The sequence below is a fragment of the Chlamydotis macqueenii genome, chromosome 10 (assembly GCF_036417535.1).
Source record: "Chlamydotis macqueenii isolate bChlMac1 chromosome 10, bChlMac1.mat, whole genome shotgun sequence".
Taxonomy (NCBI): Eukaryota; Metazoa; Chordata; class Aves; order Otidiformes; family Otididae; genus Chlamydotis; species Chlamydotis macqueenii.
Genome location: NC_141565.1, coordinates 21,764,867 through 21,836,955, shown reverse-complemented (window position 1 = coordinate 21,836,955; position 72,089 = coordinate 21,764,867).

Below are 72,089 nucleotides of genomic sequence, written 5' to 3'. Positions count from 1 at the left end.
TACCATCAGACCTCTCACACTTGACCTCAAGAACTCAGTTATGAAGTGAGGGTAGCAAAGGATGACCAGTGCTCTGCCATGGGACATTAAAATGGACAGGAAAAGAGAAAAATAAAGTGAACTGAGAGGGCACTTGAGACAGATACAAGGCAACCCAAGTTCTATAATCATTTGTTTCCAAGACAAAAACTGAAGTAGGTGAGGAAAAAGCAGCAAATGGGCTTCTTAAGTGATATACTTCTTAAAATAAAATATAATCCTGTCAACTGTTGTCTTTCTGTGAGCCCAGCTGCTATGCTAGAGCTGCAAGGTGTATTAAGAGTTGCAGAAACCATAAACTCTAACATAACTCTCCTTAATTTATAGCTGCCTGACAGTTTTGTTCTACCAAGCTGTTTACTTGATGTATATCTGACATCACTTCAAATGAACTGTTCAAAATAGAAATACAATGTAGATAGGAGAAATTATTTTTTTTTCAGAAGACTTGGCAAAGTTGGCCTGTAAAACACATCATTTGCACAAGTTGCTTACTCCCCACCTGCATACGCTGCCATTCCCAGTCATCACCTGCTTCACCATCCAAAAGCATCCTTTCATGTAAATAAAGGCTTTGCTTCGTGGAAATGCAAAATCACAACCACTCCCTGGTAATTCACCACACCTTTGGAATGAAGAAAAGCACCTCAAATAAGGCTCTTAAAGGAACAACCCAAAACCAGTCTCAAACTCTGGATAAATATCTGTTTGTGCTAGCCAGGGAAGATTCAAGAGATTTTCACCGAGATTTGCTTTGGAAGCCAATAAAAACAACATAAAAGGCGCTGGAAAAATGGACACTTATCCCTGTCAAGGTCATACCGGCCTCAGTCAAGCAGAGCATATAATTTTCAAGCATAGATATAATTTTCAGCATGCAAATAATTTCACTGTAAACAGTATTAAAGTGGCTTATAAGATCAAGGCTAAAATACCTACACCTTCTCTTATGAAGACTTAAAAGTACAAAAAAGTCTATAAAAGTAGATTATTAATATAACATCTCCCTGAAGAGCTAACCTTGACCTTTCTCATTCTGAAGAGTAAATATGTTTATCAAAATATTAAACAATTAGTCACAGCAATAACAAAAACTTAAGTCACATCGCATTACAAAGAAATAAGTCCTTGTGGTAATCAACTGTTACTCAATGCTTTTGCAACGTTATTGCTTGCAATTACTCCACTCAAGGCTCCAAGTCCTCAAACTTTAGTCTAAGCATGGATGTTCCATTTATTTAACCACATTCCTGCTCCTCCTGTTCTGAAACACCACCTGTGAAGGATCTGTGTGAAAGTCAGCCCACATCCAGCCAGCAGCAATGACAACGGCAATACCTAACCGCTGCAAAATGGTTGTCACCAAAAGCACAGTAGCCCATTATTAGATTGTCAGGAATCTTTGATTTAAAGGCCATAAACGCTATATTTTATCCTGGATTTTGCTATACCGAGGGTTTTCTAGCCTGTAGGATTAAATCGCTTCAGAACTGAAAACTCTCCAATTCTTAATTGCATTTTTTATTTGTTTACGCTGTTGGCATATGACTCCAAATTCTGCACACAGTCACTGAATAAAAGAAACAAAGTGTACAGCACTCGCTTAACTCAAGCAATTCAAAATGAGCATTGTTTGGTAGCCATGGATTCATTGACAAAGCAAAGGTACAAGAATGAGATACGGTCACACACACAAGACAACAGCAAGACTTGCTGCTTTACTGAGTGCGATGTTCACACCATGTCTGGCTCAAAATTTGCAGATACACAGAAAAAGTCACCCCACCTAAAATCAGGATGGTACTTTACTCTCTCTTACAGAGAATTACTGATGGAGGGAGAACTGGAAGAGACTTCCACCCTGGGAAACCTCTCTCAGAAGACAACAACCTATTAAGAGTCCAGTGGCAAAGACCCAAATGGAAGCCAAACTCCTTCATTTCAAATTACCTCTCACAGCAAGCTCAGTCCACTCCTCCTTCCCTCACCCTCTGTGACTGCTGCACAAGCTGATGTATTCCGAGAAGCCAATAAAGGCAGAAAACTGATCTTCTATAAATTGTAAAAACGAGATTAAAGGTGCCAGTCCATTGTCACAGGCATTTTTTCTGAATGTGCCTTTTGTAGCTGATTTTGCAATGCTGTTTTCTCATGTCATGTAGGTGTACGCACCCTGTTATAGTTTTAAATTCCAGTACCAAAATTTTCATCTTCTATAGAGAATGACTGCCCAGCTTATCTTCCGGGAGGGCGGAAAAATTTAGGAGTAGAAGAATCGCACCAATTTGTACTGTTCCCATCAGTAGAGAAAAAAAAAGTTATTTCCCTTCTGTCAAAACAACATGTCCTGGATGGTACTTTAATTTTCCCACAAAATGGACCAGAAAGGAATTAAAAAAAAAAAAATCAGAAAGACTGCTGAAAAGAGAAAATACTCTCCACAGAAGAACGTTAATCTAAGGCAAAGGTATGGAAAATTGATCCAGAAAATTTTTAAAGAGGTGAGGCTACGAAAAGGCAATGCCTTGGCAGATGTACAACCTTGTAGAACCCCTTTTGTCATCTCCTCCAGCAACCAGCACTTGCAGAGACCAAGGGTCTCTGGCTCTGCTCCTCAGGGCGGCCCTCAAGCGGGCACCACAGCCCTTGCACCACGGGACAGAGACCAGCAGAGTGGCTGCTCCCTCCCCAGGGGCAGAGGTTGTCCTCTCTGCTTGGATGCACTCGTCAGTATGGGTAGGATAAAAGTCTGCACTTTCTCAGGAGCCTTTTTAGAATCTCCAGGTGCCACAGACACAGGGTTTATGGATTTTTACTTCTCTAGCTTTAACATAACATGAAGACCTTTAGAACAGACAACTCCTTTGAACTCATGCTTCCTTGTAGGAAGCCACCAAAATAGGTATTTGAACAAAGATTTGCTAACCGGAGGGAATGTGCTGTCAGGCTAGTTCAGATGGATGCTTAGGGATGACAGTTCAGTTGAGATGTCAGAGGGACACCTCAGTGGACCCCCAGGAAATCCCAGCTTTACTGTCAAGTATTGAGTGTTCCACACAAGTCTTCATGTCAGCAAGGTCAAAGTCAGCGGTCTCCCGCTTCTGTGGCAGCTGTGAACAACCAAGCCCAAGGACAAGTACGAGGGATTTGTGTGCGCACCAAGGTAAGTATTCAAGCTTTTCAGCAGAAGCTGTGACCACAAAGATCTCATAGTACAGTCATAAAAGCTCCTTCTGGGTAGAAACATGTTTTGTTTGGGTTTGTTTTTTGGGTTTTTTTTTTTTTTAATTCATGAGGTCTTCAACACTACAAAGATATAGAGACTGTTATGAGTAGAGCTAATTAAAAAAAAAAAAAAAAACAAACATAGAAGGCTCCAAAAAGATCTTTTTTTTTCTCCCTATCAAAAATGTAATACATTAGAACTAAAAAATCTGGGAGAAGATGCGTGGTCTTGCAGAAGCTTCATGCAGAGTATGAACCACCTACGCTCTTGTCAGCCTCTGCAGGGTGGGTTTTTGCAATGCCAATGGACCTTGACCTGCCTTTGGGCTGGCATGCCATGGGAGACAGTTTGCCCAGAGGAGCAGACACGCAGACTAGAATGAGACACCGAGATAAACAGATGAAAAACCCCATTAAGCTGTGAGTCAGTAGGGATGAATCAAACTATTTAAACAAATATTTCTGGTTGGGGGGAAAGAAAAAAAAGGAGTGATGGCATCTGAGGCTGAGAGAGGAGGAGGTACCAATCCCTGAATACCTGTTCAGATGGAAACCGGAAAGTTTTGGTGAATACTTTTGGTTACCAATCAAATTTCTTGTGGAAACTGGATTAGCAGGAAATTTCTCTAAATCTAAAGAGAAGGTAGCCACATTTGCAATACCATTCAATTTGCCAATTTGCAATATAAGCCCTGCTACTGGTGCCGGCAGCAGAAGCTGAGTGGTACCCAGAAGCAGCCCCCCACGCTCCCTGCTGTCCCCCTTGTCCCCACCATCGGCTGCACGGGGCAGCCCATCCCTGCTCCACTCCTCCATCTGCCCAGCTTCGCACAGCCGTAAGGCGCTACAAGAGACATATCCCACAGCTGAAATCAAAGAGACTCTTTTTGTCTGAGATAGCAGAAGCTTTTGCTAATCACATCTCAGCTGGAGATTATGCTTTGCATATCTTATGGAAAGGACAGTCCGCCTGTTCTTTATATGCTTGGTAATGATTTCCCTGAAAGCAATCCGTTAAAAAAAATTAACAGCTATGCGCAGAACAAAACAGGAAAAGCAGGTTTAGCTCGAGAAAAAGCAAACAGCACTGCTGCAATGCACCCTGCTGGAAGAAAAGAAGAAATCCTGGGGAGAAAGGAATAAATCCTCCTGAGAACTGCTGGAGTGACGGTCTAAAGGGGCTTAAACTATGCTGATCATCTGATCACTGCTTTAATCGGTGCATTTTTAAGACACAATATCTCTATGAAAACACAAATACGAACATTTTCTAGGTCTTTGTCGTTGAGAGTGACGTGCCATAATTCACTGTGAATCAAGGGCACAAAGCCAAATGTTCTGATGTTCAAACACTGCACGTAAAGCAGGCAGTTCACCGAAGAGTTTACCGTGCTGTGTCCAGTGTTCAGAGAGCATTCAGATTATGTTCATATTATCATTATGTGAGCTAGCTGATTAAGTTGGCAGCCTGCAAGTCTACCTGCCACATACATGGTTCTCCACGGTACTTTTCCTTAATTTGCTGGGTTTACTGCACATTCAAAAATTTTTAAGTCTGTTTTCTGAATTTAAATCATAGTGTTCAACTTGCCCACCTCTTCCTTCAAGGAGAGACTCCTGCAAAAGAAGACACAGGAGCCACTTACTGCTTGCACTCTAGAGTAGCTAGGACTCAGGATAGACCAGTGACTGTTAATCACAATGAGCTCTGTCAGTGGCCTCAGGTTTCCAAGTGCTGGTGCTCCGGGACATTTGTGATACGTTCTTCTTAACAGGAACCTTTAAAAAGCCTCACTAACACGGCGTTCAAACAGGACCAGATAAAGCTCCAGAATATTAAAAGGTGGTTCTGTGGGATTCTGAGGATCCAAGAGCTTTCTGGGTTTTTAAGAGCAATTACAACTTTCCAGCAGTAAATCAAATCATGCCTCCCATGAAACAACACTTGCCAGAAGTTATTAGTATCAAAGTCAGTATTTCATGCTCATTTGCAGCAAAGTAACCTCTAGATGTCTTTGACCCAGAAGGCTGCGCGCCAGACAGTCATGAGGAAATGCGAGACACTGAACATACTGATGTTGCCAACGTAAAACTGGATGATGAGCATGACTGAAGCAATGGAACAGTCATTAACAAATAATAGTGATGATAATAGAAGAATAATAAGTTATTAGCAACACGCAATAAAGAAAATTTCCATGGTCTAGGGTGCTACCCAATATTATGAGTCACTCCAGATATCATCTCATTAACAAATTGTCCCAGTTGCTCCCTGAAATAATTTGGAGGACATATTCATGTTGAAAACATTGTACTGTATATTATGACTATCGCAAATCTTAGTTATATTTCCAAGAAAAAAAATAGCAAGTTCTGGGTTTTTCTTTTAAAGGAGAAAAAAACAGAAAACAGCATTCAAATGTTATCACATCAATAAATTAATTCAATACAGGTCATCTCTTGAGGTATTCACCACTGCGTGTCTCAATGTCATAACATCCATTCATTCCATAGAATAAACAGTTCTGAAGGGATATCTGAATAAATCATAAATAAATGAACTGTAACATAAGTGCAAGAAATGTCTCAAAACTCCATAAATAATAAAGAGCTATATTTCTTGTATACATTGCTTACCTGAAATATCCATGAAACCAGATATCTGACACTATTGTATCAGATTTGTACTCTTTCCACTTACTATAAATTGCAACTCTCTTGATGACTGAACATGCTTATTTGCAATTTAACAAATAGCATTTACGTTTGTCATTATTTTTCTTATAATTGCTACATCATAGACTGTTTTTGAGAAATATATAGTTTGATGAAAAATTATTTGCAATACTTAATCAAACCAAAATAGTTAGCACTAGCGTCTACATGATATATAAACATTCTCTTATTTTATTTTCCAGTTAGCTTTACCTCTATTTATGTCTGTGTAGTAAATACCAGTGAAATGAGACACTATTTATAATTTCAAATTATAGCTGTGCATATTTAGTATGATAATATTTGTGTTTGCAACAGCTGATGGGAATGAGTGAAATTTTGTAAGGACAAGGTCTGCTTTGCTTTCCTTTCTCAGCATAACAACTCCGTAACCCCTAGTACTCAGGGATATTACACTTCAGAGGAAAAGGAAACAAAATTCTATAAAGCCTCCAAGTACCCAGGCTCCCATACAGTAACCTTTTCTCCAAACAGTGGGTCAAGCTGCTATAAAACCCATCGCTGGAGTTATTTCAAGCTAGAAATAAGCTTTAGGAAGGCTTTTTAAGCAACTATTTCCCAAAGTAATCCTCTACTGGCACTAGAAAAGATTGAAAGAACTCATATGGCTCTACCACTCTGTAACTCAAAATGTGTATCTGTTAAGAAGACATAATAAATCACAAAAGTCTGTCACAACCGGAGACAAAGTAATGAGTTGGAAAGCAAGGATTAAATAAAGTTTAATAAAAAAATATTATGAAACAGTGATAAATGTGAATCAATACTCATTCTGTAATTCTACCATATTTCTTTGACATGAAATATCCCAAAATGTCTAAGTTGCTTCCAGTATTATCTGTTTTTCAGCTCAGAAAGAGTTTCAGAGAGAGAGCTTCAAATCAGAAACTCTTCGGGATACCGGTAAATGTTACTTATTAAATAAACAAGGAAGTGACATGTCACTCATCTTGTCTAGAAACAACCAAAAAACCTCTAGAGAAATTACATTTATAGCAACCAAGACAGCCCATGGAGCAAAGAGTGGATTGGATCTCTGGGGATAAAGTAGCCAAGAAAGAGGGTGCTGACCCTGAGGTGAAGGTACCTGGTGGGGAAAATTGGACAATCTCCACTGTCAGGTGTTGTCACAGGTCTGCGTCACTCTGATGGGCACTCCCAGGGCTCATCCTTGGTGTCTGTCACCCGCTCCTTTCCTGAGGCTGTGTTCGCATGGAAAGCGGAAGGATGCCGGTCTTAAATAAGGAAGTAGACATAGTTTACACTCTTAATTCACCATAACCTCCCAACCTGCACTACTGAGTGACAACACAATATGTTAAAATTTGAACCGAAATTATTATTTTAGGTAATATCTATTCAAGTACTGCCATGAGGTCCTGTACACTGATCTCACTAATAAAACAGAACTTCTTAATTTAGACAAGATAAACAATTAAGAATCTTGCCAGGGTAGAGGAAGCCTTTTAAAACACCCAGTATCATGTGATTTTTTTATAGTTCCATTACATTGGAAAAGCAGTTGAAAGGGTCAGGGCTTGTTCCCTGCGTATCAACAGGGCAGTTTTGCAATAGTCAGGGTAAGAGTGGTATTGAGAAGCGCTGTCTTCTGGGAAGTATTTTGTTGGAATGGACGGTTCATGTTTAAAGCTTAATAGAGCTCCATTTCACCTTACTGCCCATCTGGATAAAGGAAGATCTCATAAATAGATGAGCTTCAAGACGAAAAATGAGACTCTCCTACGCACACTGGAGATTGCTGTACTTCAAGTGCCAGCAATGGGGATATTTCCTGTTTGTAAGGAGCTATTCCCAATGATCGCTGCTACATTCGGTAGAAAAATGTCTCCAATTTTCACATACAGGATGTACCCAGTGATTTTGCCAACTCATGTTCTTCTTTGTCAAACGTTTATCCCGCACTTGGCAGAACGCATAAGAGTCTTGTTGCTGAAATGGTGACCTCTTTGCTTTCAGACAGGGTGGAGATGTCTCTTCTTGGGAAAGACACGGCTGTGATTGCTGGTTGCACAGCCTCACCACATATCCCCAACGGTGTCTGTTCAGTGCTGCTATCTCAAGCAGAAGAGAGAAACCAATCTGCCAACCAGACGGAGGTCAGCGGGGCCGCGGAGCATCACCAGCTCCGGGTACCAGCGACCCTGCTGCGTCCCACTCCCCAGCTCCAGCCCTGCTTTATGACTTTCCTGCAGCAAAGCAATTAAAGCCTCCAGAAAGTGCCTAATGTTGCTTTAAGGGTTGGTTAGTCAGCCTGAATGTATATTTAGTGTAATTCAGGATTTCTCTGCTCCCGACAGATTAGATAACGTGGTCAGTGAATTTGAAAAGAATAAATGGAGAACTCATTTGCATCAGTGCTTTCAATTTGCTCAGAATGTTTTCTCATTTAATTATTAGCCCACAGTAAACTAGTTATCAATTAATTGCTAGAAAATGGAAGTGAGTGTGTGTTATTGCTTAGATCTCTGGCTATACTGTTGCTTTCTTGTTAAATGCTAATTAAAGTTTTGAAACAGCCAAACATTAGTTAACTTTAAATGGTTTAACATGATACACTAAGGTATAAATACATTTATATTACACATTATTTTAATGCCAAGTTATGGAAAACCCAAAGCAAACACATAGGGTTTTTTCAGTAATGTATGCCAATATTTATATGGTTCTTAGTTAAGTGAGCAAGGTCTTTTTCTTCATTTCATCTGCCAAATATCTATTCAATATTGCAAATAACACACAAGTCAAGACAAAACTGACTGCAAAGTCTTTTCTACTGCTAGTAATTCTAGTTTGTAGTTCACCCAAGGTCTCATCCTAGGGGAAAAATACTCTCAGATTAATAATGATCATTATAACCCAGAAACCCTGCCTGCTAACACAACACAGCTTGGTCTTCCTCTTCTGCAATTCTGATTCATCTCCAAGAAATAAAGCTCCATGTCCCAGCCTCGCTCTTTACTCTCAGCTATTCTGGGGTCTGCATTCCAGGTGAGTAGCAAAAAAGGAGTTCTACAATCCATGTTTATATGTATTGTTATCCTTTCTTCAATATCTTCTGGTTTTACGTATCATGAAACCTGTCTGAGCGGTGCCTCCCTACTTGACTGTGCTGGATGCATAGCGTGAACCTCCCGCACATGAATTTTTTTACCAGCTAAAAGTCGTTGTCAGCCATACCCCCTTCTTAGTAACATACCCTTGTATTTCTGAACTACCATAATATCCTGTTTTCCTTATCATTAGCACTATTTCTTAAAGCACAGGGCAACTTGCCCATTGGATCACTGAGTGATCTCATTGCCATGAAAATAACTAGTGATTTACACACTTTATCATTTCTCCATATTCATGTCTGCAACTTTTTTGAGAGAACATCATCATTTATGGCCTCCACGTGCTTTGTAAACATAAAGAACAAATGAAAAACATTCCTGAAAGGAAAAACATCAAACCAGATGCAAATGTTAAATTAAGTTTATGGAATTCATCCAAAACTAACAGTATAGGCAAGAAAACAGCTCTAGCAACCTCAAGTGTTATTTTTAGTATGGCATTTCAAGCCTCAGATTGAGATCAGCTACTGGAAAAAGAAGTGTGATAGAGCAAAGCTCAGCATCTCCCTTAGGCATTGCACTCAGTTAAACACACATAGTCAAAGGAGGAAAAAAAAAAAATCCCAGGGCAACACCATCTCAGAGGAGTTTTCTACAAAAGATGGAAGGTGTTTGTATAAAAAACATGAGATGCAAATATAAGCAGTTTGTAGCAATCACAAATACAAACACCAACTTTTTCTAATGCTTCTAATTTGGAAGTAATAAATCATTTCATTATCAATCCAGATCTCAAGGAAAATATATCAAGCATTCATTTTCCAGTTTGAGTACATCTGTAATCTTCATATTTAATTAGGCATCAGGTAAGACAGGAAAACATGCTGATTCGTTTAGATTTTGTAGATCAAGTAAGGAATTGAAAACTTGACAAAGAGGGATGCAGGAATAACACAAGGTACACTGTATTTTTTCAGCAAGAGTTCTAAAATTTTAACTCAGAATCTATAAATTCATGCCGCCCTAGTTCCAGGTATCCTAAGCACAGCTCCCACAACTCATCATCATCATTAAGGGAGAAGATTTAGAGAGGCCCAAGTGGTAGTTAGCAGCAGTAAAACCCAAAGCTGCTGAGTACTTCTGAAAATGAGGCAGTAATTTAGAGTCCTAAGGATGGGATTTCTGAAGGCTTTTCAGTCATTAGAATTGTAGAAGTTCCATTGATTTTCAGTGGAACTTTATCTCCCTGGACAGCTGAAAATCCCATTCCAAGTGTCAATTAAAGAAACCAAAGAGTCAGAACTTTCGGCTGAGATTCGACTGCCACCGCAATACACCCAAATATGGCCCTTTAGCACCTTCAGGGCCTTCCGAACATTCCACCTCCTGACTGATTTAAAAATGCCTTTTTGAAGTAGAAGCGTATGCCAGTAGATTTATTAATCTACCTGCAAGAGGCTAAACAGATGCTTTAGACCTTGCAGCTGCTGCCCCAGATTCCCATTCTCCAGCTCTGAGCAGCCTGAGCCTGGAGACAGAGAGAGCAGTGAAGGGAGCAGGGAGCGAGGGCTGGAATACAAAACAGATCCGCAGCCGGAGAGCCGCATCCCGCCGCAGCAGCGTCTCCATCTCCCAGACCAGGGAGAGCAGGCGGGGGCTGCAAGGTGGATGAAACCCTGCCCGAGCTCCGTGTGCTCCACACACCGCATCCAGACAGTTAATAAAACAAACACTGCCTACTTACAGCCCATCATCACATCATCACCCATACATCACCACAGACTGTATTCTTTACTATTTAAAATCAGCAGAAATCAAAAATTCCTTTTTATCCAGAATTGTTCTCCAGACTGACCGGCTGTGCCATTAACAGGACACAAACACCTCGTTTCCCTCCCTGACTGTGAGCTTTTTCCAGATTCCTTCGAAAAGTCATCCCTCAAGGATGACTTTTCTAAGAGTTCAGACATACGAGTGATTGTGCAAAGGCAACTTCTCAGAAAGCAGCTGGATTTCTACGTTCATACATACTCTCGGTCTTAGCTAATGCAAGATAATTCAGGTTTGTTTAGAACTTTTCATTAAGCTGAGACAGGGTAACAAATTAAAACTTAAACTGTCTGCATATCTAAGATGGAGTAGCCATGGGGAATGAAGAGAGGCAGAGAAGCCGTTAGTTTCCTGAAGTGATAACACTTTTTTCAGCTTTAATTGACTTCCTAATTTCAACCCGTTCCCATGGCAGCTAGGCACTTTGCTTGTCCATCTCCTCATCTGCTGGTCCCTCCAGTTGCATGAGGCCCTTTGAACACCTGGCTCACAAGGATCAGTTTGATCAAACCCTACGGTTTTGAATAAAAATAAAATGTGAAAAAAATCACATCCTTCTTGGGAGATCAGGCGCTTGAACTGAACGCGACACGGCAGTGTAAGTACAAGGCATGGCTTTGGTGGCATCTCTGGGAGTGGAGGATGGAGGTGGAAAGGCCTTGCATCTCCAGAACATCTAGCCAGTGCACGCAGGTTTTCTGCCTCACCGCGAGGCAGCGGGGACGGAGCTGCTGCAGGCTGGGCTCCAGGACAGACCAAACGGCCTTGTCTGGCACCGCCACTTCTCTGGCTCCCTAGTTAAGGGGGAGCATTGAAATAATTGCATTGAAACTGCTCCGTGTCTGAGCTCCTGTAGGGACAAAGGGAAAGGAGAAAATTGATGAGAAGACTGCCTGATAAAATGAGTATAAAAAAAAAGTAAAAAGAAAAAGAAAAAGCTACCACCTAGGGATATTAGATTGAGTTTGAGAAGAGATTGTATCCGACCAAAAGCTTGTAACAGCAAAGCCTGTACTGGAAATTTAATAAGAGTTAGAGGCTTCTCTGACTATTTTGCATACACACTCACATACCTTTCACTGGAACAGATGAATTGATGGTCTGCCTACACTTCATTGAGAGATAAAGAAAAATCTCTTGGTATACAGGTTAATTAGAAATGAAGTTTTGCTGATGTTATTTAACAGTAAACAACTGTCACATGAAATAAAATTCACTTCATTGTACAGCTTAAGTCGAATAAAGTACCTTTGGAAGGTTCTTTTCATGTACACTTTCTTAATACTAGGTTAGCGGTGAAAACACCTCTTTGAGGACAGTACCTAATTTCTCAGAGGAGATGTCCTGCTGAAGGCCACATTGGCGACACTGATATTTAAAGAGATATTTAAGACTTCAGCCCAGCTCTTGCATCCATCCTCGGGTGAAGCTCATTTATCACCTCCATGCAACTAGACAAAGAGGAAGACTGGAAGAACTGTCTGGAGATATTTCAGAGGAGGACAACTTTGAAACAGGAGAATCATCACAAGCATGCCATGAACGATTTTTGTCTGCTGAAGTTGGAAGTGAGCACTTGCCACTGCAATTGATACCCGTGGGGCTGGAGGCCAGGCAAACAAGAATTTCTCAGAGTTCAGCTGGTTAAAAGGCAACTCAAGGATGATAGCCTTCTAAAATACATAATGATAAAGAAAGCATATAAACAACTTATTTTCAATGAAAAAAATCTCGTCAGCACATTAAGAGACAAGTCCCCAAACTTTCTCTTATATCCCCCTTGAACGTGATTGCCAAAGGCAAGAAAGAGCCAGTTGTGAAGCTGACAATGGATCTTTGTTTGTATTGCTGTGTTAGCATAAAAACTTTCCAGGAAATAAGTCCTTGACAGCAAAAATTATTGGTTTTCTCCTCATAGTGGAATGAAACACAGAAACAAAGAGTTCCACACAGCTGTGTTTTATATGAAACAGAACACAAATAGGTCTGCTCACACCTTAAAAATATTGCAGGAGTGCTGTCTACGAAAACAATTCTCCACAGCCAAATATTACAGGTTGTTCTGTCAATGAGGCGGAGGAAAATTGTTTGAATATAAAAAAATTGTATGAATTTCACTTGAAATTATTATTTTTAAATTTATCTGGAACAATATTTTGAACATCTTAACTGTCCTAAAATTAGAAAAATGTAACAAAGAAGCATTTATACTTCCTGCAATGCGTTCCTGCAGAAAGATTCAAAGTGAGGAAATTACACTCTCCACTGCAAATACACTTTTTTTTTCCTCAATTGCCATATGCTCTGACCTTGTAGCCCAGTGTTCTGCCAAAGATGCTGGGCTCCAGGACATCCTTCAGGAAAGCAATTTCCTCTGTGTGCACTAGCCCTCACTTAACTGCATCACTGGACAGATCTAGCTGTCGAGCAGTCATCAATTATTAAGTTATTTGCATCTCAAGTCACGCTCCGTGACTTCATTATGCTATAAACTTCACAACCTCAGAATTAAAATATACTTCCTGTCCTAAAAAAAAAAAAAAAAAAAAAAACCAACACATAAAACAAGAAGGCACAGATGATGGCCAAGAGAAGGGAAAGCATCAGAAAATATTAGGTGGCGTTGCACAGCACCTGCAGAAGGGCTGCAGCGTACCCCCACCCAACCCTGTCTGAGTGGCTATAGAAGCTTCTGTATTGATTTATATACATCACAGGGGAAGTGAGACTGTATATACCTGCTAAAAACCAGGAGCCCATGTGACAGCGCTTATTCCAGCAAAATACGTTTTAAGCGAATTTAATTTTACTGAGATGCCAATTGTTAGCAAAAGAATGCTTCCAGCCTGCATTCCCTCTTACGAGAAATGTTGATTCAATTGGCCTGCTCTTCCCTCTCAACTTTCAATTTTTCTAACTTAACTGATTTCAGAAGAAATATTCCTGCTGTATGCCAGTGTAAGAGCTCAAGTACAAATGTCGACATATAAAACACATGCCTGGTTCCTGGGTATGCTCTGTAACGCGTTCATAGCCCCACAGTGGTTGCGGTATAATTGTCTTCATTCCCCACGTATATTTTCGTAATGGCAATATAATTGTTAGTGGTTATAAGACAATCTCATTACAGTCAACCCTGTTAGCGTGCTTTAGCTTCAACCTATACGTGCACATTCTCTTTCAGCTCTCATTGAGATACATGAACATTTCTGTTCTGTACCAAGACAAGACTAACTCCTGCCTCTCTGACAGTTATCAGGGCTCACCAGGAAGACACAATGACTGAATTGCTTTTAATACATTTATTTTACCACTTCTGAAACGCAGTCAGAAAGTGAGAGGTTTAATAACATGCTGCCGTTATCCCATTGCATTTCCGACACTCAAAGAATAAGGATGCAAGAGGAGAAGGTACCCAACGATCCATCGCTGTCTAGAGACAAGAGAAATGAACCAGAAATGAAGGTTGACTCTGAGCCAAGCCTGCAGATGTGGGTTACACTGTCTGACCCCAGAGCCAAAAGCTGGCACTGGCCGTCACCAGTCAGCTTGCCTGCTTGCTTCTCCCTGTTTGTTACACCACTCCCCACCATTTCCAGAAGCCTTTACCATTGAACCCATCAGACATATACCAGGTAAAGGTTACAAAACACAGATTTGTAGATAGATAGATCTAGATCATAGATTGAAATAGTTTGGTGTAAGTTATTATCATTGTTATAAATAAAGCAATCTGAGAATTTTTAAGTGAAGACAAGCCATAAATAAAGTGTATTTTAATGAATCATTAAAACAAAATTACAAATTCATCTAAAATTAAAACTTGTTGTGTGAAACGCGTCAAGCCAAGAAAACTTGTTACTTTTCCTTTCAAGTAACAAACCTGATAAAATACTGGAATTAAAAGCAATTCAAATTGATACAACGTAATTCCCCACCTGTCTGAACAGGTGAACAGTGTCCCTGTATTGGCTATCATTGTTCACATGATTCCTGACATAGATGCACCATGAAAAGCCATCCTGTGGCTACAGAAATGGGAAAGTAATTAAACAATTATTTTTATATTTAGATTAAGTGCATATGATGTAATAGTATTCACCTTACAACTCTACTTATGATGTATTTACATAACATGTTCTGGCTGAAGTAAAAAAAAAAATTAAAGTTACAAGATTTTTAATTAAAAATTCATTTTCATGTCCATTTTTATACATTGTGAACAGAGTTAACCTTAGGTGGTTAGAGTTAGGCTCTTCAACACAAGGTAGTCTCATCTTCTCCTCTGCATACTCCCTGACACAGAGACAACAGAACATCAGGGAGTCCCAGATACAAACATTTGTAGTGAACACATAGACAGGCCATCAACTGCCTGCCCTCCTGCTCCTCCTATGGAGGAACACGTCGCCAGAACGTCTGTGTGATCTGCAGTTTCATTTCAGTCTTAAAACTAAATATTTTAGATGGGAAAAAAAACTTTTAGAAGTGCCGCCTCAGTACAAAAAAAAAAAATATTTCATAAGCTTAAGACGAACTTCCCTACAAGTTATTTCAATGCATATTACTGCAATCAAAAGACAATTTTGTTTTATGACAGTTACGATATTTCTAAGTCAAAATGAAAAAAAAAAATCAGTATGGCATGTCACTTTAATTTCCTCTTATTCATAAATCAGATTGGAAGTAATACTGCACAACAAAACAAAATATTTTCAAGTACGTTGGATCTACCCTGTCTAACCCTTCTGGAAGAGTCTTTCAGTGCTCCTGGCATCATCAGGTTGCCTAGAACAGTGTGGTGGGAATCCTTTATCCCTTTGTGTTCAAAGGTCTATATTTTTAAGGATATTTGTCATTTCAGCCTATATTTTCCACCAATATATTACACTGGTATGCCACACTCTACAATCTTCCAAAACCGGAGGAACCAAGCCATGGGACAGAACAACCCTTGGCCTGACCCAGTGCGGGCATCTCTGTGATTTTAACAAGCAACACCAGTCATTCTTCATTTCTCACCTCTCTCTGCAGCCTCACCTCATTTACTGCCAGACCATCGTGGCTACCGCAAAATACCAATATTAAGCGGTAGGAGTAATTGAGGCCCCTATCTCAGGAGATATTGCCAAGTACAATCCAGTTTTATTAAGAGCACTGATGGTGATTTATTTGTGCCTGGGAGAGATTACGGTTCCATCCTCACAGTGTTATATGACCGCTATATATACTGATTTTTCAGAAATGATTGATTATATCTTCAGAAGTGATTCATTAATGGATCCTTTCATACAAAAATCTCAGAAAACATGCTTTGAGTCCTTTAACAAAATACAAAGAAAATGTTTCAGCAGCTTATATCAGTATTACAGCAATAGAGTGTAAATTCACTCCCATCTTTTTATTGTTCAGATGAACATGAACCAGAGCGAGAAATACGGTACTTCGTCCCGTTATTGCACGATTCGACAGGATCCATGAACTGGCTCCATTAGAGTAATGGTTTCCTTTGCAATCTGTATTTTTTTTTTGCCCTACTGTATGTCAGTCACTGTAACCGGCCCGGGTGCATTTACCAAAGATCAGTGCTTCTCACGTGTTGCTGAGGAGCGTACGGTTGAACCTCCCCAGTAGCTCTCCGGTAAATGTACTACGCTTCTCCAACGGTAATAGTTTCCACACCGCTGCTGAATGCGTTTACAAAACTAATCTTCTAAGATGAGGAGCCACTGAATCGAATACCAAGAAGATTTATTCATATAGCTGCATGTTATGTATTATTGATGCCGACGTGGTTATATCCTCGAGTAGCGCAGTCAGCTTCATTCTGCCACACTTGACCCAAAATGCAATTATTTGTTCCATTTTACTCTTTCAATTGATCTCAAAGAAACCAATCAAATGTTAAGGAGCTTGCAAGTGTGTTCTGCAGCTTAAATGATGAGATACACTCTAAATTATATTATGTACAGAGTATAAATCCAGAATAGAAAAAAAAATAATGCTGCATTTTCTATTTGCCTCTTCAGTAGACTGTTATTGTTATTGCTATCCACATCTAGAACCAGGACTGCAATTTAGAATAAAGCTGCTGGCTCACAGCAACATGTAGGGTTTAGTCACAGTAATACTGAAGGAAAAGCCTTGATAAAAGGGTTTGAATCAGCTTCATCCAAGCTTTTGAATTTATTAAAATATGGAGATTAAATAGACAATTTTCTGTTGGTTAACTAATGACTTAAAAATACAACAGACATAGTAACAGCCTGAAATAATCAGAAACTGCCTTCCAATGTCAGAACAAAAGCATTTGTCTAGAGATATGTATAAAGCGCTATGTCTACTTCCCTCCAAATATTTAAAGCTTTTGCTTGAAACAGCATTCCTTCGGAAAGCTGAATTATTCTGTTTGTGGCTTTACTACTGTTTTATCTTGTACAATCATATCAAAATACTTGGAGTTAAAAAAAATTGATATAAAATTAAGAACATCTCTTGACTGTTCCCTCTGAATTAGTGCTGAAAAACAATAGTGGACTATAGCACGCAAAAATAAAAATGTTTCTTGTTACTCATTGCTTATTGCCCACCTCCAACCTAAACATTAAATCATTATACATATAGTGGATCACATACAGAACTTCAGACGCTGAGATGCTCATACTGTAGGAGTTAAAAAACAGCTTTTGTAACAGGAAAAATATATAGCGTGTATATATGGCAACTGTAAAGAGGGTTTGGGGTATATTTTGGGGGGGGGGGGGGGAGGGGTGGCGGGACAGGCAAGATTGTTAAGTTTTATATCAGGAAATGCAATACACACAGTAACATATAGATATCCATGTCAGATCTCTCCAGGGAAGATGAGCAGAGTTTGGGAAGGAGTCAGGTGTCTGGTGGTTTGTCATAAAAGCCAGAACACAATAACTGCGTTTAAAAGATAGAATTGAATCTCATCCAACTCTGTGCATTAATCTTACCAGAAAGACATCAATCCAGTTCATGATAATAATTCACAATATGAAGCAAAAAAAAAAAAAAAAAAAAAAGAATAATTCAATGTGCTCTGATGTTACATAAGAGCTTCAAAAGCACTGTGCAGTTTTGCCCAGGTATTTTCAGTCAGGTACCCTGGGACAAACTGCATGCATCGCATGAACCAGCCCAAAACAAAGCACTACCTGTGCCTCACTCAATGAAAGAGCGACTTGTACTGCGCCGAAGGATTTAATGAGCTATGACTCCAAAGCCCCGACAGGGAATAACTCTACTTTATTGTTTATCCATAGCACTGTCTAAGCCTCCCCGCAAACACGTTACAAAACACCGTCGCTCAGGTGGAAGAGCCGCACTTGGCTGAGTCGCTTACCGAGCCTCCTTTGTGAAATCACAGGCTTCTGGCCAAATGTAATTATTCAAATATTTGCCCTGCCTTAGGCCTTGTGTAAGCAAATTATCAGCTTATATATACACTTGACTTTACACAATTAAGCTCCCTTTGAATACCCAATTTTTGTGAAAGATAATTACCATACTTACTGCTACTTGAAATTAGAAAGGGAATATATAGAAAAGTTTAATGTTGCTGTATGCCTATAACTAAACTATCTTCCAGAGATAAATTAGCAGAACACATTTTCAAACATAATCATCTTATTTCGTTCCCAGAAATGTGTATTATTCAGTTGGAAACATCTCACGGTTGGTTTTATCATCTACACTATGATAGTGAGTCAATCATGGACCGGGACCACACTACACCACACAACGAGATAACACAAAACAAATGCAACGTAAGCTTTACAGCATTATAGTTTGTCTACACTTAAAAGATGTATTATTGGGCATCCTGGTAAATCCTCAGTGATTTGCATGCACCATTTTTTTGCTGGCACAAGTTATATTAATTCAAATGAAGAGTACCAGCATCGTTTGCTATCCACATGCTGCCACTTGTTACCCTAAATATGCAGTCATTTCTTAACTCCCAGCAATTTATACTGGGAGAATTTTTAAGCCTAGACCAAATTTAAGTATTTTTCTATTAATCAGTCATTATGTCCACAACATGTTAATATCAAACCATTTCAGAAACATGGACATTTTTACACTCGCAGGTTGCTTCTGAGCAACAACCTATTACTACTCCTACTTCCCACCCGGGAAAAAGACCCAGAGAAAATGAAAGATTTTCACCTCTGTGACAGAGGAGTAAGCAGGAGTAAGTATAAGAAGCAGTAAGCATAAGTGTTGGAGCAGCAAAGTCCAGTGCTTGAATTTCGTGATCGGTGGTTGCCCACAAATGCAACCATAAACGGCTCCATTGTAGTGACAGCACCACAGTGAGAGTCTTCTGGAAAAAAAACACTGCTGCCTCCACAGAGAGTTCCTGCTGTGGCCCACAGGCATCCCAAAGCCAAGATCTTATCCCGGAGCTCCAGGGGCCTGGTCATTCTGACTTACATGCTTTTTAATTGGTTTTCTAAATGTCAGCTTGGTCTAGGATAGAAATTCAGCATCTCAGCACCACAGTGCTTGCAGCCCTCGAGCAGGCCAATGTTTAATAGCAGCATGAAGGACCTGGTGAAGGGACATATTGCAAATTCCTGGGTGGACTCCACTCCCATACAACATCAATTCTACATGCACATCCCACTCACGCATACACCACCTCTCCTATCGCATCCCCTGCCAGCAGACAGCATCCCATCTCTACCCAGAAGGGTCTGTTCCTGTTCTGGCACTGGCTTGGGTTCTCTATAAACGCTTCTGCAGAGATCAATGGCCCAGCACCTCCTCCTCTCCACTACCCTCCATTCAATCAGCCTTTCTGGGAGATGTTTGGGCCCCTTTTGTAATGCAAGTAGTGCAGTTTATCTTACTGATAACTTCCTTGATGAAAAAAAATAGGTTCTAGAAATTATTTTGAGGCATCTCTAACTAGTTATAGCAGGAATCTTCTCTTATCGTGCAAATTTTTCAGGAAAATGTATTTCATACAAAACCACAAGAGAAAATTTCTGTGATTTCCCTGAAGAAAGAGCAGGTGCTAATCTAACAGCAGGTACCGTCTTGAGCCAGGAGTATTCATACCCATTCAAGAATTTGCATAGGATAACTGAGTATTGGTGAATAATAATGAGAAAATTTGTTTCTAAAAAGCACAATTAAAAGGGCTGAAATATTGTCTCAGTAGGCAAGAGTCTCATATCCTGCTGCACAGTTAATTTGAAGCAACGTGACTAACATTGAATCATATTTTGTAATTATGGACAGATGGAATTCATCATCACATTTAGTTGCCGGCAATATGCCCAACTCCCCGCACATTAGTCCAAGACTAAATAACGCAAAATAATTGTTGATGATACTTTTATGCAATGTAACTTCTCATTCTTCTAGACATCAAGTATTAACTTATTTGAGCTACATCTTTGCTTTAGTTCCATCTCTGGAAGAGCTTGACTCCAGATTCACATCTCCATCAAAAGGCAAGTGCATGCACTCAAACAAGAAACCATGGGTGACACTGGTCTATAGCAAAGGAATTACAGAATGAAAAAGTTCCAGAACAACCCGAGTTATGTTCTTTAGACTTGCAAAACACATCACAAATTTTATAGACATGTGTCTCAATCAATCTGATGTAGGATATCCATAAAGATGGCAAGTTCAATTTCACCGACATATCACATCAGGTACAGAGGAGAATTAAAAAGTCAGAGTAGGCTCCTTTACGATACCTATAGAATCTTCCCTTTCTTTTCAATTACTTCTCAAATAAAATCTCTTATAAGAAATATAACTAGTTTATTTTTTATTTTTGCATAATTTTCCATTCTTTAACTTAATTATAATTAAAAGGTATGTGAAATGCCAAGAGATAATATAAGGGATGTAGAGAACCATCACAATAAATCAATGAAAGAGCCAGCACATACACATGGAGAGAAGGGGATGCTGTCTATATGAAACAGCAGTGAACCGTAAAAAAAAAATCAGAATTAGAGTGCCAAGCTGTTTGTTAAGCATGTGAGAGCGACAGCAGGTCAAGCAAGAAATTCTGTATGTGCACAGCAATTCAAGTGGAGCCTTGCAGCAGGCTTCATTTGCAAGGGAAGTTACAGAAAATACATCCCCTACCCCTTTAAAGCCAGACGAAAGCCAGAATTCTTGGGTCATTCCAGCAATAGTTCCCAAGCACAAAAAATAGGTAGTAGCCAATACCCATGTTTTTCCTCCAAGATCCCAGTTCAAACTTACGATGTGGGTTCACATGTGAGAAGTCTACTGCATGCTACAAACACGGCTTTTTACACTGTGGCAGAAAGACTGAAAACATACCTAGTAAGCTGACTGTACATGTTAGAAGACTTTTGGGGAAAATTATCCATTTCCCTACCACAATCTGTGCAGGAATTAATTTCTTGTCAAATTTCCTAATGTCAGAAGAACTGCAGGGTGGCAGACGCTGCACAAGCCAGAACCTCACAGCGCATGGGGTAACCATCCTCCAAGGCCTAACGGCAGTATATCCACACGTGGTGTTATTATAATCTGTACTGCAGTACCACTAAGAGACCACAATTAAAATCAAACATCCATTGTTGGAGACTAAATAGGTATCTACGTATCCATATTGCAAGGAAAAAAAAACCAACCCTGTTTAGAAGAGTTTACAACCAAATGTACCAATAAAGAAAACAGCTGCATCCATTTCACAAAGAGTCTAAAGAAAAAAGTACAGGGAGACTAAAATCTAAGCTTGCAGTTTTCTAGATTTTGCCTAAAGTTCTCTGACCAGTTCACAGGGGAAGACCGACACAGCTGGGAATAAAATATCACTTTTCCCAATCTGGTACTAGAGATGTAGAGAAACAGCTGATGCTTTGCTGGAGGATATGGAAAGCCCAAAAGAATTATGAGCAAGAAGAGTTTCAATTCCTTTCCTAACCTGCAATCCACAATACGACTGAGTAGGAATTACCCAAAACACCTTCTCCCATCCCTCTTTCGGTGTAATTTTCCACTATATCCATAAAAAGCAATTTATTCTGATCTCCAGGGAGCTACATAAACTGCACCTTCTCCACTGGCCCTGTACTTCTCCAGACCACACAACCATTTTATTTCCTGCTCCGTTTTTATTTTCTCCATCTTTTAAGACTTGGAGCAAGTCAATAAATAAAAGCAGGCAGCTCAAAGAAATAGGGGTTGACTTGTGCCAGTCCTGACATAAACCCCTGCTTCAAGACAGTTCCCCATGACGGTTGCTCAAAATGGCCGTCAAAACGGGAAACCCACTGGCTCACAGGCTTATTCAGGAAAGGGCTGAGGGAATAAGGTATTCAGAGTTGTGCTAAAACACAGTTAATGCATCTGCTGCTTTTGGACTCATTGCAAGATCTTGCCTAACTATACTCTATTTCGAGAGAGTTACTCAGCCCAGGTCCTCGACGTGTTGCCACCTCACAGACAGCAGCCAGCTACAGCTCTCAGCATCCATGTAAGACCACTCTCTTTTCACAGACAAATTCATCAAGAATCAGTTAAGTGGTTTGCACAGGCAACTTCCTGAGGCAGAGGTGTGCAGGTCTTTGTCAGGAGTTTCCCTCATGTGTTTCCATCAGCATCTCATGCAGCTGCAGCAAGGTCTCAATGTCAGGCCAGTGGATGCCAGAAAACACCCTGGCCTCATCCGAGTGGGGTAGAAGCAGGCAGCAAGGCTGGATATAATGAGTATTTCAACCAGATAAACTGTGCTTTCAGTTCATATCTATCCACTGAGTTTGGTCACAGATGGGTAACTTCCGTAAAATGACTCATTTCAGCGACTGAGCACTTCTGAGCAGAGCATCACAAGCACTGGAGAGTTGGGTGCGCAGGCCCATCACTATTCTGAGGGGTTTGTCAGGCTCAGATCTCCATGCGTAGTTTCACAGAACAGTGATGCCAACATTAGACAGCCAAGGGAAGGACAGGCTGCAGGAAACCACTCCTCTCCATTACAACCACATCCTGCATACCACGTGTTCCCTGGGGTGATATTTCCACCAAAGCATGTGCTCACCAGCTTAGACTTAGTCCATGTTCACAAATCACATTTTAACGGGTCTTACTGATCACAAGGTCTAAAGAAAATTAATTCAATACACATCAGGAGCATTCACCATTTGCTAACGACTTTTCACATCACTTAGGACGGAAACACAATCAACTACTTCAATAGTCCCTCCTAAACTATTTTCTCATCATTTCAATAAAAGTTATGATTTTCTCCTCTACATCAATCCAGAGGTTAATATACTAGTTTATTTTGTTCTGCTCGCAAATACAGAAAACCAGTGAAACTAGAAGCGTTGTAAGAATTTATGACTTTAGAAAACTATGTAAATAAGCACACTTACATGCATAGATACAGCATTTAAGTTACGCTCTCTGCTATCTGTGGCAATGACTTCACGAAGGCACGTTTTGAACAGGTACAGATTTATAGGAACTAGCTGTTTAACATTTTGAATCTATTCTGTAAACTGATTTTCCCTTCTCCCACAGAAGCAGCCCCACGTTGCTGTCACGTGGGGGTTTGCTTTTAGCATTTATCACTTTTCACATCCATTGATGCAAATGAGAAAGAAGTGGCAGGAACGATGGAGGGTTCACAGGCATTTGCTACTGTCAGAAAAAGGCTTATTTTATTGCCGCGGAACCCTCCACACCAGATCCTAGAGATCATAGGGGATGTCAGATTGCTTTACTTTGTACCACATACCACGTCAAACCAGCTTGTGCTCAGAATAAAGGATTATGCCAGGCAAGAGTTCCGGGAAACCTCCCAGAAAGGATTGCTCTGAAGAGATACAAGGAGACTCACAGCCACGCGCAAAGCATACGGGCACTTCAGGAAACAGGCAATAACAAAGAGATGCCTTTACAAATTAAGAAAACTCGCATTTGTTTTTAAGCAACTGAAAAAGATTTAATTGGCTCAGAACACAGGAGATTTGCTTGTATATGCATAAAGAAATTTGAATAAAATATCTTACTGCAAAAGCGTTTTGTCTTTTCTCAAAATCGTAAGACATTCCACAAAAATTCATTCTGTTCTGCCATAGCTTACAAATTATCTCATAATATTTCTTTTCAAAGTTCTTGAGGAAAGTACCACGTACTATTTAAACATGCATAATTCAACAATAGCTCTAGATGTTTAACAGAATCTTTTCTCTCCTCCTTTACTCAGTTAGACTTTATACTTATTCCTGCAGCCCTCAATTACGAACACAGTTTGACTACACACCTGAAAGAATTTCAGAGACATTTTATCTCCTGATGCAGACCCTGAAAGAGTCCATAATTGCTTGTCACTCAAAGAAAATTAAAAATCATTTTGGGAAAGATATGAATTGAATTGCAATTAATCTCAATAATTGTAACGCTGCAAGGAGGAACCCTGTATAAGTATATCAAGGGGCCTTCGGCAAACGGATGAAGGACAGGAACCATTCTGGGTACCGCTGGTGTCTCAGTGTTCGCTAGCAGGCAGAGACTGAACTCGCCACGCTCTGTCAGGAGGGGTTTGACTTCACTGTATCCCAGACCTTCTCAGAATCTTACCGCATCATGGGTTGGTTCCGTGACTTCAGGAGACAATTTTACCCTCATATGGACCTCATGACCTGTACTTAATCGTGCTGCAATTCCATCCCTCCCTTTTTTGTTTTTCTTTTTTTTTTGTTTTTCTTTTTTTTTTCCCCCCTCCTTTTTTTCTTTAAGTTATTCTCACATAGCAGGAGCAGCAGCTCTGAGCCCTGGCAGCTCAGCATTACATAAATGCTCAGACAAAGCTGCTCTTTGCATGCAGCTCCTGCAGAAGCCTGAGAGACATCAGTAGATCACAAATGACAGGAATTATTTTGGAAAAGAAAAAAAAAAAAAAAAAAAAAAGACACTGCATTGGACAACACTGACAAGGCAGCAGGAACCTACATGCTGTGTATAATGAAGCTGTTACTATTGTACATAAAAACTGAAAAAAAAGTACCTGGGTGATATTTTAATTCACCCCACATGTTGAAGATCTCCACAGTGAAGGGAAGATTATCATAATGTGGGCTCAAAGGGAGTCGAACATTCAGCCAGGAGAAAGTCAAAGCATGAGTTACGTGTTTTTTAATTCTAAGAAAAAAGTTAGCATGTTCCTCGGTGGAGGGTGTAACACGATGAAGAGCACCAATGTGTTGAGACACATGGAATGTAGATGATCACACATGTAAGATGACCATCCTGGTGGAAGATGGAGTGGGGAAAATACATTTGAAAGGATTTTGTAGGAATGGAACAGACATATCCAAGCCGTGACGGCCCCTTCATCCCTCAGCCTCCGAGCTTAACAGCTACCGAAGGAAATCCAAACACCACAGCAGCTCTGCAAAGGACAAACAGTTATGGGCTGTGTATTACTGTTCAAAAGTCTTCCATAATACACCACTAAATTTTGTAGTCTCTTGAAATGGTGACAATTTCACTACGCTGACATTTTGGCTGCCTTCGGACTATATATCAGTATAACTATTATATCAATTGCAAGTCAGGAGCTTTCTAATCCAGTTCACTCCAGTTTATTGCTTAGGAAATCGCCCATTAACGAACTCCCTGCTCTCACAAAGTGTGCGATCAGTTAGGGTGAACAGATAGCTGCTGCTTTCTGTGCTTACTGAAACCTGACCCAACGGAGAGTGCTGGGGCAGGGCCACGGTAAATATTTAAGATTTGTTCTGTATTTCCTCTAAAATGCAAAGAAACTCAAGCACACACTAGTTACATTTTCTGAAGTGAGCTTCACTTCAAGCTTCCTCTCAGCCTACCAATACGTAAGATTTCTTGCGATAAAATCTAAATGAAGTTGCTACCTGCTTCTGGATGCTCAAGCAGCCAATAAAAGTAATGAATTAATATGTGTGGTAGCCGCTCATGCCATCACTTCCTGACTGTCGAAATCCTTCTGGAAACCCTAGAGAACCAAATATCATTTCCCTAACGTCACCAACACAAAACCGCATGCGTGGCAAAACTAATTCATCCTGAGGCACATAGATTTTCTGTGTGTCAGGGGAATCTTCTTGTATTAATCAAAGAAACTAAAGCAAAAATCCCAATTTTAATGTCTATCTACATTTCTTTTTTCTTGAATGGTTAAATCCAGAATAAACTAGATATTTTTTCCTCATAGGATATCTGGCCCTATAATCCATCACGTATTTTCCTATCAGAAGTTACTCAGAAGTAATAAGAAAATATATTGATTTTCACAGGGAAATATTATATAATATTATTATATATAAATATTATGTAATATAATTGAAGTTGAAGGTCAAAGTTTTTAATAAAAGTGCTTCTGTTTTAAACTCATTTTAATACATTTATTGTTTACAGAAAAAAAAAAACCCCAGCAGGAACATCTAGTTTAAGGTACCCAAAGATTCCAGAAGTGCATGACATAACATAGCCCCCACAATCTCAGCTCCACCATCTTGTGCATCATCTTTATTTACACGTCTTTAATTACATCAGCATTTTCCCCTGTACTTCTGCCTCCCTGTGCACATGGGATGAATCCTTTTCTCTAAATGAGCACATATTTAATAATTTGGGTTTGCCTCATTTTTCAGTGTGTGTCTGAGGCCTTATCTCCTGCCTACTGTCCAAACATTGCTCTGAATAAAGAATTTTTCATTTCCTTCGGGCTTTTCTCTGCTGTTTGTCACTATCTGAATGCCTCACAACATTAATTAAACTGACAAGGTAAGGGAGCAGTATTATCTCCATTTCACACGTCGGGTACTGAGGCATTGAGAAGTTGAAAGTAAAGCTAGCCATAAACTTCACAAAAAATATTGTCATTGAAATACAAACCACAAAAGAAAGCATTTTCTTCAAATGAAAGCATTTAACGAAGACCTAAACAAGAACCACAGGTTCTGCGTGAGTGAAGTGCAGTGAAAAGTCACTCATTTCAGCCTGAAAACAGAAAGTGACATTTCCATTTAGCAAACACCTTCCACAGCTTGAATTTACAGTACCAGCTTGAAAACTTAGAGTTATGAACTTGTAAGTTTTTTTGGTTCAATTGCAGTTTAAAATAGCCACTCATGTTGGATGTTCAATGTAGGCCTTAGCTACGCATATGCATTACAGGAATTTGAAGGGAACCAGCCCAAAGGCAGCGTTAAGGGATCTAAACGAAAGGCTGCCAAACCCCACTGTTGTAAAGGAGCAAGCTTCAATTTCTATAAGTTTAGATAACTAGGGATTGATTTAGCATGGTGTTTCTGTACATGCCCCTGGAGCGGACAAACCGCTCCATTTCACAGCACCGATGCTTTGACGGGATCTCCACTCTTCACTCCATTGTGCAGCTTTTTGACGTTACCAGAATAAAAAGTCCAGTTTAACCTTTGTAGCCCTGGGGCAATTGATAAAGTGGCAGTTGTACTGTCTGCCAGGTCTGTGACAGAGCCCAGCACCATTGGCAAAGCAAAGGCAACCTTATGTGCAAGTTGCAAATTTGCAGCAGCTGGCATCTTCACCTGACACAGGCAAGAACTACTCAGAATAACCTGTAGGACCTAGAAAAACCAAGCCAAATACAACTACTAAGGGGAGGGTTGCGTTTCTTTTTCCAGCTATAAACAGCCACAGAGTATTCTACAAATTACCCGAGCCTGTTACCGAACGAGATTTTGTTCCTTCTTGATGGGGTGTCTACTCCCATAAAAATTGAAACAAATTAAATTAATAACCAAATGAGGGGTAAATACAGTGTCTGATTGTGTTTATGCATGCAGAAGAGGTATTTCTGAACACTCCGATAACTTTGATCTTTTCCTGACAAGAGAGTTACATGACTTTGTCCAGGTACGTGCCTAGGTCTGATCTTTTGAAAATACCCTTTCCAAAGTAATTTATAGACTTCAAAAGCCAACATTTTCAAAAATAGATTACAAAATGTAAAGGCAAAATCCTTAAAAATGTTTGCAGAAAGTGGTGCTTTAAGGACAAATAAATGTCATTACAATTTCTCTGAAAATATTTTCACCTTACTACACATAACAGTCTAATCAGCTCCAGAATCCTCTACTTTCCCTCGCCACAAACTGCTGTTAAGAAGCAGCAAGTTACTGGTTACAAGAATACACCTCAACTAAATCCTTTAGCAGCACGTCAAGTGCACAAACGTTTTAACAGCTAATGGCAAATTCCACCCCGATACATATTTCTTTATTAATTTCAACCATTCAGGCCAGGGAGGTACGAATAAGGGCACTGTCATTTGGGGCTGTAATTACTCATCCTGGACACCTCATTGTCACTGAGCATAAATCAAGCAGCAAGTGTTTCTCCTGTCTGAGTGATATGTAACCAGCATTAACGCAGTGTCAAAATCTAATGCTTGTCAGTAACTGATATATGTTTTGTCTACCTTTGACACCTAAGATGCAGCGCTGTTTCACACGAATGTCCTCCACCTCTGAATTTAAAGAACGTGCTCTACATTCAGAAAATAAATACATTAACAGAGGATAACAACAAGCCTGAAGAAAGAAGTTGCCAAATGCCAAGATACAGTTTCTGAAGTAAACAAAAAAAGTCTTATGCACCAACACAAGGCATAACAAATGTGTGTTAAAAATAAGATGGGACAAATGGCCATTTGCAGGGTAGTGTAAGGCAATCCCTAAATTGTGAAACAGTTGTAAGCCAGCCACTGGTTTAACTCCGTTGTTAAATATTCACTGGGTCATTAAGAGAAACACGCAAGTACAAACTAGGTTTAAAGCACTGCTAAAAAAAATAAAGGAAGAAAAAGAACTAAAGCTAGTTTTCAAATAATTTCTCTGAATCCATAGAGCATCCCCCATGGCCAGGATATTCCATGTACCAGTATAACTGGGGACATGAGTCTGGAAGCATAGAAGGCAAAGTGTTTTTAACTCCTTTTCACAGAATCATAGAATCTTAAGGTTGGAAGAGACCTCCAAGACCATCAAGTCCAACTGTCAACCCAACACCACCATGCCTACTAAACCATGTCCTAGAGTGCCACATCTACACGTTCTCTGAACGCCTCCAGGGATGGCAACTCCACCACTTCCTTGGGCAGCCTGCTCCAGTGCCTGGTTGCTCTTCCAGTAAAGTAGTGTTTCCTAATATATTTTCTATGTGGTCAAGTTTTTCCAGCCTTTGTGATTCTTAAAGGCGTAGGTATTATCCTTCTTTCAAAATTAGATTCCATGGAGACAATTAACCCAGAAAGCAGAGTTCAGGCTGACACTGCTTTCCATCCGCAGCATTCACTGCAGGTAGACCTGGATCAGTAGGTGACCACCTCCAGCACGACTACCACTGCGATGACAGTCACTCACTAACTTCTGCCATAGAGACTGTAACCTCTTCAGCCAACACAGTTGTATCCACCTGGCACTGGGGGGTGAGAGTCCTAAATCTTCCCAGGACAGGCATTGGGATGAAGCATCTTAACACCACACCAGAGCCATCCTACATAAACCTTACTGAACTGGTAAACTGATTTCCATTTACCAGTTGCAGAGAGACAAGTTGTTGAAACACAATGAAGCGTTTAGTTAAATAAAGCCAAGAAGAATACAATTACCACATAATGTCTTTTTTTTTTTTTTAAAAAACAAAAAAAAAAAAAGCCAAGGCCTGGCTCGGAGCTGCAGGCTCAGGTAGCTCCTCTGGTTCATGGCAGAGGGACCCATCATTCTCCTGGTGTGACATTGCCTACATGCCACTCTCAGTCACATGAGAAACACAAAATATGAACTACTAAAACTTCAAACCTCTACTCTTCTGAAAGATTATTTTTAAATATAGATATACAGGAGCATGTGTTATCTTTAGTGTTTGCTTGGAGCTACCACAAATACCCTAGAAAACACCTACCCAGAACATCCATGCACAACCAGGCTTATGAGATCCTTATTTGAAGATGTGCAAGCCTTGCACAAGCAGCATATCTGAAACTCATTCAAAAGCAACGACTCAACTTGTAACTCATTTCTTAGCTTGCTTATTCTCAGGCTACAAATTTTACATCCAAAAAATCAAACCTATAATATATTGATTGCAATCTACCACAGAAAAATACAGTAACATTTCTTATTTAATCACTCGATTCTATCAACACTATGTAGAGTAGAAAAATATATGTACAACTGTAATACTGCCTGTACTGTAAGTGCTAAGGGGGAAATTTGCCCACAGGCAATAACTATAAACCCAGGCCTGAGATAATCCATTTGTAAAACACTAGGCACGCAACACATGCTTTCAGCCTTTGATGGAAGCATTCTTCTCCAAAGCACAATTTACATTTAAATTCACACTGTAGGGAATAAAATACTGAAAATAAGTGTCAAGGTTTTCGTCTTCACTGAATTGTTTCTTAATTAGATTCAAGTGTTTTGTCTAACCATTTCATACTTTTATTCCTTTCTGAAAATTACAAAAATTCATTTAATTATTCATGATCTCTAACTACTGGGAAGTGCCACAAATTGCTTTTGTTAAAAAAAACAAGAACAGACTGTTTAAATTTAGCTGCTGGGACAGAGGGAAAAAAAGGAAATAAATTCCTACTGATGCAGTAAGTACAAGATAGTTCTGATGAAACTCAGCAAAAACACATGCATCCCACATCATATATCGATCTCCCGGACTTCTCCCCACTCCAGAGGGAACGGGCGCTCAGGATCCTCCTCCACAGGAACGTGGTGCCAGCAGCAGTGACCCAACCGCCTTTGGCTGGTTGCGTTTCTCTTAACATCAACCCTAATCATTTACTTGACTTACAAACCCAGACACTCTGGGCTCCTTACAGAGGATAACTACACCACTCAAAATTTCTAGCCACCTAAAAGAAAAAGCCTTCCTCAGCAATAAAGCAGTATTTCCCAAAAGTGAATACCTTCTAACTAAACTACACAACTGAGGAGCCTGAAGAACATCAATAACCTGGATAAATCTGGCAGCCAGAAAGAGCAGCTTGCAGACCTTGGGACCTCGAAGAACTTCTGCATGGACCAAGCCAGCAAGTTTCAAAGCATTTTTGCCAAGATAGGTAGGGAACAGGTCTCTCTTATTCTTTTCTTTGATAGCTGCTAGAACAAAGGATAGGTATTGTCACAGGTTGTTATACACACACACTGAACAAATAAACACTTTAAGTGGGACAGAAAACTCTTCAGTGCAATATTTTGTTTTGTTCTGGCAAACAGTATAGCAAGAACAAAGTTAGCTGATGAACTTCTTCATGGTTGATGTAGAAAAACAATTAAGTAATACAGTTTCACACAGGAGCCACACAAAGTCCCCAATGACTGCACTTGAAAATTGCTCAAGTTAACAAAGCACTTCAAAATTACTCAAGTTAACTAAGCACTCCATACCACAGCCCAAATTCCTTCATTTCTGTCCCAAGTGCTGCAACTGAAAAGGAATCAAAAACCCTTTGCACTTACCAAGCTCAGCTGCAGCTCCAAGCTATTTCAAAGCCAGATGTGTTAAGATCTCCCAGACTGATCAGATTCATTTTTAATTCAGAAAAATCTATTTCTGCACCTGGCTTTTATATCCTATGATACTTCTAAAAGAACTTAAGACTGCATAGTTTCAGCCAACTTACTCTGCCAAGTGCGTGCTGGTATAAATCTGTTCCAGCTGACGGCACTACACAGAGAAATTTGACTCATTGTATCTCGTTAGAGTTAAATGTGCTGCTAATTTGTGAAATATTTTGCCTGACCTGTCAAATCAACTGAATACTTTCATGTTCTTTCTTCTTTTTAGCATGATAACTAATTCAAAGTCATTTATTCCACTTCATTAAAACTGAACATTTATCTGAAAAACAATAGCTGTTGGAGCTTATATTGGATCAAGCAACGCCTCCCCAATGAAGCAGGCAAATGACAGCAAAAGTCAGAATGTCATTTATTTCTAAATGATCTTGGCCTTCATATTAATTTGTTTTTCAGATATTTCACACACATCTTTTTCTGTTTTTACGTTTGGTCTAAAATGTCTCACTCAGCAGCCCAGTGCAGTGGTCCCAGTTCACCCATTCTAGTCCAAAAGCACAAATTATCTTCCCAAAACTTCCAACTCGAAAGAAAGAAAAAAAAAAAAAAGAACAATAAAATAATGATGGCAGATTTCAAGAAAACTCAACAGACTCAGCAAGCTGCTGAATACAATTTCTAAGTTAAGCAGTGTAAAGGTGAAAGGACTAAAGACATAACTTTTCTTCGCACAAGCAAAAACTTTCCCCTTAACCAAAGAGCCAACAGCCAGGTGAAAGATTTCAGTTTTTCCTTTACATTCACGAACAAAGCTTTAATTTGGGAAACAACTGTGTTTTCAACCCAAATTCCCACCTAACAAATGTTTATCAAATTATTTAAAACCTGGTCTGTAGATAACAATATCAAGAAAGAAGAACCTCTTAGCCTTCTCTTCACTAAAGAGTGAACCACAACCCTGCAGCTGCTAGCAGGTGACAAAAGCAGTTAAACCCTGGCTGTAATAAAGGAAAATTTAAAGGGTAGCTAAGTTAAATATTGTCATATAATTTGGAGAAGATAAAATTAATCTCTGGTACCTGGCGATGCAATCTCAGAGCCCCTACCACTCACCTTTGGAAACTCTCAAAGATGAAGACTGGTCAAGGTCCTTGATTACAGGAAAAGGGCAAACAAGATATCCCTTCAGAAAAGAAGACAGCAGCAGATAGGAAGTTATATATTAGCCAGCTCTACCTCCAACCCTGGAAACAGCTGAGAACAATCAGCCAGTGAGCAAAACCAAGGAGATATGTAACAGCTGACATCATTTTGCCAAGAGCAAATCACACCAAGGCCATTTTGTTTCCTTCTGCAGCAAGGTAATAGGATCAGTGGACAGAGCAGCCTAGGTATGACAAGGATTTTGGCCCTGTCCCACATGGTATTGTCACGGGCCAGCGGTAGAAACCCTGTCTTCAGGACACTGAACTGCTTGTACAACCCTCCGGGAAACATGAAGAGCAATTACAGACAGCTCACTGCCAAACCACGCACACATAGCAAAGGAAGCCTACGGGGGTTTGCTCAGCATCCAGCACTACTCAAAACTTTCACTAATGATTTGGGTGATGAACTAGAGAGTGTCCTGGTTAAATCTCCTAGGTCAGCCAGCTCGGAGTGACAACAAATACACGGGAAGACAAGAGGAAAATTTGAAATGACCTTGCCAAACAAAACAGCCTGGAGGGGGGGAAATAACCCACCTAAAAGAACACAATTTGATCAAAACAAGTGCAAAATTGCACACTTCAGGGCTCGCATGGGGCAGTCCCGCCATGCTTGCCAGTGCCGCCCCAAAGAGCTGACCAAGCATCTCCTGACTTCTACAACCTTGAGGCTATCATTAGCAGTCCTTATCTTTCCAGACGGACTTGTTTCCTGTATGATAAATCAGAAGCCATGCAGAAGCCTGAAACAGCCGAAATTTTCCCAGTTCCCACCTCCATCACAAAGGCTGTTGGTTAGAATATCTTCTACCTCAGAGGAAATAAGCTGTGCAGCCACCGTCATTAGCATTAATGCAATCTTGATTACCAAGCCCTGCCCTATGGGATGCCTGCTGTTGCTCAATATTTCTGTCTCGTAATGCCATCCCAGGCAAAGTTTGCCTTAATAAACCCTTACCAGGACAGTTAAGAATAAGAAATCATACATCTCATCTCCCTCAGCCTCACACATGCATTGATTACAACCTAATGAAGTTTATAAAAATCAAGCGATGTGGTTAGAAATACCAACTAGGAAAACTCTGGAGTAATGATAAATTATGCCTTTAATGTCCTCATTTGTTTGCAAAAAATAAATGACGCCATTAGTTGGTAGTTCAGTCTTGATCAGTCAAAGCTTCAGTAAAAATATCCGAAACTTTTAAAGGCAATGAAATTCTCTATTTTCTAATTGTTATGCTGGTAAAATTGAGCTTAGCCTTAGGAGAGAAACGATCAATTAAAAAGTGATGTTCTCTATTTTTTTCCACAGATATTTGCCAAATTATTTCTCCAACCTTTAATCTCTATGTCACAAAGCTAAGAAATAAAATCGCTGTTTAATTAAAGGTATGTTAGGAAGGGAAAACCTGCTTTCAAATTAAAACTAGTGTATGCACCGGTAACTAAGATACGTAACCTGAAGCAAATGTTCAGCTGGATCGTGGTTTGCTTGGAAAGGCTCGTAGACTTACGCTGGCAACGTGAAGTTTTTCAATTTCTGGTGGTATCACAGTAAAAAGAGCTAAGGGTGAGGAGACCATCATCATTGCATCAAGCCTTGCTAGAGCACGGGGAGCTCTATCCTCGTAACAGGCACTGTGTTGATTTGTTTTCTCTCTGAGCCTTGCGCACACTCCACGCATGACTCGGAGAGCCGTAGCCACAGGATCCGTACGTACGTCACCTGGAGCCTCTGCCGGGAGGTGCTGCTCCACAGCAGAGCTGCAAAAATAAAAATCTGAGAAACACTACCAAGTGCTGCTGAGAATGACTGGAAACTAAGGAAGATTTGCAAAGGATAAACAGTTATTTCTCGAGTACTAGAAAAGGAGATATTGCAAGCCATGTACTAATTGAGTATTTTACCTAGAAAAAATACAAGAATAAATAACAAAATAGTGATAGAGGCATGCCCAGAATCAGGGAAGAGATAACAACCTCCTCACTTGAAAGGTTTAAAATTAAATTAGAAAGCATAATAGCAAATGTATTTTAAGTTAAGAATGGAAAACACGTGGATTATTGAGGACCACATAACTAATTATGTGTTTGTATAACATGTGATTTTCTAATACTACTTTTATAAAATATCTTGGTTAGAAACATTCGTACTACATCAGTCTATGTCTAACACTGATAATAGTCAAGAGAGGACATTCTGAGGGGAGAAAAAAAATACTTTTTTTAGGAAAAAAAAACCAAACATAATGTGGGTTGATACCCGTTTAATCTTTGGTATTAAGCCAAAAAGGAATTGCAAGGGTGATACTCCAGAAGTACGAGTGGGGATGGCTGACTCTCTTCCCTCTCTCTTCTATTTCTCAGCTGAGCTGGTCTCGCTCAGGAGCCAGGATGCACTCCCAGCATCCTCCCCTGTGGCTGGGGTGCCCCATGCCCACAGAGAGATGGAGCCTTCTCTAGTCTCAGTGGAGGCTCCCTCCACTGGTTCCCACTTTGCCAGATAACCTGTGTACACCTGCTTTTGGCATTTGGCTAGGGAGGAAAAAGGGCAAGAGCATCCCCCACCCCCTCCAAGGTCACTAAAGAGAAAAAGCCACCCAATGACTATGGGGGTTTTTCCACCTCTAGGTGACACAAAGACACCCCATGACTGTGGTAGGATTTTCCTTTCCACTTTGGCATTACAGAGCTGTCATCAGTGTGGGGAATTTTCATTGACATCTACTTGGACAACCTCACAGCAGAAAGACCTTGGGAGCTTTCTCCAGCGCCTTTTCTGAAATTGTCTCCTGCTGTACTCATCACGACCAATTGTATATCACTTCCCCATGAGTAATAAAAGCAATTCACTTCAGCCAGCCTTCCAAATTATATGGGAATCATGTTTGTAACAAGTTTCTATTATTTGCATGCTTTTATTAGAACGAGAATATCACCAACGAAGAACACAGTGTTCCTTTAAAATGCTGCTTTCAGAGCAGCAAACTTTGAAGGCAATCTGAAATATGTAATTTACAAAATTACAGTAATTGATGTAACTGTTATATTGAGAGGTGTATAAGTTCAGAAGCTTCCTATATAATGCATTTCTGTTTTAAAAATGCTGTCTTCTCTTGAATAACGGAGCATAGCTAATCACCTGTCTTTCACCAACAACCCAAGCCAAGCGAGAGGCAGGGCCCAGTTGCTGAATTTGTCGTTTTCTCATTTTACCAGCAGATGAAATAATTCAAATTAAATAAAAATTAGACCAAACCTTTATGCAGTCATTAACCTTTTTGGAGGTGTGAAATTTCACTTGCCTTGGAGTAAAACGTTATGTTTCAGCTGCCTGAAAGACTGTATAAGTGCTACAAATGGATGGAGACTTTCTGTGGTCAGGAGATACAAATTTAATTATTTTAAAGAGGAAGCTTGGTACTGTTTCCCTGATGCATCTGGGAAGTGTGAAGACCAACGAGACCTCAGTTGCTGCTCTTAAATGGTTAAGATTTGACAAACATTAGTATGTGTCAGTAAAGAAGTGGCCACCATTATAACAAAAATTGTACCAGGCAAGTAGCACACACACATATCAAACATTTCTTGTCTATTTTATTGGAAACCAGTGATACCTCTAAAACATTTAGTGAAGTACCACATTTCTACTGTCAGCACTGTCTTAAAGATTGTTCAGAAATCTCTGATGTTTGAAATGGCTGTTGTTCATCGACTTCTGTAAAATAATTGGCACTGTAATTTTATACCTGTCAAAAATCCAATATGCAGCATTGACTAATTGCTATTTTGTGTGCTCAGAAAGGTATAAAACCAATTTAACCACTCTGGAAACCAACAAATTCTTTTGTGAAGCTGCAGAACAGCAAACATAATTATGTTTACTACTGCCAGTCTTCATTTTTACTCTTTGGGGGGAGGCAGATTTGCTTATATCATATGTAATCTTGTAATAATTCTGAGACCGATCTTGTAAAGCGCTTAAACCACTCTTCCATTGCCAAGAGCCCTCGAAGCCTATTAGCTTCTACATGACTTGATGACTTGTGTGACTTCTGAAATGATGCAGCCTCTCACCCCGCTGAGCCCCCAGTGATTTGCATTTTCTTCTCCTGGTTTTCACATCCTATGTCTAAACCAAGTTTCAAAAACCTGTATGTTTTTAGGGTTTGTAGGTGTGAGTATGTGGCAAGACACATTCAAATCGTGTGATTTGACAGGTTATTGGAAGAGACGTAAAAAATACTGGGAAATACTCTGTGTTTCTGGTGCCTCGCATTAAACAGCCTCATTCAGTCTCATCAGATGTCATGTACAGAGCATGAAAAAATGTTATTTTCTTCTTCCTCTGCCTCTTGTTACCACGCTCTAATACTGCTCCCACTGAAACAAGCAACAAAACTTCTCTTCTGAAAATATTTTCCATTTATGCCACTTTATCGGAGCCTGGAAAGAAATGAATGAACCTTGAAACGCCACCATCAAATTTCATGTCTGTGTATTTCAAAAAACAATGCGTCTGTCCTAATTTTACAACATGTTTGGGCAGAATATTTTCTTCTGTGAAAATAATGTCTCCAGTGCTACTGACTGTGGTGTTTATTGGCAATTGAAGTGGATTCTTGTAGATGCAAGAAATAAAGGCAAAGATTACAAGCGGAAATAAAAATGCCGTTATCAACAGGTAGAGAGAGGAAGGATGCCTTTCACCACAGAAAATGGTTGCACCGAGCAACTGTGCAAGAATAGATTTCCACAGCTTGCAATAATAGTTTTGCCGTAAAAGAAACAAGCAAGGACACTAACGACCTAATAGCTGAAGAAAATAAATGTTATGTATGTTGTTAAATAAAATTGTGTTTCTGACATACCAGCAAGTTATCACACATCCAGCAGAAGTCTAAGTCAGTGTCAGTCATAAAAGAAAGCAACGGCAGCATTTGCAGTGTGTGCAACTAGAATTGTGCAAACAAAATTTACCTTTAGCAGGGCCGTTAGATTTCATACGACTTAAAGCCCTTGACAATTCACTACCCACTGCTATTTATTTTTTTTTTTATATAAAGAAGGCATTTTACTGCAATGGAGTTGAATTACACGGGCATAAACACTCCTTGATAATGGAGGAGAAGTGATGCAGCACCTGATTGCTTTTGCCTAGGCGTAGCACCCAGCTCCATCAGCGGTCCCGCTTTCTAAGAGACACTACCTGATCCAGAAAGACTGGTCTTTGGGTGGAAAACCACATCCTTTTCTGCTCTTTCATAAAACACAAAGTAATCTGCTCTTTGTATTTGCTGTCTTAATACATTTAAGCAGTTAATCCATAACACAACAGAGGCAGCATGAAAACAGACTTACAGCTTAGTTTTAATAAGCATTAATACACTTGTGCTGGTTTTGGCAGACCAGCCTTCTACTAACACTTGGCTTCCCAGATTACATCCATGAAAATTAATGATCTGTCACCAGACTTGCCTATGTTCTAATGAAGTAGTTAGTCAAGTACGAGTAAAGTCAGGTGTAAGAAGCTGCCTCTTCCCATTTGCAATAAAGCCTTTCTCCCTATTTTGCTAACAAATTAAATTAGTTGAGAGTAAAAATCTAATTACTGTCATACACCATCTTTGTATTTGTGATCAAATAAGCGCGTCTCTCTGAGCTTTGTAGTCCCTTGCTCTACTGAAATGGGAGAGAAGTAAGATAAACCTGGCTGAGTATCAGAATAGATTTGTAATTATTGTTTTCTCCAAGCAAAAAAATGAATAGGAAAAAAAGTTTCTTTCTTTCATTTAAATAAAATATTCTTTTAGCAGTCTGAGAACAGCATTGTCATTTCGTGTCTAAATCAGGAACACAGTTCTATCTGGCTGCTGCACTATCCTTGAGCCAGAGGGACAACGATGTAATAGGACAGGACACCTTTCTGCAGAGGTCCACGCTCCTAAGGATGCACTGCAGGAAAGCGTGGAGAACGGTGAGGGTGGTAACCCACTGCTCAACGCAGGCACTGTGCAACACCTACAGCAAGCAGACAGCAAGAAGAAAGGGTGAAAACATTTCATTGGGTTTTTTCCATTCACAAAACAGTGCAAACACAGAAAAAAAAAAAACAGGTGAAAACAATGCAATCTTCAAAAAATGTCTTCTCAGCTGTGTCACCACATATTTGTCTTACCTACTGCTAATCAATTTTAATGTCAAAGCCAAAAAAAAATCCCTGAGGATCAAGAATAGCATCACAGAAGAGAAAATAATGTTGAGTCCTGCGCTGGGGAAAAAAAAAGATAGAAAAGTAGGTCTGAAAAGTGTCTGAAGAGGCTATCTGCCCATGGAGGGCTTGCTTGGTTCATGTCAACCAGCAAGAAGCTCCAGCGGTGAAGAGCTTGGCTTCCCCAGGACGCACAGTGCACAGCCCTCCTGCTGAATGACATCAGCTGCATCACGTCCTGTCACTGTTGAGCTCATCCTGCCGACTGCCAAGGGAATGCAATTAAAAAGACTGGGAACTAAAATGGAAATGAAGTATTTACAGCCTAAACACAGTACTCTAGAGAAAGCTTCTAAAAATCTATTCTCCTTTGATCAAGAAACAGATATGCTCTAAACTTCTCAATAGCTCTAATACAATCACGTACAGTACTAAAGTATTGGCACTCCAGTGTAACACGCATCATGTCAGAAAGTCAGCATAACCTGAATACATTCTACTTGCTGTACTTTAAAATACACTATACTCTTCTTCGGAATGAAGGGAGCGTTTTATGCTCTTTTGTACCATTTTCCTAGCAACCTCACTTCAAAAAAAAGTCCGAGTAAATCTAAAACCTCCAATTTCTTGCTCTATAATCCTGTGAAAGTATTTTCCTTAAATCTGGTTTTCAGTCATATCTCCTAAACGTTCCCTGAAATCCTGGGCAAGACTTGTTTCCCACACTGAGGATATACATGTAACGTGAATATATCCATGCCTTGAAGACCTCGAGGTTTAAGCAGATATGACAATCTGTTATTAACTTCCCCGCAATTGAAACCAGAACCGTGTTGAACTGCGCTAGAGCTAATAACAGTGCTCTGCTGACAGCCAGCATCCACAAATCCGCTAATCACATAAACACTTAGCTTCCTAATTTTTTACGGGTGATAACACTTCGGCACACACATCAAAATTGTCACATATTAACCCTGATCCAAGATGTTTTCTTACAAATGTTAGGAATAAGTCTAAGGGCAATGCCAAGCTAAATTAACTTGTTATCTCATCGCAAAGAGAGACGGGCTATGCCCGGTCCCTACAGAAAGGGAGACGGTCACAGGTCACAGGAGGTTTGCATCCCCTCCCGCCGGTCCCCGTGGGAACGGGGATGTGCTGGGGACCTTCTCCCCAGCTGGGTGCCACCCACGTGCGAAAGCATGAGACCCCTCAAGCCCTTCATGGGCATGCTAATAACACCAGGTATGGTGATAAACGCTACCTATTCAACTTGTATTTTCATCATCATCAATTTTTCAACTTTCAATATGCAGAAAATCTTCATGGTCCATGGACAGTTTTCAGGAAAAGCAGTCCTCATAATTGATACGTTCCTGCCTCCTCCTGCCATTGGCAGGAGCTCATTTGTGCATGGGTCACCTTGTGTGGTGTCACCACAGGTTGACCATGAGATGCTGGCCAGGGATGATAACCATGCTCGGGGAGAAGGGCTATGTGCCAGTGAGCGAAGGCATGGGGGGAAAGCAGGAGGGCATCCTGCAGACCACAGCCCTCTTCCAGTAACAGGAGGGAAGATGGCCCAAAGGGCAGCACAGGTACTCTCCATGGCTTGAAAGCAAAACATGCGGGACCCACAGACATCCCACCAAATCCTGCCTCTGAAACTTCCCAGCTCCCATTACAGATAAACTTCTCTTGAATTACTGGGCTATGGTCCACTGCGCTCAAAATCTAAAGCCTTTCTCTCTACCTGACTGCTCCCAGTCAGATCATACATCAAATAAATCCCCAGGGACACTCCAAACCCCATCAGCCTCCAAGAAGCCTTTCTTTCATCCGTAGCAGCAAGACATTTCTGAAAGCTGGAAAAACAGTTATGCACTTCTCTGCACTTTTTCTCACTCTGGTATGATGGCTATCGTTATGCTAATGATTTCTTTTTCTTTTTCATTTTTTTTTTTCCCCAGTACCGATATGTTTAGCATTTCTCAAATCCTCTCTGCAGGAATAGGTGCCATTTCGGCTGGCAGAACTGAACTAATACATGATGGAGGAGACTTGGCACGTTCTCTTCTGGAACCTGTAACTTCATTGCCTTGCTTTCTTCATTTTTTTTGTACTGGAAGTGAAAAGTCTGGGCTGAGATTTGTGGGTCCTTCACACCAAAGATAACCTAGACGTCCATGCGTCTTGATAATTAAAATAAGTAGCAAAGAGGGGCTTTCCTCCTGCTAGGCCTTTGGAGGTTAGGTGCAAATGAGTCTTAGGCAGCTAGGGGAGTTTATTTTTCCTTAAATACTGGATATTTTCAATACTTTGATAAAACATGTTAACAAAGGACATTTTTGTTCCTCATCTCGCATGTCTACTTATCTCTTGATAACTCCAAGCGCCTCATGACTTCAGCGTGCAGCTGGATGCACATCAGCAACAGAGCGCCAAAGCTTTTCCTCCGAGCTCTGCGGTGAGGCAAACGTACACTTTAATGTTCTGAAATTCAAAGCATGCTCTTTACTCACCGGTGGCATCAATCACGACATTATCGGAGTGTTTTGTTTGCCAATACTATTTTTATTTGCATAACCGCTCTGTGTGGTAAGGTAATATTATTCTCCCTACCAAAGCTGAGAACAAAAGGTCAAAAATATCCCCAAAGTTGGGTGATGAGTCTGAAGCTTTACCATAGGATTTTTCAGAGTACGCCACAAGCAGGGTGCAGCCTCCAGGCGTTGTAACTGAGGCTGTGGTGCAGTGGTGACAACCGACATGAACAAGTATCTGTTGCGCAGACTCGCAGCATCAAGGTATTTTTCATCAGAGCCAACAGCAAAAATTACAGAGAGCAATTTGAAATCAGCTTCCATTTCACCAGTTCTTAGGGGGAAAAAACAGTCCAAAACCATCTGTTTTCTAAAAACACCTCTCCCACCTTGAACAAACACCAGTTAATCCCGCCAGGACAGCAAACACTCGGTGTTTACACAGCAGCAGAAGTGAAGCAGTAGGAAAAATGGGATTTTTAATATTCTCCTCTACCTCCAGCAGCAAAAGCACAGCAGTGTGTTTTTCAAATGGCTTCTTTGTGAATATGCATGAAACATACAGCAGCGTGGAACACGCTCTTCTTTCAACGGGTAGCTCATTTTTCACACACAAAATAAAGAAAAACAGCATTATTTATTTTTTTCAAATAGCCATAGTGCATGCCATTGTCTTTTAAATTCAGGCAGAGTATATTGGCAAATACTCAGCTTTGAAATCCTTAAATCCAAATAACCCTATCAAAGGTCATAGTTTCCGCAAAGCCAAAGAGCAACGCAGTAAACCAAAAAGTAATCCAGATCTAGAAGTTAGGGCTAGATAATAGTACAAAATACACAACTTCAGAAATTGATATTATTTTTTTTCACAGAACCTTCATCTTCAGGTCTGGTGTGTTTGCATCCCTCTCTCAGTCCCCTGGCCCTGGGTCTCTCGCGCACTCGGGATGAATGGTAGCCCAAACCAAAGCAATGGGTGAGAGAGGAACCAGCTCAGGTCATCATACTGAAAATCAGAAATTCAACAGGTTAGATGACATAATTTCTTTTGTAAGATGCCATACGTGTCCTTCAGCTTTTTGCTGTTTCTAGACACATGACTACAGCTGCTCAAAGAAGATGTCCTAGCTGCCGCCCTGCCTAAGCTGCAGTCGTGCGTCAGGGTGAATGACACAATGATAGGTAACCTGTTGTTGCTTCAAGAAATATGCTTTCTTAGCTGGGTAGCATCAACAGCTCTGTCCCAGGCATGTGTTGGAGTTAGAAACTTCATTCTGTGATTTATAACAGTCATTACATCTAAAGCAAATAGTTGCCTGGATACACAAGAGAAAAAGAAATCACATATCCATCGCAGTTCAATTATCTACTTTGCCTGAAGGACTCTTACTTTTTGCCATTTTTCTTGCCCTTCCCCAAGAGTTCTCCATTTAGGATTCCACAAATTGCTTATTCCTTATACATTGTCATCCTGGATCACAGCTGGCTACACAACTTGGGGACTTCCTTTCTCTTATTATCCTAATCATACTACCCTCGACTACAAGAATGGTGTCCTTCAGCTCCTCAAAAGATAGAGGCTGTGTCATCTGGTGGGTTTCCCCTTATCACAAGAATTTCTGTTAAGGAAAGAGAGCTCAGAAGAATAAACTCTACCAGTTTTGTGAGTGTATGAGCTGTGTTCCTGAAAACTTTTTGCCATACATCTAAAGGAATACGCACACATCAAATAAATATGACATCAGTTTCAAGGAATATGGTTTTAATTCCCTCTAATTTCAGTCCCAGGTACTACATCAGGCAATTTAGCAGGAACTTACACAGTTTAAAATTTCACTTCACATTCATACAGTGGAGTACATGGCCCTGATTTTTGGCCTTGACTTTCAGCTGAAATTGGCATAATGAGGGCAATGAACGGTGCTTTTTCAGAATTCATCTCAGAAACTCTGGGAAATGACTTACTGGAAACACTTTAGCCATTGTACTTGATCGTATAAAGAGGTGTGATCATGTGATTTTTAAACTCCACTTCATTTAACCGGTCATCTCTGAAAGGCGCTCGGAGGCTCTGCTGCCTGCCAGGGGGATGTGGCGCAAATGGATGTGGCGTGGATGTTGGCATTTTAATTCACAGGCGCACAGTCTCCCCACAGAGCTGGGGAAGGTCCACGCCGACCAGCCAGCCTGGCCAGCAGCACTGGAAACAGAATCCTCTCATCCCGAAGATAACTCATTTACGTTCACCAGCGAAGTGATATATTTATAATCAAGACAGAACTGTTTCTCCTCTAATCCATTCTAACCAGCATGAACACCAGTGGGGAGCAGATTTTATTAAGGTAAGAGGTTTCAGGATGCAGTCTCGGCTGGTGGGGAAAAACCTAGATCTCCTCCTTTGTAAGAAAACCTCCACGTCTGCAGAAATCAAGTCATACCTTTGGGATCTTGTATGGCCTCCCAAATAATACCATGTCTCAGAAGGCAACGACACTAAATTACAAAGATTAGGCAACCAAATCAGAAATATTTCAAAAGGATATCTTGATATGTTTATTCAAGCTTTGTTACCCTTTCGTTAAGAAAGATGTTCAGTCACTTTATATTTTGTAAAGAACAAATATTCCATCTTTGTTTCTTTTACTCAAACGGTGAAACGACACGCGGCAGTTATAAAGATTAATTTGTGTTGCGTCTCCCTGCTGTCGGCTGCTCCTCGGGGAGGAGCAAGCAGAGGGAGGGACGCCATGTGGGAAAACATCCTGAAACATTTCAGTGAATTAATTAACAACGGAATGCTAAAATCTAATTAAGAAACCATCAGCTCCGAGTCTCATTTGTACTAATACTGACTTCTAGTATATTAAGAGATCTCAGATGAGTGGTGCCATGCAGGATCACACCCACAGCGTGCTCTCTCATTTAGTGACACGTTTTTAGGATGCTGGTCTGGATGCTCTAAACTCTGACCTGCCCCTCACAAGGCTCGTCCCTCACAGCAGGGATTAGATGCAGGAAAAATAATCCTTCCTGAGTTATACCGGAATACACAAACAAGGATCAAGACCAGAAGTATTTACTACCCCTGGTTTCCGTGTTCAGGTCCTCCAAAAGCAGTCTTAAAACTCCCAAGCCTTTTCAGTCTCATTTTCCTCCTTTCCAAGCATCATAAATTCCTTGTATTCCCTCTCCGTTCTCTCTCTCTCTGTTCTCGACACCAGGGAGAGGAAAGCAAAGCAACGCCACAGCTGATTTTTGCAAGAAAACGTTACAACAGCTTAGGCTGAATGCTCCAGAGGCATCTCCACAACATCAACACGAGGTGGCTGGTTTGGAGGAGCGTTATTCATCGTCAGGAGGTGGTGTGACCTACCCGGCTGGGAAGTCCCTGGCAGGAGATCCATGGCTGCTCTGTGGACAACGGCTCAGTCACGCAGCTTGTGCGGGATCTGCAAAATCAGGGTCTGAGGCTCTTGGTAATGCTTATACATAGGCAGAAATGGCTGCAAATGGAGGTATTAATAGCAGTTAACTATGGTTTCTTTTTTCAGACAACGAATAGTAGTTGAGAAGCCCGTACACATCCCTGCTCCGGTGTCAGCAGCCCCTGTACAGCAGAGCGGAGGACAACTAGAAACGGTGAGAGCTTTCTACCAGCACGGCATGGGAAGCAGATTTGTGATTAAACCTTCTTTTTGAGCAAAGGGCATCACTAAACAACAGGTGCGAAATCCTCACGTGAGGTTATCTACACGCTCACCAGGCTGCCCACCCCACCACGCACATCCCCAGCATGCCTGGCTCTGTGGCCCAAGCAACACTTCTGAGGTCAATAACATCTCTGATTAAAACTCTGATACAAAAAATTATTGGTGGAACTTTTATACAAAGAACAGAAATGTGGGTTTATGCCTTTAAATAAAAATAAATGTGAAATCTAAGACAGCCTTAAGCACGTATTCTAGTCACAATTTTTTTTCCAGTAAATGAACTGACAAAATGCTGCTGAATTTGAAGTGTTCAAACTGGTCACAAGCGCCACAGAAATGCACAAGGGAAGCATCAAATTTAAAAGCTGGACGCGACCTTCGGCCATGTCTGTACTAGCAGCACTTGGACAAGATACACAGACTGACATCTTGTACTCAAAAATACTCAAAATGTGGGTGAAAATACTGCACCCCTACATCCCCACTCCTGGTGGGAATGAACTCAGGTACCTGAGGCATTTCTCGACATCCCACTTCAAATCCGTGACCTACACGAGAGATGCAGGAGATGGGCTGCAGATATGTCTGAATGCGCGCATGAATCACAGCAATTAAGTAAATGAAATAAAAATGTTGCCTGTTTACGATCAGAAGCCACGGTTAGTTAGGAACTGCTGATTTCACTTCAATAAGAATTACATGTTTTTTAATTGAAATGTTCAAGCCTAAATGGTCAAACGTGGTCAAATATTTTGGTAATCTTTACAGATGTTCCTACTTCCCCTGTGCTTTTTCAAGCCCACATTACTATCCATTTGGCCTCTTATTTTTTCTATTTTTTATCCTAAACACAACTTGTTCTGAAAGATCACCAGTAATTTGCATAAAATATAGAGCTGTTACTTTTCTTTTCTTAAAGGAAGCATAATAATTGCAAACTGCAACTACTGGAGCTGAAAATAACTCTCCAGACAGTTGCACATGCAGAATTAGATTAAAATGAGCTCGTTTTTTTTTAAATGACCTGATAATTTGTAAGGGTAAAAAAATAAGTAACTCTTTTCATCAGTATGGAATGCTACAGCCCTTAAAGCAACGGAGAAATGCCTTGCTGCATACCGATGAGACAAACAGGACCTAGAGCAGCCAGATTAACTCAACAGAACTAGAGGTTTGTAGACCATGTTGAAAGACCCATAGTTCTATTCTCCTGTAGAAAACAACTGAGGCACAGAGGTGAGATAGTTTGTAGCATTTAGTGGAGAAGAAATTCTAGACAACTTGACAGAAAATGTTAGGAGAAAATGATGAGTACTCGAGCTTGCAAGGCGAGATCAATCTTTTGCTCTCTCTCATCTTGCACGAGCCTTGCAGACACCACAGCAGCCTGTGCACAGCAAGAGCAGAAGACTGAAAAGTTTTCAGACTACTGGTTCTTTCTAACCAGGAGAGCAAATATGACGAAGATTTGAATTTGTTGGCCAACTACATGAAATTTCCCTTCCCTAGCATCCTCAGAGCTCCTGCAGGTGCCATGAGAAATGTCTGGCCAGCTGAAGGACAGAGCCCTGGCTTGTACTGCCTGTGTAAAGCATGAACAAGACCAGACAGGATCACCATTATGTATGTGAACATCCTCTTTACGTGAAAAGTAGCAAACCGCTCAAACCTCAGAAGACCTAGCTAGGACATAGCAGTCCCTAGAATGCCAGTTTTATGAGTCCTCTACAGCCTGACTGCTCTGGAGTGCCTGGTAAACCACAACACTGTTTTGAGTAAACCTCCTAAAACTACTTTGAACCAGGCTGGTGAGAAGAAGTCCTTACTTCACTGAGCCAAGAAGCACATCCTGATTCCTGGGAGACAATTTAAAAGTCAGACCCAGAGTGAGAAGACAGACTGTTACAACCTCTGTTGCCAGGGATTACTACGATGAATTACCACTGCAGCCAGGTACAACTCCTGGCCATAATTAATTCTGATGAGGTTTATGGTTAACCTGTAGTACTGACAATATTACTAAAATCCCCTTGAGTAGGCTTTGCAGGTTTATAAATATATCCAATTATCATGTATTTGATGGGATTTAATTTAAATCTAGCAAAAAATATTCCCAAGTGAGTCATCTATTATTCGTAGCTTAAGATGAATTCAGCCTCCACATCACAACTTTTCCTCCTCCTCCTTTTTCAGACCCATTGCCTCTACATAAATTAAATCATTCACTAAGTACATCCAAGTCAGATTTCCTTTTAGAAAGCCATCTTTTAAAGAAAGCAATTACATTTGGTCATTGATATATCACCAAAGCTTTCAAAGTCCCAAAATGGAAGAGGGCTTCAGATGTTAATTTGAACCAATTTTACACTTCGATAATAGTTGCTGTAGAAAAAAGGCTGCGATATTAGATGAGAAAATGGAGATCATCTTCTGATGTGACATAATTCTTTCCAGACATGGTGATGGGAGGTTTGGGGCTGTATGTTGAACAGGGTTGAGCTACAGACGGTGCCCATCGCCACCACTCCCCACAACCGGAACAAATTGTGGCAATTTGTGTCAGCAAATTTCTCATCGGAGTCATGAGCAGCCCATCTCTCAACCTCTGAAGCACCCAGGTACGTCTGGGTGAACGGGCACAGCTCCATGCACTGATCTCAGAGGTTGTATTAAAGGTACAGCTCAAGAAGCCTTGGTTCCTCTGTAGAAATTCGTGTTTCACTGTACAGCAGTAGCTCTTTTAGACAAAACTGTGACATGCACAAATAACTTTGAAGAGGCATCGTTACAGCACATTCGCTGCGGCGCTGTGAATTAAACTGCAACGCCACAGGAAAACACAACCACATTTAATTGAGTTAGGGAAGAACGATTTATCAACCAGCTTAGGGGATACGCACATCTAAATGAAGAGGAAAGCATGACTCATTCCAGAAGCTGCATAAAGCAGAAAATGCCGTTGATCTATAGACTATAGGCTGATTTCATTAAATACACACTTTGCTGCTCATATTTGGGGATGGAGAGACCTATCACAGGCACAGGGTTCTTATCCGCAGCCGGAGCAGAGGCGGGAGGAGGCAGTGCGTGCCCAGCAGCCCCAGGCACCCCAGAAGGGAGGGGGACAAGGAGCAAAAAAGTGTTCGTTTTCAGTTAAACGCCACAACACACCCCTGTCTTCCCCCTTAGACCTCTTCTTCCTCTCTTCCCCTTAATTTCCTTGTGCTTTGTATGTGTGTTTTTCATTTTTTTGTTTAGGTGCCTTCTGTGACCTTGCTGTCCTGCCTGCGCAGCCTCCGCAGAGACCTCGCACTTCTCATTTCCTCACACTTGACTGGGGGGTTTTCTTGACTGAATACCCCGTCTGGCTGAAACACCAGCCCGGAGCAAGTTAATTAACCCCAGTGTCCCCAGTTTTGTCTCTGCGATAATGCTCACCTAAGCTGTGGGAGATGGACGGGTTGAGAGGGTTCATTATTATTATTTATTAAACATCACTACAAATTCCTGGCCCTTGAGGAGATGAATAGTTGTGGCATTCCTGCAGCCTGCGGTCACTCTGAATTTCATACAGATACAAGGGGAAGGCAAGGGGGGAGAAAGGCAGAGGACAGCCCCCCCTGCCCCACAGGACAGTGGTGGGTTCAGCAGGACAAGCCCCACAGTGGGGCTGAGGGCAACAATTCACCCATGGGAGATGGAGCAAATAAACACCTTGCTATTAAGCTGTATTACACTGGTTCTTCACTAATTCATTTTTCTGAGCTGGGAGTAATTCTCTTCCTTCCATATTTCCAAATTCTTCGCCTCGAAGGTGATTGCCAAATTCCACTTCACCCCTCTGCAACAGGAAACTTCTCATGGCTCAACATTTGGCCATCTCACCATCACGAGGGCCCCACAAAGCCCCTGTATGGGCATAAGCAAGGTACCATATGAAAGGTTTGTAGCCTTCACAAAAGACATTGAGGGATGACTGTATAACCTCAGCATCCTGGGATTTGTATGGGACATCGCTGTCAACAGAGACACACCGTCAGAGTGCACCGCAGCCAGCTCAGATATAACCCAGACCAGTTCATTTTAAGATATAAGAGCAGGAATATACAGATTTAATTAACATTAAATTACACGTCAATTAAATAAAGGCAGAAACTCTGTGCTTTTTGATGATCCTAAATCAGAAGCAACGATTAATTCTCAAGCCTCTAAGTGAGGATGTTCAATGACACGATGGAAAACTCAGTCTTTTTGTACTGGGAGTGGAAACACTACATTCTTTAGCAGTAGTTATTGAATAATTAACCTGCACTCCGGTTATTACCTAAGAGTATCTGCCATTAACTTCAATAAAAGCCATCATTTGAGGCATGGATGTGAAGGACGGTAATGAAAGAAAATGTACTGTCTAGAGACCATATTACCAGTATAATACTCAAATTTCTGTCTGAGCCTAATATAAGACACATGGTTTAAAACATTTAACATAAACAGACAAAGATGGTTTATTGCTTATCTCAGCTTTGATTCTAGAGTTGAGAAATTTGACATGCTAGTGCTGCCCTTAAAAATCATCTAAAATACATGGCCTTCCACTTTTTGACAGCCAAGTTCAATTCATTTGTGCCACACTTGACCAGACACATTTTTTTTTTTTGTATGCTGCCAAGATTCCAGCCTTTTCCCAGAAAGGAAAGCAAGAGCTAGGCGGAGAACATCAAAGCAGTGATTCTCGCTGACGTATCGGAATAACGGCCCTTTGGCAGCAATCGCCCACAGTCTGCAATTCGTTAGATGCACTTTAGTAGCTCATCGGAACGAAGGTCTCCTCCTTCTCTCGTTCATAAACAAAGGAGAATTTTAAAAATTATTCATGAGAGGACTTTGACTCGTCTGGCTTTTTGTCCAAAGCCTACGAGCCGTCACAAGGAGAAGCCTTTTTGCCGTTGGAGTCATTAATCTTTACCGGTTTGATTAAAAACAATTTAAAATCTTCCTCTCCTATTTATGCATTGCCTCAGTTTCTAACAGTTTCAGGCTAAGACTTGGAGTTTTGTACTGCACAGCCACCTGAGAGTCAAATATTTTTAGATGTTTGCAGACTATTATATAGAAACAAACACTTGATTATTCAAAATAAAAATTAACAAATTCCATTGGTCATTATACATCTACTGAAAAATTTATGCCAGGTATGCCTTATTGTATTTTCTCATTCTGTGCTGTTAAGTGACCTTCAATATTGCTGTTTAAGGTGGGCCGATAATTATTTGATTATTATATCATGCAAATTAAGTTACTTTTCCTAAAATAGCTGATTTTCAATTTCATCCTTATTTGCACACAGCATGAAACCATGACATTTCAGAGCTCTCCAGAGTCTTTTATACTGCCTGGCCCTATTATATGTTGTTATCCAACTCTTTTTTTCTTCTTAATTTATTTCCTAGATCACTCTTTGTTATTACTGCAGCTGAATAAGTACATCACCCAGATGCGCACTATTTCACGCAAGACGACATTGGGAAGTGAATAGTGGATCAGCCCAGTTGCAGCAGACTCCTGGCCATCGCCTCTTCCCGACAGCAGCTACAGGAGAGGGAAACAAAGGTGTTTGTGTAGGAATAACAAAGCACCTTGACACCATCACAGCTGGGAACCGGCCGGCACAGATGCTCAAACACATGGGCACTCTCATTTCACACCCTTTCCTCTCTAATTATTTGAGCGTCTTCCCTGCAAAATTACTGCTCCAGCCTCTGAAAGTCAGTGGCGCCGACTGCTGAGCGGGTTCTGGAAGCGACTGAGGCTGAAGCTGCAGGAGGACCTGGCAATGCTCAGTGTCTCAGTGAGACTCCAACGAGCAAGGCAATGCACAACTACTACAAAGAAAGTGCCCACTGCTTTCCCTGCAAAGCTGAAATTGGTTCACCAGGAAAGCCGGCGCTACAACCTCTGTGCAGATGGGGAAACAAACGCTCAGAAAGGTAGATGTAACCTGCCAAAACTACCTGGCAAGACCATGGAAGAATAGGGAATTCCCCACCTCTGATTTGATGCTCCAGCTTGTCACCAAGTTGTCTCAAAAGTCCTGAAATCTCATTTTTGAGAGAGCTCGTTAGGTAAAATAAATGGCTTATATTTTCTTTTGGTAATTTTGAGAATATTACTCTTGAAGAAGTCCACGCTTATTTTTCACCAAATAAGGGTAAGAGAAGGAGCTTACCGTAAAGACTGCACAGACACTTCCAGTGTTAAAAGATCTTGAAAACTGCAGAGAATGTCATGCAGGAGGCACAGACTACTGCCCTCGATGATCCAAACAAAACAACACAAATGCCAGGAGGTCCATCAAATAACACAGCGCAGATCTTCAGCAGTCAAAGCACTTCGACACCGTCAACATCTGTTCATGAAAAAGAAAGCCCTACCTTCCTCCTCTTAAAAAATAAACCATTAAGAGAGAGGCTGGGGGTCTCTGACAATGCAAACAAAAACTGGCTTCTCCGTACAAGGTCCCCAGATCTCAAAAGGAACGTCTGCCTAGGAAGTGACATCTTTTTCTCTGGGTTATTAGAGTTTGCATTTGAATAAGAACTCAAAACCAAGTAAAAGCTTCAAGGTCAACAATCTTTTTATAGCAGCAAAAGCCCATGAGAGGAATTTAAGCAATTATTCTTAGTCAAAGGAGCAGTCAGTTCAAATAAATGTATCAAAGCCTCCAAATTATCGTCAATAAAATCTTATGTCATCTAATAACGACAACGATGACAATAATTACCAGGACTGTGATTTAAAGCTCAACATTTTTACAGTGCCTCATTTAACAAGTATAGGTTACTGATTTGTGCCTTTCCTGACTGAAAAAGTGTTTGTCTGGGTTTGCTTATTGCCTGAGATTAGACTTCTGGAAGAAAGAATAGCTTCTAGAAATTATCACACAAAGTTCCTGCAGGAAGAGATGCACAATTTTAATAGGCAGAAAGTTTACGGATGTCAATGTGTATTTACAAAGAAAATGGAATAAATAAGAGCAGAGGAGTAGCAAATTTGTGGAAAACGAAGTCAGAATTTAGAAACCAGCTTTGTTTTCAGATCAACCACCATCCAAGTGGATTTCTCATGTGGAAACCATTCAAATCCTCTCTCTGCATCTCCCAGCCAGCTGCATCTCTTCTGCCTTGGAGGCGGGAGTGGGGAAGCCTATTTACATGTTAGTAATACTAATAAATATCTCTTACATCAAAGGAAACCCAGTGCTGCAGCCCTTCTGCAGCTCTCAGTGCACAAGCAAAATTCCTTAGGGGAAAGCGAGGGGAAACCGTGGCTCCAAACGCAGCTCGGTTCTCCCGGCTGTGAGCGATCCCAGAGAACAGGACATCTCCTGGGGTGACTTCAGCATCCGAGAGATTGGCACAGCTCAGGCTCCTCAGCGCCATCAGTTTATAGCTACACAGCCATTTAAGGCAAAGCCAATAAAATGCAACATCCCCCATATGCCTGCTGGATCCACAGTTTTGGGGGAAAGCGCAGAGCCCTGATTCTGTCCCCTGACGCCAGCCGGCATGGCGCTGTCCCGGGAGCAGCAAGCACTCTGCCTTTTGATAGATCATCCGCTGATATCCCAACCCCATTGTTAAGTTTTACTCCCAATATCGACAAGAAGTCTTTGGGACACGGTCTAAGGCAGCAAGTCCATGCCTTGATGGCCGCAGGCACAGCAGCAAGCCTGCAATAGTCTCAAAATCACGCCCAAGAAGTTTTGCTTTTTTCCTGTTTTAATCTCAGCCACTTTTTAAATTAACCTCACTCAAGAAACAGGGAGTTGAAAAGTCTTTCTGTTTTTAAGCGTGAGAAATAAAACACATTAAAAGCTGCAGAAATTACTTCTACCTTTCTGTGAAGTAGAGATCAAAGGCAGAACATTACTTTAGACTGATCCCAAAAGGTCAGCTTTTTGAAAAAATCTGGAGAACACCATGCCCTCTGTAGTAATCTGTAACCTGCCAAAGCTTCTGGCACAAAGCAACACTGTGTTACCCATCAGTCTTTCTCAAGTGAATTATCCCACCAACCTTTTGCAGTCAAATGATGGATTAACCAACTGTTAGCTTCCCTTGTCTCATCCGCAGAAGAGACACGCTACGTGGGAGAGCGCGTGCTCAGCTTTCCTCCAACTGCTCGGGGAAGGGGGAGGACGTAGGCAGCTCTTATGTAAAGTCCTAAAATATAAACCAAAATCACCTTAAATTAATGAAGTTGTTCCATTCACTTTAGTAGGTTCTGGATGAGACTCCACCCCCCCTCCACCCCCCATGCAATTTAAAAATAGCAAAAGGAATGAATGATACTGCACTTGCTGGGTTTTTTAAGTCTGTGCAGAGTGAGTCATGCCCAAGCTCCTCAAAGCTGGCTCGAATGCCATTTCATTATTATGAACTTCAAATTGCCTGCTTCACCCATTTTTAAGCAGGCTAACTAAAGCAAAATACAACTGCACGTGCACACGTTCCCCCCTACCCCACCTTGGCCTCACAACACGTGATGTAAATTTACACAGCAGAAAAAAAATGCGAGGATCTGTAACGAGAGCGGGAGAAAGGCTCTGCGATTATTCGGAAATCTTACTCTGTGCTACTCTTGCCAGCGTGTCACATCACGGGGAGAAGAACTCACCTCTCCACGTGCACAAGCGCCCTGCGATTTGCTGGTGAGGAACAGATCCTGCCTGTTGCCATCTACCAACCCCATAAAGTACGCTGGTTATTTGGTTATACTGATCATTTGTTTTCCATGGAACAAAAAGTTCAAGATGTGCTCTCCGCTATTTCAGCTGACCTTGCAACTCCTGTCCTCCTAAGGAGTTCCTAATAACACAAACATGTGTCATTCATGCCAACTGAGATATTTGTTTCTATGAAAAATATTCACATCATAACAATTCGCAGGACAAGACCTACCCCGAGCAATTTTTCAAACTGTGAAGACTGAAAAACAGAGCATGGCTCTAGCAGATGTCAGATCTCCTGTCTAAATCAGGGCTGGATTCAGTCTGTACCAACGTGGGAAGTGATCCCATTTTAGGATTTACTAAACTAAAGGTTTACTTCTCCCCAGTAAGGCTGGAGTACTGTATAACCTGCAATACCCACAGAGACAGACTTCTCTAACAAATTCTGTACAAATATTTGATAAATTTTTAATATAAATCCACATGTATCTGATTGCAGGAATGAACAAATCAGCCCACTGCAGTCCAGCCTGGGCATTTTCAAAGCCTCAGGTTGACACCTGTATATATCTATATCTATATATTCAACACGATGGCTGGACACCTACAGCCGTTTTTCTAGCCAACGAACTTAATCTTAAATTCCCGTGTAGGTACCGAAATAAATTTCTGGTCAAAAAGAAGCTCCTAACTTGCCATTCAGCCTTCCTATTTCAATTGGGGGGGGGGGGGGGGTGGATCAGCTTTTTGTTTACATTTTTAAAATCCTTGTGAGATGCTTGAAGTCAACAGAGCCTGCAGGTCATCCAGCATTTTTGCAAACTAGGCTGTCGTGTTGTGTGTGAGAGACCAAATGAGACATACGATAACAGCCATAATTATCATAAAGGAAGGAAATTAATCTGTCATTGAGGAATTAATGCAGTGAACCCACTTTCTTTAATGAGAGCAACAAACAACGTTCCTGTATCAAAGCCTGTAGTTAGATTTGGTATTAACAAAATGCCTGCTGTCACCTAGTAGTTAGTCCAAACGGTAATTTCCCCTTCGCTTGTTACATCTACGCATTTCCGCAATAGTAAAAAAAGGATTTTATAGCCAGTTTTCCCTCAGCCCAAAACATAGAGCAGTTACCCACCAAGCTGCAGGAGACATCTTTGTAGGAAAAAAAAAAAACAGTACAATTTCTTACAGTACACAGCGTGAACGCAGTCAGTCTGCTTGCCTGTCGACTCCAGAGATTTCTCAGAGCTGTCACTGCTAGTGATGAAAAGGGATCTTCTAAGCCATGTCAAAACACAACCGCCGTTTCAGCGGTTTGTGTAAGAACCGGCGCTGATGACACCAGTGGATCTGGCTGTGGCCTACACGCTGTTTCCAAACACTGCGTTGAATCAAGATGTTTATTGACACCAGATCAGTATGTTTGCCTCCACTGCGAACAAATATTTGGCATTTCCTGAAAAGATGTTGACTGCAGCTTGGCGGTCTCCCTACAGAGAAGTTTTTCCACTTCCTTCAGAAGGGGTTTTCTCAGCAAACATGTTTTTGGGTTGTTTGAGTGCATGGCCCAGCCCAGCTGGCAGGACCTCACCACTCATTTTTGTGACATTATTATGAGCAAATGCTCCTACTGATGACTACACGTCTGCTTTTCTGTGGAACCGCAAGAGCCATTCCCATCACCAGCTGCTCACCCACAACTCTGCTGAGGGTGTCCTTAAAATAAGCGCTGGCGGCTGCCAGGAGAGCAAGCGGCCACCGACCATCAGTGAGTGACAGCCGTTCCTCTGTCAGCAAACACTGTCTAAGCCCCTCCTGGTCGATAAGGCAGGTGGCAGAGGCCCACTTTTCCATAAAAACAAGCTATTGAGTGGTGGTGGGTAGGTGAAATATTTGTGATCGCTGAGGAAGCAGAGCAGTGGCACTGAGCATGTCGCATGTGCTATGTTCAAAATCTTAGGTCAAAACTTTCTTGGTTTTGTTGTATATTCAATATTTGGTCACTGACACAGAAACCCTATATTTTTGAACCGTTTCCACACACACTCATCATTTCAAAGTTCAGTGTTTCTAAAGAAATGCTGGCCACCAAGGAACAGACATTGAGTTCAAACCCATTTCCCAGCCCTCAAGAAATGACCAGACCAACCTGGCTCTCCTGCCGTGCTTCAGCGAAGGGTCTTCAGCAGCTCTTATCTCACCTGACACCAGAGCCAGCACCTCAGCCCTCATTTCAGCTCATTTACTTGAGTTTCGGAATGCTTCAGTGGGAACGTTCCCCTCATACCCACCCCATGGAGAACACCACACCACCTCCCTTAGAAGCGCATGCCCTGTTTCACCTGCACCTTCTATTGCCACCCTGAGTCATCAATTTCATCTCAATAATAATACTTTGGTATTTCCTTGCCCCTTTTTTGGGCTGAGTAAGCCACATACCCAGACACACGCTCCCGGGGCTTCTTCTGGCCATCAGTAACCTCATTTAACAATAGATCCATTGGCTCCATCTGGCAGCAAACACTCTTCCACACTCATTCCTTAACTGATGGAAATTCATTATTCCCACAAGAACTCTGGCAAGCTGTGGCTTTAGTCATGAATCGTATGATACACTTCAAATTTTTATTTTAAATACAAATGACCGTAGCAGGTGTGGCTCAGCAGAGCAGTAGGTCCAGCAGCAGAGACCTGAGTCTCACCAGCATTTCCTGATCCAAGGGACCTCTGCAAGGAACAAAGGATGCAGCAGCCCTAATTTCTCCTGGGAAGAAAACTATCTATTTTTACCATGTGCTCCATAGTTAATAATTTATCTGAGGCTTGGCCAGTATTATTTGGGAAGCAGAAAATCTGCTTAAAGGAGCATCAGAGCCGGTCTTGCAAAGGGGGACGGACACCAGAGCAAAGTCCCATGGCCGGGAGGAAGAGGGCCGCTCACATTGTGCGATTCTGTGCCGATGCTGTATTGCTCTCCAGAGTTGCTTTCCAAGCATGGACTGACTGCAGACTAATAAATTATTAACTTCTTACATTTAGAAGATACCACTGACATTAATCCCAGGGTGTATTTTCAATGCCTTTGGCACAGCGCATTCAGGAGCATCAGCAGAAGTGGTGTCAATCGCTCTTACAACCCAACAGGCACCTGGGAGCCGCTCTGCCCCGGGCATCATGGCACATCCTGAGAGCATCCTCGGGCCCTGGGAAGGCTGGGAGCATCCAGTCCTGTATCCCTGTGAGATGTGACCCTCGTCGCTGAATAACCTGCCAGCCATGGCACAGGGACTCCATTTTTGGCATGCATTTCCTTTCTTCCTTAATATTTTTTTGCTTCTCCATAGGTTGGGATTTTTCCAAATGCTCAAATTAGTACTCATTAACATGAAAAAAAAAATAATTTCTGTTTGGCAGCACTACAATGAATAAAACATCACTAGGATGATAACCTGCTTGGGGCTATAGGTGCAGACCTTCAGAAATGAGGACGGAAGACCTCGAGTGCTATTCAGGACTGGAAAAAAAGACAGTGATTTCCAACGTTCCTCAGCTTGGAGGAGACCAGGTGAAAATTTTCCATTGCTGAATATTCACATTGCAGGAGGTTTTGAGCTAATCATTTGGTCTCAGAATTTTTGCACATTGACTGCCAAAAATAAATGACTATGAAATTGAGATGCTGTATGTCTATGAGCTGGTGTAACGCTGCACGTTTTGGAGGTCAGTGTAAAAAGGGAAAACAGAAGCAGGCAGCCCAGAGGAGGCGTTGGGCTGAGACCAACCTCTGCTTACGGGAGGCATCCAGCACTTGGAGAAGAGCTGCAAGAATCTCACAGCAGATGAGGAGGGCAGGGGTTATCCGCCCATTCGAGAGGTCTCACTTAGATTTTTTTTTTTTTTTTTTTTTTTTGCAGGCTGATTGAACTATGTAGGTCAATATTGTCTCTGAGCTATTTATTACTCTAGGTTTTCATACCACATAATTGCAATTCTTTTTTTTTAGTCCTGTGAATTAGGATCTCAATGTGGTAGGAAATTCAGCTATTTGATTACAGGCTGTTTCTAATTAACATGGCATTCTGATATGCTCCGTGCGATCAAGGTCTCGGGTCCGTATTGGAAGAAGCTCAATCTCCTCACTTTAAATATAGCTTTGGTTGTGATTTTCCTACTGCCAGTGCGAACAGGCCCACACGATGGCTTTTGCAATCCCAGACAATGTACACAGAAGTTCACACTCTGCTCCTGGCCGTTTGCCATGTTTCCCTACAGCTAATAACGTTCTGTCTAGAAAAAAACAAGCCAATAATTTGCACCCATCAACCCCGTGTAACATAACATGACAGCTATTTAGCACTGGAAAAATTTATCACTCAATGAGAGTCAAGGATCTTGTACCGAGCAATACTCCCACTTCCCGATTCCTGTCATCTCACTCACTCTACGCAATTTGCCAAAACATCTCACTCCCTAGTCGCTCTGCAGATTTAAGACCAGCATTTATATGTATTAGCCTGGTCATAGAAGGCCAACTATAAATTTCTCTGTACAAGCTAGCCACACAATGCGTAACAGAATACTCAGATGTGAGTAATACGTACAGACGAAAATAAATATTGAACTTGGACACCAGAGCAATTAGACACTGTCACATTAGCAACACCTTCTCCTCGGCGTAGGGAGGGAAGGGAAGGGGAGGGTTCTCATCTCTATGGAACTCTGGCCATTTGTCATACGAGTGGTGCAGGTGACCAGTAGTAAAACGTGGGAAATTCATCATCATAATGAATGGCCGTGAACACCATTCCTTTTCATAAAATGTTATAATTGCAGTAATTAACTACCTGTTTGTTCAGTTGCGTACCATTGCTGTTGCACACAATCCATCACAGTTTCCAGTGGTAACAGCACATTAAACACATCCTCAGCTACAAAATTCAGTCGTCTCAGCACAGCAGTGAGTTGCCAGCCTAACTGATCAAACGGTCATCTCTGCAGGAGAATGGCGACAACGGCTGCGGCCTAAGTGCCCCAGCATTTAAAAGCAGCAAAAGTGACTGCAAAGAACTTCTTAAAGTTTGCAAGGAGAGGAGTCAGGGCCACTCACAGCCATGTGCCATTCAACAAATGTTTCATGACTGCCAGGGAGTAATTTCTGTGGCTTTTCCAGCCCATTGCCTAAGCTGCGGTGGGCACGCTGAGCTCAGGGACTGGCGCTAGAAAGTCCCAGTTTACGTTGTGTTTCATAGCCATGCATGACAAGGGGAGGTGCCCACCCTTCAGCAAGCCAGGATTACATCCAAGGGGACTGTGTCCTCCCGGGAACGGCAGCCGAGGAGCCCCAGCAGCAACAGGATGCCAGTGTCCTTTAGTACCCCCAGCAGCTCTCTCCATAAGGCTAGGCCATGTTTATGGCCTTCACATTGGCTGCAAAAGTGAATACAATCTGGATATTAAACAATCTGAATATTAAATAATAAACCTTACTAAATAATAAGCCTTACCAATTCAGGGCATGGTTTAGTAGGCATAGCAGTGTCAGGTTGACGGTTGGACTTGATGATCTTGGAGGTCTCTTCCAACGCTAAGATTCTATGATTACGACAGAGAACTAATAGGTTTGCTTTAACGGTTAGTGCATTTCTGCGCTGCTCTCTACCAATACAGATGTATCACTCTAGGCAATATAAGCAATTAAGCCATAGTGAGCTGCTTCCTCTACACACAAACCTGATCCTGAATTTTCCAAATCAAACTGTAGTGGATGATCCAAACAGAGATGGGTCAACAGGGGACAGCACAGGGAGGTTTACACAAATCCATTTGTGCTTTTTCTGGGGGACACTGGGATGGGCAGAGGGGCTCTGGAGCAGGTGAGGAGTGCCGAGGGATGTGTGTTACTGGTGTGACCAAATCACACCTCTGTCCCCATGCAGAGCACTGGAGAGCGTGCCACCGAGGGTAGGGCGCTGCCACTGCACATGGGTGGAGGGCTGGGGACCACTGCCCACAGTCCAAGCCCCTCCTTCCCCGCATCCCCATCCGCACTACTGCAAGGCCAGCAGTCCGCAGCGTGGGAAAGCACAAAAGAGTTCAGTAAATGTTTTTTTCGTTCAGCTGACAGAAAGAAGGTCTATGACTTTTCTGTCCTATAGAGCTGCTTTTTTATATATATTTCTACAAATATTTTAATTCTCTGTTTTCCATCCTTCCTGACCAAGGGAATCCAGTCATGCAACCAGATGCTGCTGCAACTCCAGTCTCCTTTGCAGCCATAAAACCAAGATTCACAGCTCATTCTTTCCCCTAATCTTACACACTGCTACCATCTTAAGAGAATGTTCCATTTATTCTGATGAAAGGATTAACTTGGAAGACAGATTTTAAATATCTCAAGGTCATGCACATCTGGTTTATTTCCCATAGTGCATCATTTCCCCTCAACAGGAGGAGTTCAACCCAAAAAAAATCCAAGGGTAGACAGTAAAAGAAGTGGGGATGAGAAGAAGGCTGGATAAAAGCACACACAATACAGTTACATGATCCCCAGGAATAAGAAAAGAGTTGGTCAGTGCAGACAAATAACATTAAAGCAGCAAGACACTGGATAATTAAAACAGTTGTCCTTATGCAAAATTCAGCAGATATTCCCAAATGTCAGTGGCAGACAAATTGCACCATCTGGTCAGCAAGATAAAGTCTTCTAACAGGAACTTTGTAGTCTGAAAGGTCTCATCCATAAAAGCAGGTCATGCTGGTACACTATGATTTTCCAAATAGAGGGCAATCTACTCTTCCTCTTTAGTCCTACCTCATCCCAACTTTAAAAAGCACATACGGTGCATCCTCGAAGCGGTACTGTCCAAAAACAAGGATCTGATCTTAACTCTCTGCTTTCTGACAGAGATAGTTCCCTATTTTCCCTGATTCCAGATGCCAAGATTATTGTTGAAAGACCATTTGTCCTATTAGGAAGCCATCTAAATAGTAAACAGAATGAATATATAACATGTATAATAAATATATATGGTATATCTTAATATATTATTGTATTATAAAATAATTGTATATTGTATGAACGAATGTAATATAACAAATAATTCATATACATGTTTCTTTACAAGAGGGAGACCACAGGCTCGCGAGGGATTTTTCCAAGTCCACCTTAGCACATCTTACACTGAACAGCGTCATTAGAGGGGACGCCCATCAGCAGTGGGCTCTGAAGCCCTTTTGGCTCTACCCGTGTAACTGCACATCAATTTCTGACGGCACATCTGCAAAAAGAGTCCAGGAACCACAGGTATCCCCTCCCGCAAGACCAAATAAATGAGCCATTTCAGGAAAAGGCAGAGGCAATCTTTCCATTTCTCTCAACGCAGCTGGAGCAGCCTTTGATGCAAAAACCCACTAGCCTTCCTGCATCAAACATCTGTAATTGGCCATTATTTTGGCATGCCTAGACATGGCTCATGAAAGTCAGCCAATTAGTGAAGAGCATGAAGCCTTTACCTGAGGTGCTGACAGCGCCAGAGTATCTTGAGACAGTGGTTCATGAGCGGTTAAATCTTCAAAACGCATTATGGAGAGACGATGAACTAACACTACGTAATAATCTTGAAGGCTGAACGTCAGGAGCACTGCAACAAAAAGGAAAAGCTTTATATGGGGCGGGGGAAGCTCTCCTGTCAGCATGGGTTCAGAAATTTAACGGCTTTAATTACTGTTTAATACGTAGTGCTAATTCCCTTGATTGTGCTGTGAAATCAAAACACCTACCCAAGACCTTTTCCCCCCCCTAAAAAAAAACCACAATGTGAATAAATATTCACACACATCTGTCCGTTTGAAATGAAAGGCAACTGAATCAATAATTTTCATAGCTTAGTAACCTCCCGCCAAGCGCCCTGTTATTGGAGACTTTTATGGGGAGTTTGCCTTTATGAAATTCTGCCTAATACAAGTTTAAAAGTCAGACAAGCATGGTACACTCAATCAAAGCTGTTTTCTAGGCTATATCACACGGCAAAACACCCATCTGTTCTCCTAACACCACATTGTGAGCTCATATTTTAGCATTCGTAGCAGGACGTTATTTTCAGATATCCAGAGCACAGCTCCAGCAGTGCTGTATCCGTCAAACCACCTGTGCACATGCTCATTTCCATACGTTGTATAAGTCACCATGCGTTGTGACACTGGATTTGTCACCCCATTAGAGCTGGGATGGCAAAGGCAACCGGACGATGAACTTGGAGATCTGCTTCGGATCACGTAGGTGACCTCATTTTTACTGATGCGCCTCAAGATTTAGGGCGCAGAAAAGAAATATTTAGAGAGGCATTTGAGAAGAGAAGAGAGGTTACAGGTGGTGCTTCTATTTCCAGGCACTGGTGGGATGACAGACCACGGTGCGTCGGGCAGGTGGGACCGCTCCTGGAGGGGCTCTGGCAAGACTTGAGCGTATTTAAAGATGAATTTGCAGTGCAAATCTAACCACTCTGTGTCGCAGGCAATCTTGCAATGGAAACGTACACACAGTCGTGGGGATGAGAAGGAATAATCAGAAAGGTAAATGTCACTTGTGTCTTTTTTTTCTCCTCGTGACATTTGCAGTAGCTCGTGTTCCTCCTCCAGCTCAAACGTCCTGTTCGGGCAGGAGAAGCGGCTGGGTATTCTGCATGTCCAAACTGCCAGGAATTTGGGGAAAATGGAGGTGAGGGGGTCACTGGAGATGAGCAAAATGCTAATGAAGCAAAGGACAAAGCCCACACATTCAGCAGGACCTGCAGCTTCCCAGGGGAAGCGAACTCCACGGTACCACGTGTGTCAACGTCCTGGCAACACACCACCGCAAAACCTTGCAGTAAATCAGCGACTCTGCCAGCATCTCTGATTCTACAACAGGGTGAAGATTTCAGACAATCATCAGTGAGCAGACTAATACATTTAAAACCCAGGGCTTTACCAAGCCGAAACTCCATCTTGACCCTAAGCTTACAATCAGATGCACTGGAAAAAAGTCAGAGTTTCATGGTCAGGTTTATGAAAGCAATGGTACGGGGGATATATATACATATTTTATATCTATATATTCACACACACATATATCTGAAGAAAAGGGAAATCAGTCTTATTCAGAACCAGATGCTGGACGTAAATTTGTTAAGATGAACGAAGCTACCTCATTCACCTTTGTGCCTGGAGCTTGAAAACTCAGGCAGTCTTACTTCTCCTCGGCATCAAAGCGCTCTGGTTCTGCCCCCTAAGTTCTCAACAATAATTCATGTCTCCATGTCGCATTGATCAAACCAGCCTTTGAGATCCTGTTCTTTTTTCTGCATCTTCTCTTATAATCAGCTCTTCAGACCATGGGGAGGTAAGGTTTTGGCAGAAAAGATAAAAACTATTTATTGTACTGACCTTTTTGATTAATAGGTAGAGTCAGGTATACAATCATTTTTATCCTGTGAACATAACGACTTGCAGAACAACAAAAGGGCATCTCAATTTTTTATCAAAACCTTTAGTGAGAGCATAATCCCCCAAGGTGAACTTCTTCTGGGACAACCCAAGTAGCCAGGAGTGAATAAATATCTTAAAACCCAGAACTGATTCACGAACCAGCGGGGATGGTTCGAAGGAGCCAGTCATTTCTTATCCCTGACTACGGAGAGCAGTGGCTGCCATAAACCCGTGCTGCAAGTAAATCAAGCCAGGGACGAGCCCCGTTTTAGGAGGCAGTTGGGACGCAGGAGACCTTCAAGCAAGGTTGGATTCGCACCTCCTTGGTGCTACGCTGGCAAAACCGCACATGGCACTGGTGAAACACGCTGGGAACTGGGTGAAGATGGGAACGATTTGATGGGCATTAGTGCCGGCAATGTTTCGGTTTGCCTTCAAAACCTCCTGGGCAAACTCAGAAACACTCTGGATTTTCTACATAACAATGTTATCACCTGTACCTCCACTGGGCTTCATGTTCTGAAATCTTTCGCTTGAGCCTAATTAAATAGACATTAATTGGATCACAGTAGTATCTGACTGTGTATTAGACTAAAAACATGATAGCAACCTCCCGTTTCTCCCAGAGTACTGCATGAAACCTCTTTCCCGAGGTTGATCAGGTACACGAATTCCCAGTGAAAGCTTAGAATTGCTTCCATCGACTTCTGTGGAAACCGAATTAAATACGTACAAGACACAATCATACTGGGCATTTAACAATCCACTACACATAAGTTTGTATAAGTTAAAAAAAATACAATTTAAACCGCTCACTGAATTGCTGAGTAGTCGGTATCTATTACCGGTTCCCTCGCTGCACTCACCGTAAGGAGAGAAATCAGATTACCGAGGGAAATCGCAGCGTAGAGAGGCAGGGAAGGCAGCCAGGGGCCACAAGTGCCCTACATTAAGACACGTATGTATTTGGAACTGTAAAACATAGGTATGGGCAAGGCTCGCATTGCGTTAGCCAGTCACAAACCTTCTGCTGCCCTACATACGTCCTTCACAGCCCTTCCCTTCCACGGGGAGACAGCACAGGTTGGAGCTGGGCCAAAACCCCCAGAAAGGATCGGTCAGCAATGCCTTTTTACTCTGGGAGGTATTAGGCAATTATTCAGAGGCGGGTACAGTGTCACGGGCCCCAAACACGGTGCCGCTCTGCGCAGCAATAATGGTTCTTTTAAAAAATGGGGCAACCTTGAAAGTATCCAAAACCGCACATCTTCTATCACGCTGGCTGCTATAACAGTAAATTGAAAAGGACAAAAGAAAGCATCCGAAGTACTTCTGCTGCCAGCGTCCCCTGATACCACCACCCCTGCACAAGGAAGCTGACGATAAATCCCCAAAAACAAAACCTGGAGCCATTTTGCTGCAGAGCTTTACACAGAGAGGATCCATGTAACAGGGGAGAGGAATCAACAGGTACATTTAACCAGACGTTAATCTCTGAGCTCCCACCAAGCCCTGTGAAGTCTCTCGTTTGTATCCAAGGTCCCAACGTGCTTCACCAACAAAACCGAGGAGATAAGAGCATTATCTGGTCAGAAACACAGTGATTAGCGCGTCAGGACCCGGCTCCTGCCAGCTGATCCTCCACATCCAGCTGGAAAGCAAGGCTTCTCTTCTAGCACACAGCAGCCACTTCCTCACCATTTAAAACTTGTTCAAAATTAACACTTCTGAACCGAAACCTGCCAGACAGAGGTTTCCAGCTGGAGAGGGGCTGCATGTGCCAAGGCCCTGAGTTCTCCCAGACAGTGGAAAACTCTTTGGCTGCCTGAGACTCAACTACCTTCCATTTTGATGCATCAAGTTTATATGAGCAGAAACGCACAGATCCAGCTATGTAAGGCTTTAAAAACTGGCAGTATTTTAAGGCAAAAAAGAGGCCTTTCAGTAATGTTTGCAAGCGCAGCATGGCTGAGATTCCAGGCTGTTGTAAGAAGGCAAGGACCCTCTTTTGGCAGAGGGCTGTAAAGGGCATCACGTCAGACTGTTTTGTCATCTTTGGAGCCATCAGCCTTCTAAAATCAGCAAAAGCAGAGGATACAGAAAGCAGCTACAAAACAAGGGCTTGCTGGATGGTCTGTGGGTGGAGGGGGTGGAAAGAACCCACAGAGTGTCTGGACCATCCCTGGGGGTCTTCTCTGGTCAGAGGGTGCTGGGAGGCAGCACCTCTCATCCCCGCTGCAATTTCCAAGCCTCACTCACTCAAGGGCATAATTACCACAGCTTTGGAAATCATTCCTCTCTGCCTGTCTCCTCACATAATTTCAAATAAGCCTGCCAGGCAACCAGGGAGAAGAGCTCCATGGAAAAGTGTCATGCTTTGAAGTTCGAGTCTCTGTTCTGTTTCCAGAAAGATTTTGATTTAATGATAGACACATACCTTGCCAGGAAAGAAATTTCATAATGGGAAACAAGTTATCAAAGTATAACTATAACCTGCTGAGCTGCAGTGTACTGCAGCCCCCAGAGAACACACAGAACCTTGGGTGAAGCGCAGGTGAGGTCAACTCTGGGCTCCACCACTCTCTCAGACTGTGCCCTGGGGCTGGAAAGTCTACTTCTCTCTCATTTTCCATAGCCATCAGGGCAGTAAAGATGGCAACCACCTGAGCACCGTTGTGAACCAAAATGTTTGTCTAACCTGTGAGAAACACCGGTTGGTGCCAGCAGTTGTGCAGCAGTCAGCCTGACCTGGAGGCGTTAACTTGCGGCGGTTTTATTCCTTTCTGAGCACCGCATGTGTACGTCTCTGTTAACCAGAACATGGAATGCCTAAAAGATGTCAGCAAATCATTTAACAATTATTTTAGCTATAATATTATATTGGATACTAGGAAAAATATTGGATGTTAGGAAAAATTTCTTCACCAAAAGGGTTGTCAAGCATTGGAACAGGCTGCCCAGGGAGGTGGTGGAGTGACCATCCCTGGAGATACTTAAAAGATCAATAGATATGCACTTAGGGACACGATTTAGTGGTGGATGTGGCAGCACTAGATTAATGGTTGGACCTGATGATCTTAAAGGTCTTTTCCAACCCAAACGACTCTATGACTCTATAAGTTACTTTTTATTACTGCTTCAGGAACTGTAAATTCCATTGGGTGACATCAATCATATTAATATAAACACCCTCAGTGTACTCACTATAATTAAAACAACTCAAACAAATAACTTAAAAAGAAAATGCCTTTCTTATCCCAAGTAAAGCAGAGCTTGATTTTTACCTCTCCCTAGGCGTTCAGGAACTTCGTTAAGCCGCAGCAAAGCACACAAGGCTAATTACTAAAGCAGCAGTTCTGAGAGGCCCAGCTTTCCCCTAATTTAAAACAGACTGAGCAATCAGAGTCAACAGAGACTTTGCCTTTTGCAAAGGCATTTTGCAGCCTCCACCAGGCCAACCACAACAGAAGGCGTTAAACGGGCTATTCGGGTGGTCATTGCCACCCATGGCTTTAACTGAGAGCTGGCTTTGACCCCATAGTTATTTAGATCACGTTTATGTTAAGAGAGTCTTCCCATTCCCTTTCTAGGGGACAGCTTGGGACCATTTTCTTTTTTTAAAGAACTATTATGAAGGAAACAAGAAGTGCTGGTAGAAGTGGCAATGTCCAAACCAAGCGAGGGTTAGCCAGGCTTTGGGTACCTTTTCCATGTCTCTCATTGACTCCTCAGCTCATCTCAGTCGTGCCTCACTCCACCTAGGGCTGGAACTGGGCTGATCAACTTTTTCTGAGCTGCTTTCTGCAAAGATGAGACCACCAGTTCGTTTTTCCTCTGAAGCCAGATTTGAATTGCAGAATCCAGAGAAAAAAGGCTGGTGCTCCACACTCAGTGCACAGTATCCTCTCAAAAAGACTTACACTCCCTTTTCTCCCGCACACACAAAAACCATTTTTCTCACTCTGTGACTTTCTAGTTGGGCTGTTCTCATCTCTTACCTGGGTTTCCAAAACCTTCACTCTACCCAAAGTTGCAGGGACCACAAGAGCTGAGGAGCTACTCACAGATCACAGGGCAACTGAACGTGAACAAACCCAAGAAAATGAAGCCAAGTCTTTCCTCCTGCTTGCTTGGATGTTGACATTATTAGAGCAATCAGTACATCTTAATTTTAATAGCCATTAATAGCCATAGCAAAGCTGTCTGTCAGATCACTGCTTTATAAAGGAATTTTTGAAAATATATTTCTGTAGCGCTTCTGCTACAGCCAGTCACTGGGACAGCCAGGGACACGGCAACGCAGGGACAAACCCAAGCAGGGCTTGTGCCCTGAGGCACCCAGCTGGCAAGCACCAACGGGTAGGAGCATCATCCTCTGGGACCATCGTCCTCCGGGCCCAGCAGAGCCCTGCCCACCCCTCACTATTGCCCTTCATAAGCTCCCCACCTTTTTCTTGAAGACTTCGAGAAACAAATCTTGCCAGGTTTACAGCAGCGACGAGCCCGCGTCACCGTTCAGGCTGTGCGCCTGGTTCCCATCACAACGCTGATTTCTGTCAGAGGGCTGGACCAGCATCACATCCTTCACACTCAGCTTTAATCACCTTCGATCAACTGAGACCAGAAAGCTCCTTTAACCCATTTTGGGTGAAATAGCCTAAGAAACAGAGGAACTGCTGGAAATGGGCATCACGCAGCTGGTTTATGGGAGCTGCCAGAAACCGACTGGGAAGGAAGCTCCTCTCGCGGTTCCCCGCTTTTTCCCCATGCACAATTGTGACTGCATTTGAGATGTGCCAGCGCAAACCCCACTTCTCTAACCTGTAAAGATAGGTCTCCCAGTTCGTACTTGTGGTGCTGATATTTATCTCAGATAACGCCAGCGAAATGAGCCCATCATTGCTTTTATTTTTCAGATACGATATTCTTGTCAGCAGTAGAGAGCTTAAGTGTTCTTTCCTTTCACACCTATTAGGTTGGAACAAGCTTTAAAAGCGTAAATAACCTTCCCCAGAGTATAATGAAAGACCTTGTTACAGCCTGGGATTAATTTTCCTAATCTATTTACAAGCAAAAAGGTCAAACTCGAATTTGACACTGAGGAAGGGAGGCAGGACTCATTATCTCCAGAAAGACTGAAGAAAATGGATGAGCACAAACACACGATAGTTTTGGAACCTGAATCCACGTCCTAGCTTCTAATTAAAAATTATCCAGCAAAGCACTGTATTGCAAACATTGCTAGCTACAGGAAAAAAATGAAAATTCTAATCACTAAGCAAAAATATTTTGATTTCAACGATTTAAAAAGTCATCTCAGCCACTCAGAAATGCATCCCGCTCCTTTTCCTTCCCTGTGTAAAAACTCTGCGTTATCCCCTCGTTACCGAAGGATGGGCGGACACAACCACCTGCAGAGCACAGATTTTCCCAGGTGCCACGTGAAGGAGCCTCACAAACCTCACCTTGGCACCCACAGATCCCACCGAACTCCGGGCATTGCGGGCATCGCAGGCACCGCAGGCAAAGCTGCCGCAGCAACCAGCCCCACCAAGGCGAAATCTCCCCACCAAATCTCACCCCAGAAATTTGGGAAAAGGCTTGGTTTCCCTCTCTGCGTACCTCACATGGATCAGCTGTTCCTTGGGCTGTGCCTCCCTCTCCAGGCAGCCCAGGAGCTGTCGTTGCTGCTCGATGTCGTTTCGACAAACCTTGCTCCATGCAAAAGATAACTGACGTGGCTTAAGGCAGCCGGTGATGTCTGCTGGACAGCCCGCACGACGGCGGCGAGCGCTGCTCGTTTCTGCGGCGGGTAGCGATGCGGACAGCCTGCCGAACTGCTCTGACGGAAACCGGCACACGGAGCATGAGAGGGGTCCTGCTGCGCTCCAGCTGCAGAATACAAAATACAAGATCACCACCAGTGGTTTTTGTAACTGGGTATTTTTTTCCTGCGTTCACAACGGCTTGGCTGAAGTCTTCGGGGTTTCACCTCGCGGTGTCCCAACCCAGTGCATTCCCAGAACAGAGGCACAGCACCTCCCTTGCCCTCCAGCAGCCCTCCCAGGGCCAGGGCACAAATCCTGCCAACACACACCCCTGCCTGAATGTCAGAATTCTGTGTTTCCCATCCCAAAGAATTCAAAGTGCCGCTGCGACAGGGATGTCCGTGCTCCCCTTCCCCTCCCACGGGACAGGGACCTGGGTCAGGGACACCCACCGGGCTTTCCTCACTTGTTTCTCTGAACTTTGCTTGCAGGGCTTTACTCCTGACTGTATTTTTGTGAGGAAGCCCAGCATTTCCAGCTGTGTGACCTTGGACAAGCTCGGACCCTGCCAGGTCTCTGTCCCCAGGCAGCGTGAGCGGAGCTGCCATCCGCAAGTGTGTCCATGGAAAAGCAACCCTCTCTCATTCCTGGTTGTGTCTGTAGAGAAGTGCTCTGCAAACACGCCGGTGAATAACACTAACGGGGTACTAAAATACTCTGTGAAGAGCAAAAAGAAAATTGTCAATATCACTCATTTTCCTCAGCTGCTGGTTAATAAGATTGGATTTTGTCCTGCATACAGTCTTCACCGCTGCTTCAGAATAACGCACATTCTGAAATACATGGGAGATGCCTGACACTTTGCCCCCTAACAGCCGAGGACTGTAATAACTCTGGGATAATCCAGCAACCAAATAAACCAAAACCCCCTCCCAACGAGCTCCCAGGGGTACGCTCGCAGCCAGAGCGCGGCTGCACCACGTTGTACGAGGATTTGCGTGAATGCTCCTCAAGTAGCTGCCGACGCTCCTTGGGCATCAGAAGGAGTCGATGCACAGAGACCGTGTGTATTTATTCCACGCGTTAACTCTATTTGTATGTTTGTTGCATTTACGTGTATAGTTAATGTATTGATTTAACTCTATGAAAAATGTGCCAGGAGGTTTTTTAGTTTGTATCCATCTTCCCCAAATGTAAAAAGAACCCACCTCATCATCAACCCTGCACACAGCTCTGTCTCCATTCGTACTGAAAATTCACGCTGCCAAAATTGACGTTACCTTATTTCTGCCGCAGGAATTGTATGAAATTACAGTGTCTAACAAAGCAAGAAATAAACGAAGTAGGAAACCTGTGTCCAGCCCTTCCCGAGTCGGCAGCGCAGCCAGCGCAGAGCCCGATACACCGCTGTATGCAATTCCCACTGTCAGAAATCCGCACTATGCCTCTTGCTTTTACGAGCTGTTCCTTGGCAGTGCCAGGCGGAAGGATGTGGCTACTGGGAGCATGCAGGAGACAAGTGTCTCATAGTAACTGCATTCTGTGAGCAATCTGGGGAATAACGTATTAATATAAACCTGTTGGCTTTCATATTCTCCTTTTTAACACAAAGAATCCCTTTTTACGCATTTGAACAGCCGATCTTTGAAGCAGACAGGAGAGGCTGGCCGAGTCTCCTTGCCTTTTGCCTGAGAAGCTGAAATGAGGACCGCGAAGCAAGAAATCCTGCAGCTCCAGCCGTAGGAGCTGCTTTGCTCTGTCGCTCGGGGGAAATCAATCCCACCCTCAGCTGGGAACTGAGCCCACGCACGGCACATTGCTCATCTCCCCGCTTTCGCCCAAAATCCGCACCGCTGCAGATACTGTGCGTTTGGGGGGAGCTGAACAGAACAGACCAAAACGCGCTCAGCCACAAGCAAAACCACAAACCACCCGTCTTACAGACGATGGATGTGCGCTGATGGGGGATGTCCCCCTCCTCCTGCCTTCCGCAGGCTCCTGTTCCCAGAGAACCCAAGTACCTGGAGAAAGAGATGAGGGGTTCAGTAATTAGACCTCTGGCAGTCATGTTGGGTTTTATTCTAAATAGCTCTTGTGATTGCTTAATGCCAAAGAAAGGGGGCGGGGGGGGGGAGGAGAGGGAAAAAGAAAAGAGCGGAAAAGAAAAATGAAGGGGGAAAAAAAGAGGGGAAAAAAAAAGAGGAGGAAAAAAGGAGGGGGGAAAAAAAGAGGGAAAAGAGGAAAAAAAAAGAGAAAAAAAAAAAGAAGAGGGGAAAAAAACCCAACAGATATGATGAGGACTTTATGTCCCAGCCTAAACAAACACGCAGGGCGACAGACACTGCCTGAACCAAACAGGTTTCCTGCCTGAGGCAGGGAAAGAAAGGAAGGTGAAAAAAAACTTTTGTACAGCACATGCAATGGCATAAATTGGAGCGGCTTTTCGGCACAATCTGTTTTTTCAGGCACCACACATCCCGGGAGCGTTGAGCCTGGCCCCATCACTGCTGTGCTGGGCGTACAAGCGGGAATATGGAGCTACCGCGCCGCTTTGCTGGATTTACTGCAGAAACCCTGCTTTTGGAAACGCCATCCCTGCTGCAGACATAATCAAGGGATAATTAGGACTCAGTGAAGCCTACAACCTTCCTGCTCCCCCTCTTTCTCCGCTTTTCATGAAGGACAGAAGATAAGAGCTTGCGCAGCACGCCAGGCACTTTTCCTTTATTTCTTCATCACCTTGCTCACTCCTTTGTGGTTCCCAGACCAGGTGACAGAAAAAGGCTCCCTTCCCACCTCCCTGCGCCCTTCCCAGCCTCAGCAAAACTCCGCAGCAGGTTTCTTATGACTTTTCCAGTTTCTGACATGATTACCAGCAAATGGCTCTCAGTAACTATTTGACAGCATTTTCAAAATTTACTTTTAAATCAGATTTATAAAGCC